A 72089-nucleotide genomic window follows, 5' to 3' on the forward strand; every position below is an offset into this window, starting at 1 on the left:
AAAGAATTCGCCAAGGACTAACCGGCTGAATTCTTTTTGTGTCTCTCTTCTCCCTTTTCCAAAAGAACAAAGGACTAACCACCTGAATTCTTTTGTGTCTCCCTTCCCCCTTTTCAAAGAATTCAATAAGACACAGTCTGAGAATTCTTTTGATTCTTCCATTTCCCTTCTTATACAAAAGATTTCAAAAGACTAACCGCCTGAGATATCTTTTGTATCCCCTTCACAAAGTTTCAAAGGAATAACCGCCTGAGAACTTTGTCTTAACACATTGGAGGGTACATCCTTTGTGGTACAAGTAGAGGGTACATCTACTTGGGTTGTTGTAACTAAGAACAAGAGAGGGTACATCTCTTGTGGATCAGTTCAAGTGGAGGGTACATCCACTTGGTTGTTACAAAGAGAACAAGGGAGGGTACATCCCTTGTGGATCTTTGCTTGTAAAGGATTTTACAAGGTTGAAAAGAAATCTCAAGGACCACAGGTCGCTTGGGGACTGGATGTAGGCACGGGTTATTGCCGAACCAGTTTTGTCTTTTTCTTCCCTACACTCTTTAATTTCTATTGTGCACTTTAATTATCGCTTTTACTTTTTGGTTAAGTTTCTATTTCTGTTCTTTACGTTCTTAACATTATAGTAAAAGCCTAAGAAGGATAGATTTTTAATTAGTAAAGGTTCAGTAATAATTAATTCAACCCCCCCCCCTTCTTAATTATTTTGAGGCCACTTGATCCAACAACTCTAGGCCTAGTCTTACAAGAGGGATTTGTAGACGAAGCTTAGGCTAAATTAGGCAAAACTTTCATAAGCTGCTTGAGCAGAGTCTAGTCTTACAAGAGGGATCTGCAGACGAAACTCAGTTTAAGTTAGTCTAAACCTAAGAGGGCTGTCTTAATTGGGCCTAGTCCAACAAGAGGGATCTGAGGGCGAAGCTTGGATTGATTCGGTCTGACGAGGGATCAAGGTTTAGTAATTTAGGCTACAACATAGAACACAAGAGCATGATTGATTAAAGAAATATATTTATATGCATCAGCTTGTTTGTTAGAAAGACCCAACATTTCTACCTGCTGCTGTCACTTTTACTTACTCTGCATTATAGTTTTTAGCATAAAGGTTTAGTTTAAATTCTGTTTGAAATTATCAATCATACATGTTCTCTCAACAATGTTTCATTTTTGAACTTAATTCAGGCTAACATTAGTTCCCTGTGTTCGATACTCGGATTCATCCGTTTTAATTTTTAAATACTTGACAATTCGGTGCACTTTCCGGTAAACCAGATTTCCCTTGAATATATTTGTGCGAAGAAAAAGTGGAACAAAAGGTAACTGTAGGGGAATCCAAATAGTAACGTAAAAAGTAAAATCATTCGGTTCAAATTCTAAGATTACTTTCCAGTCTCACTTAGAATCCAATTTCATGACACTAGTGATCAAATAGAATCAAGCATTACGAGTAAAATGAAATTACCAATAATGAGTAGAAAATATTAATACATATATAATATCAAAAGGGATACATAAGGGTATAAAGATTACATCCAATCCTTTAGAAAAACTAACCGATCATTGTGTAGAGCACAAGCCTTGACGAAGGAAGTGATCCACGGTCATAACTTTGCAGTGCCTCGGCTCCATTTTTCCTCTTCTTCCTCTTCTTCTACATTTTTATATTGATTTTGCTGCTGCTAAATGCTTTTCTTCTCTTCCCCTCCATGACCATTTATAGAAAAAGCCATCTAGTACAGAGGAAACTCGTCCAAGCAAGCTGAAACTCGCCCATACGAGTTTGTTACTTAGGCCTGAAGTAATCAGCTTGCCCAGGCGAGTGGCTTGCTTATGGGTGAGGTTTCCTATTTTGCCTAGGCGAGCTAGATGGTAGCCTGAGCAAATTTTAGGCCAAATTTTTTTATGAAATGATTGTTTTGCCCTTCCTTAAAGCTTTGTTTCTGGATTCATCAAACAACCATAAAAAACCTACATAATCATGGATGAATCATTCATATTTAAGCAACAATATTAGTAACTATACAATATATATAAACATCTAGATTCAAGGGTAGTTTGGAAGAAAACTATTACAATCAAAGGATAAGTGCTAACAATTTAATCTCAAATTTGGAACTTACCAAGTTAGTCGGACAAACCCTTAACACCTTCCTTGCTTGGTTGACGCATCTTATACAACCTTTTTCAGAAAAGGTATTTCTTTTTTGTTGTGCTTATTATTATTAAAAAAAGATTTGTTACAAATAAAGCATTGATTGTCATTGACTTATGTTTATTAACTCTATAGGATAAACAAGTACCAAAGGGACCGAAGAAGCTTATTGATAGGCTAGAACTTGATGATGATCCCATAACCATATGACATTGATGAAAAAGTGATGGAACTCACAAACCAAGAAGGGGGTGAATTGGTTTTCAAAACAAAACAGACTTTTAAAACAAGAGTTAAAAAAACTTCTTTTGCGCGGATCGTATCACAAAACTTTGATAAACCAATACTTAGTCAATCATCCTTTACACAATATCCTTTGTTAAAGTTCTTTCTTTCAAAAATATATTTTCATTAACCTTTAGTAAATTGACTAAGACCAGAATGAGAAGGAAAGATAAGATCAATAGAAGAAGTACCGCAAGTACACCACTTTATAGGATTGAGTCTTAGTGTATTGGTTGCATAATATTTGTGTAATGATCAATGTGACTTACTATATGATGGTGAGTAATGAATTGTGTGAGTGTGAGATGTTGTACTTGAGATTTGTTGTTCTAAACACATGATTAATGTGAATGTGTGTAATGTGATTTTATGATTAAATCCTTGGGATGAGTGATGTTACGTAATGAGTAGTAAAATGATGTAAATTATGCTAAGTTGAGCTTGCTATACTTAAACTATATATGTGTGTGTCTTTGTTTATCTCTACCCATTTAGAAATGTGATAACTCACTCCCCGTGTGTTGTTTGTTTTTGGATCTTTTCATGATCTTGAACCTTGTGTTCGTGGCAGCAGTTAGCTAGGTGGCTAGCATTAAGAAACCTCGTGCTAGAGGACATCGGAACACAATGCTCTGATCGGATGTGATATTAGGGCATGAGTTTCTGTTTTAATTGTATGGTGTTCCAAACATGTCATTTTACTTTATTTTATTCTACTGCTTAACTTGAGTTTCTTTTTTAAACTTGAACGGTCTTGTTTTGAACCGGAAATGTTTTCATACCCTTAATTGATAAGTTTTTAATTTGATGATTAACGTGAATGTGAACCTTTTACCCACGTGAGCTCCTTTAGGTTTATTGAATAAAATCTTTTTATGTAATTCTACATTTTCATGTATTTTATCATATAAAAATGTATATCGGGGTAAAGGGTGTCACAATGGGTAAGGTGGTGGTGCTATTAATTTGAGAAAGTCCTTTGTTTGAGCTTAAGATCTCCTTCTTCTCTTCAATACCTAACTTAGAGGTTTTTATGGTAAGGGAAGCTTTAATTTGGTTTGAATAATGCTTTGGTTGGGATGAGTGGGTATGCCATTGTTGGCCATGGAACTTATAAGTTCACAACTTCATTTTCGTTTTGACCAACCGGAGTTTTGGTTCGACTGGGCTAGAGAGTGACACTTAGACGAAACATGCAAAAAATCTACAAAGGAAAGTCACTGTTCACACTTGTCTATTTTCAATAAAATCACACTTCCTTTGTAGGGTCAGCCCAAGAGACTCTCTGAATGGTCAGAGAGTGTGACTATCTTAGAAGATGAGGCTTATGAGGGACCACTCATATTGTGTTGAAACTCCATGGAGCAAAGTCAGCTTAAAGTTTAAGTTGGCTTAGTTAGTTGTTAGTATATATTAGTTGTAATGACAATTGTGATGATTGAGTATGATGAGAACTTGTGACATTTGATGTCAAATGTGTCTTATGATGTTTATGGCGGTTCGCTGGTTCCGGCAAGTGTACCGGATCGCACAAGTAGTATAAAACGGTAAGAACCGAGTATTGAACACTCGGGGAACTTATGTTATTTGGTAAGCTATTTCAGCAAATAGGTGTTTGGTGTGTGTAAATGTAAGTGTGAATATGAATAGGTGTATAAATTATCTGTGCAAAAATGATGCAATACTACCCCGCAAGGGCATTGGATAAAAGACTCCAAGTAGATTGGGCCAGAGATACAAGAGAAGGCCCTAGGGTTCTCATGAGCCTTAGGGTAGATTTCGGGCCCATAGGCTAAGTATGAGCCCACTTATCTTTGTACATATTATATTAAGATTTCATTAATTTTGTGTCTTGTATTTAGGGTTCCATAATGTAGGTAGGGTATCCTAGAAATATAGGATTTTTCAGCCCTTGTATTTTAGGGCACCTAGACTAGTTTTTGTATTAGGGGTAGTTTTGTAATTTCACATGCACTAAGTGAATATTTGATGTGTGTGGTTGGAAATAAATTTAATTGAATTGCTAGAAGCCCAATCCAATTAAATTTTAGAGGGGGAGGTGAGCATTTGCTTACTACACCCCATTGTCACATCGTATAGTCACACTTTGTGCATGCCCTTCATGCTTTACATGCCTCATGACACTTAAGCACACTTAGTAGAGAATCTTGGAATTGATCTTGGATTAGTGGGATGAACCATAACTAAAATTCACTAATCATAATTAGTGAAATTTTGGCTCCAAAGTTTGGCTCCACAAATTCAATTTCAAATTCAAGTGAAATTTGAATTGAAATTCAAATTTCCCTCCAATTTTGTGACACTTGGGCTATAAATAGAGGTCACGTGTGTGCATTTTTTGGAACTTTGATCATTTGAATATTAAACTTCAAGTTTCAGAGCTTATTTAGAGCACAAAATTTCGTGCTCTTCTCTCCCTCTCCCTTCATTCATCTCCTTCTTCCTCCAAGCTTTTATCCATGGCCTCCTATGGTAGTGAGCTTCTTCTAGGCTCATCTTCTTCTTGAAGTGGCATCTCCTCTCTCTCTTCCTTCTCCATTTCGCTGCCATTCATCTTACAAGAAGCAAAGGAATCCATTGATGAAGAAGATCCAAGGCCTACAAGCTCCAATGGAGCTTACATCAAAAAAGAAAAAAAAATCACGCGAGAGAAATGATGTGTAAAAACAAGTAGAGAACAAGTTGGTCTTCCTAATAGGTGCCTGATGCTAAAAAGATATTTTCTAACTAACAATGCTCATGTGTTCTTATGGTGTCTCCTGAGATACTAAACCCCGATTCCTCATGATAGTTTAGCCTAATCCTGATCAAGCATCGTTCGCAGATTCCTCTTGTAAGACTAAACTCAACCAGGACCGCATTAAGACACACATACTAAACTAAATTATCGCACCCCGATTCCTCGTGAAAGCACGACAACTCAGGGTTGAATGACCCTAACAAAGCATGCATCTACGTGATCAAGGTAAAGGCATACTGAAATGAAAAGCAGATAGCACAGAGAACACACAAAACATCATTAAATAGATAGAAATATATTTACATCAGGTACCTACAAGGAAGATCCAACAGAGGATTTAGCTTTCCATACCAGGAAGCCTTCTTAACAAAAAAGAGAAGAACAAGATGAAAGATTGCAAAAATACAAGTGGTGAGGATGTCTCTTTCACCTCTAGGATCTCACAATCACTCACAAACTCATCTCAAGCTCTCAAACCAGCTCCTACTTCAAGCTTTGGTCTCTGCAGATCTTCACACAGCAAAATCTCTCAAAACTCTCTGGAACTTGGACCTTTCTCTCTCTAGAAACCTTAGACATGCAAAGCTCTGAATCCCAGTCCAAACTCTCTTCACAAAATCTGATTTCAGGCTTAAATAGGTGTCCTTGTTTGGCTCGTGCACGTAGCGCATGTATGGACCGCTTAGCGCATGTTGGTGATTTTTGGCCTAGTGCGCCTTTCTCTCTTAACGGATAAACTGAAGCAGTACGCTTAGTGAGATGAAATGGTGCGCTTAGCGAACCTGTATAGCTCATCTTCTTCCAAAGTCTTCCTCGCGCTTAGCCCAGGAGTGTTGCGCTTAGCGGACGCTTGCTAAGCCAGCATATTGGCTTAGCGAGAAAGGAAAAACAACATTTTCCGAAGCTTGCCTAATTAGCCTGAAATTGAGAGAAAATGATTATTAAATACACAAAATGAAAATACTAAGTATTTATTACCTATACTTAACAGAAAATACTTATAACACTACAAAATAACCATAAATTGGGAGAGTTTGATACAATTTATACAAGTTTTATACACAAAAATTAGTCATTTTTATCGACTAACAATGGCTCATGATGATGAGTGGTGATGAAGCTATGCTATTGTTGATAGTTAGAGGATTTATGTCTTATGACACACAATACATAATCATAACACATAATACAGATGATATATCATGTGAGAGAAAAATATCTTTTATGAGAGTAAGAAGATTAAATGGACCTTATAATCATACATGAAGGATCAAGACTAAATGTCATGTGACTAGTTAAAAAGTCACATGACTTTAAATCTTGATCGTTCATGTTTGGTTATACGATTCAAATAATCATCTCATTGTCATATAAGATATCTTCATCTCTCTCTCTCTCTCTTGATATACATATATAAATTGAGATGAATGATCTTTGAAGTTGTTGCCTATTGGTGTTTATTGATGAGCAATAGAAGATGTCTTCTATATGAATTGAATTTTTTGACTAGTTTGGAAAGTATTTTCGAAGTATGTGAAAGCTAGTTTTCTCCCTTTCTCCATAAATTGATTTTGGTTTATTTGTATATGTATATTTTATTTTGGTGAGTTTTCCCTTGTGTGTGACACATGTGGTTGTGGCTACAATCTTGAACTTGACAAATGAGGGAGAAAATGGCATTTAGGTGGATTTTTCTCTTAGAGACATGGTAGATAGAGTGAACACGAGACTAAAGTTGTGATCTCATCTCCTTTTATTTTGTTTGATTTGTGTAGAGAGGTGACCAGCTTAGATTTGTCTTTTGTATATTTTTAAGAATTTTGTGTAATCAAGATTTATCTTCCTTTAAAAAGATGAAGCGCCACTAAGCATTATATTTTAGTCTTTTAGAAAGGCATGATTTATATCTCTAGTTGAGTTTAATTTATTGTTTTAGGAATTGCAAGATGTTCATACAACATTTTCAACAACAAAAACTAATGAAGGAGTTTTGAAATTAAATAAAATCAAATCCTTAGTTTTGATAGTTATGTGACAAAGGCAAGTCATTACAATTAGTATAACTTCCCACAATTAATAATAATACTAATAATAAGATTGTTTAATTAAAAGGATAAATTAGTTAAAATAGTAGCTAATTAGTCTTAAGTGAGAAGGAATGATGGGTGTTGCTAGGTGCACCCAACAATATTGCTGGTGCACCCATCAATTATACGAATGGGCCAAAATGCCCTTTTAATAAATTTTAAAAAAGCAAAAGGCTCCCTCGTCATCACTTCTTCCGCGTTTTCTGAACTTCCTTCGCGCGTGTCTTCTTTTTCCTCTGTGCGTTCTTCTCCTTCTTCCTTCGCGCTTGGTGGCTTTGCCGGGTTCTTCCACTGTCAAGGTTAGTTCATCCTACTTCACTTCCTCTTGTAGTGTCATTAGTGATGTAGTTTAGGGAAAATGGAATTAGGGTAGAAGACTTCGTTTTTTTGAGAAGCCATGGGAGGAGAGGAAGCATTCTTCCGTATGGGTAAAATTTGTGAAAATGCTTCTTACGGAAGAATGTTCTTTCGTAGAAAAAAAAATTGGTATGGAAGAAGCTTCTTCCGTATGAAGTGACTTCACAGGATTTACTCATACAGAAGAAGGTTCTTTCGTATGATCTGTCAGAAGAACTTTTTCTGTAATAACATACGGAAGAACCTTCTTCTGTAAGTAAGTAACCTTTCATACGGAAGAAGCTTCTTCCGTATAATCTGTCGGAAGAAGTTCTTCCGAAAGATCATGTGGAAGAACCTTCTTCCGTAAGAAGGTTTTCCTTCTTGCAGAAGAACCTTCTTCCGTATGAAGGTTTTCCTTTTCTGCAATCTGATTTTCAATTTTTTTTAAAAATTTATATTGCTTATATGTTTTTGTTAGACTTATACATGATTATATCTAAATTTATATTGCTTATATTGTTTAGAAATGCTTCATGGTATTGGTATTTTGTAACTTGTGAAAACATAATTTTGCTTATATTGCTTAGATTGTTCCTGTGGTATTGGTATTGGTATTTTGTTACTTGTGAAAACATAATTTTGCTTATATTGCTTAGATTATTCCTGTTGTATTGGTATTGTTTAAGAGGAGGACTAAAAAAATTGTTTAATTTGAAGGACTAAAAAATATAAATTTTTATTTGAGGGAATATAAAAAATAGACTCAATGGGACAAAAACATAATGAAGCTGTAAAACACTACACAAAGTTCACATCAAATTATGAAATGATTGTCTATTAAGAGAATGTTTTGGGAACTTATTGTCTATTAAAATAGCCAATACCCTCAACCAATACCATAGTCAATTAAATTTAAAACAAAATAATCATTTACTCACAACAAGATTATCATTATTTCCCAACAAAATCATGCTAACTTTTTAGGAATCCTACCTTTAAAACGGTTCTACTTTTTAGCAGGAACTTTGAAGAAAGCAAACAATTCATTTGTAGGAGGCAGGCCCTCGTTGATCACAGGGTGATTGATAAACTCTTGACTCGATTTATATAACTAGGGAATTTCTCAATGGTGAGCAACTCCAACCTTGCAATGTCTTGCAATATGGGAACCCAATACCCAATGAAATTGGCAGCAATGTCTACCAATCCTATGTTGTCTCCTCCAAAGAATTTCTTGTCTTTCAGTGCTTCCTGCAGGATTTTCAATGCTTCCAAGGCTTCCTCCACTGCTTTCTCACGCCTATTCTCATCACTCCAGCAAGCATTCCATATAGTAGGCAAGATCTAAAACCAAAAAAGATAACTTAAAAACTCTACCCTATAGTAGTACATTACTAGCAAATAAACTCTGAACAACAAATGTACCAAAGAATCACCACCACCACCATCATCATCATCATCATCATCATAACAAGTCATAAGCATAACCAACCAAAATAGAAGAAGAGAACCCCCAATTCTGATCTCTAACACTATCATTCACTTGTTTATACAAATCATAAGGCAATCCTTTTTGCCAGATGGCAATCCTTTTTCACACTTTTTGCTTCCACTTCTATATAAATGCAGCATAAAACTATTATTTATCTATAGTAAATAGGTATTGGAGCATATACTCAACTTTCCACTAGCTCATTTGCCATGAAATGTCTACTCTCAGCCAATTTTTAAACACTACAATTTAGAAGAAAACAAAAGAAAAAAAATTATATTGACACCTTCAATTCAATGTATAGATGTTTCATGCTATTGACACCTTTTGATTCATTACATTCGCAATGCCTATGCAAAAGCCACTTTAGCTTATTTTTATATCCTTTCCGGGGACAAAAGAGACCAACTAGTATTTATTTTGGATTTCTATCTTTTTTCTAATAATAGTTTAGGTTTCTTGTAAGGAGACAAAAAACACTACCTCCTTCTTCGACACCATTGTTGACCTCAACCACTACCTCTCCAACTCATTATATCCTTTCCGGGGACAAAAAAGTGCACTTCCTTCTTCGACACCATTGTTGACCTCAACCACTACCTCTCCAACTCATTGGACTCAAGTTGATAGTTGACTGCCTATGTTCTTTAGTCACGATTGTGACATTGGTGGCACCATTCTCCGTGAAGCCAATAACATTGCCAAGAACAACCCAAGGTCACATGTTGTTGCCGTGTATGCTAAGACCATGCTCGCTTCCTTTGCAGTTTGAGTCCAACTTTGATGCTTTCATAGGATAGACTATATTTAGTTATGTTGTCGCTTGCGATGAAGAGAAGAGAAAGATTAGGACTATTATGAAAATAATACCACTCAACTCCTTGTTTTTCAACATCTTGAGTAAAACAGCATACCATACTAGTAAGTAGGAGTTAGGAAAAACATTTACCATATTGCTATCCTTCATAAAACTACTAAAATACAAAGCTTGTGCCTAAAGAACATTTATAATAAAGGTTCACACTTCACATAGAACAATTTCATACCTGAGCAGCATATGGAGTAATAATTCCAATATCAGAAGGAAGCACCCCACTTTGCACTAGTTTCTTTGCATGAGCCATGGTAACCTCAGTTTCACCTTCATTAAAGATGTTATCTTCTTCATCTTTCTTTTCTTCCATGTCACATCTGAATCTCATCAATATAAGTAGATTGATGACATTCTTTTTGAAAACAAACTCCCATCGATATCAAACAATCTGTATTTAATTTAGTTTGGTCATATGCTAAATTCTTGATTAGGAAGAGAATGATTCAAAACCAGTATACCCATTTTTGAATATAGATGATTGAAAACACCAAAACATTATAAACGAAATGATGGTATCTCAATTTTCATTAGGAAGAGAATGGCATCTCTTCATTCCACATGTCCCTCCTAATCAAGCATAATGTCACACATATCATGACTAAATAATTTCACATGATAATGTCACACAAATTTCAAATGACAATGTCACACATATCATGCAGTAACACTTAGGGGACCACTCAACCCCTTCCAACAAGTGACAATGTCACACATATCATGAGAAGATCATGTTCAAATTTCGCATGACAAGATCATGTCCAAGAAACATACAAAACATAATTTGACAAAATTAGTAAGAAACATACAAAAGTTGTATTTGAACAAATTAGTAATGACAAAGCTTTGTTACCAATTATTTTAATACTTAATTTTACCAAAAAAAAGTAAATGTTCTTCAGGATTTCAAATCATGGTTAGAACACGAGGCTTAGGTCGTGCCTTAGGAACTGGTAGAGGCAGAGACATGAGTCAAGATGCACATCAACCTGAAGTTCCTCAACATAGGCCTATTGCTTCAGTATGTAGGCAACGAGTTCATTTTCCTCATGTGACTGAGGACGTTACTCAGACACCTGAGAATGTGCCTCAGTTGAATGGGATGTTCCTCATGTGTCTGATGCTACTCCAAAGATGACTGGCATTGTCGATGCTGTGGACGCAGAGGGAGTGGCTACTGATGGTAGTGAGGGTTCACCTGCTGTTGATGAGGGATTTCTTGGTGGGCTACGCGACCCATTGGTTTTGATTGGTTTTGCCGAGCACGTGGCACATAGCATCTGGAGTGGAGAGGTACTTACATTTTGACGTTAAGTAATTATATGATAATTATTTATAGTTGGATTGTTTTTTATATAAACATTTTTATAAACTGTTATGTGTTATTCAATTTAGGAACGACCTAAGCAGAAGTTGGTCTCTCACGGTAGAAAAGTAGATAAATTTGGAAGACCAGCGCCTGAGATAGAAGGCATGATTGCGGCCACCGGATTGAGTCCATTGATTAGGTGTTCGGTAATCACCACTGATCTTGGACTTATATCCTCCTTCGTCAAGAGGTGGCATAGGGAGACCAGAACCTTACACTTGCCAATAGGAGAGATGACGATCACTCTGGATGACGTGGCGTCACTCCTACACCTTCCTATCACTAGCGCACTACATACCTTTGAGCCGCTGGTTACTTCCGATATGGTCATGCTGTTAACGGAGCTGCTTGAGGTCAGCCTCGAGGAGGCTAGAGCTGAGACCCGTTAGGCATTTGGGGCTCATGTTTGGTTGTCCTGGCTCCGGGATGTGTACCAGAGCAGGTGTCGGGCCAGACGTTGGGTTGTAGCAGCCCACGCGTATCTCCTCCACTTGGTCGGTTGCACTCTTTTCGCTAACAAGAGTGCAACACATGTTCATGTCATGCACCTGGAGGCTTTCAGGGACCTGGCACAGGCAGGGGGATTCTCTTGGGGAGCGACAACATTGGTGCACTTGTACGACCATCTGAATGAAGCGTCGCAGACCCCTACACGACAGATGGCCGGTTACATGACATTATTTCAGGTAAATATTGTGTTACTTATAATTTAAATTGAACTAGGACAAAATACATGTTTTTTTTATTGATGCTGACTTCGTGTTTGTAATGCTAGATATGCGAGTACTTTCCGATGGTGCATCAGTGCGTCGTTGATGATGCTTATGTTGAGGCTAGCCCACGTGCCTCCAGGTGGCTTACAAGTAAGGCTCATATGACAGGGATCAAGGGAGCCCCATACCGGGTACGTATAGAAGCCCTGACTGTCACGGACGCCTATTGGATGCCCTATGCAGAGCACCGGGGAGTTAAGGGCTTCGACCTGATCTCATTCTACACGGGCCAACTCATATGGGGTCAGATAGTTGTCTATGTTCGACCAGAGTGGGTGCTTCGACAGTTCGGGTACATTCAGACCGTCCCTCTACCGCCTGTTCGTGATTCGTTGACGGGTCCTGATATAGATGACCGGTGGCTGCACTTTTCAGACCATCTAGTGCCCGCGGGGGAGATCTGTGTAGTTTTCGATCTCCCTATGCATTCAGTGGTAAGTTAAAATTGTGTAGTTTTTCATAATTTAAATTTTTAAAAAATCTGATACTTTGTTATTTTGACTGAGAGGTTGACTGCCAAGGATGTCAAGTGATCGTTGAGGATTTGGAGCTGGTCATCAACCTCAAGATGGTCACTGAAGGCACTGAGTTATATGACATCATGGCTCGTTGCCTCAGGATCGCTAGAGGTAACGCCGCAGATGGAAGTCTTAGGTCACGACAAAGACGGCGCATAGAATAGGATATACATTTTTATTGTATTTAAGGTTTTAATTTTAGTATTCCTTTATATATGTGATAAGACACATATACTTAGAGCATTCTTTGAAATTTAAATTTTTCAATATATAAAATAGAGAAGATAAAATAATGAAACAAGGTAATTTTCTGTCGCTTTGGAGAAACTAAAAAATAATATTATTTCATCTAGGGAGATAGAAATTTGTAATTTATTAAAAAAAATTACATGTGAATTTTTTTTCCAAAATTTTTGAAGAACAGTTACTTTCTTTAAGTTAATGTAGATTATGAGTTCAAAATAGAGAAAAAAATCAAAGAATAAAAATAGATGAAAATATAGTAAAAAAAATAATATTCGAATAATTAGAAATAAAATGAAAGAAATGAAAAAAAATTCTTTTTACCCATTTGGGATAATGGAAAAGAGAGTGAAAATAAATAAATAAGTTATTTAGAAATATTTTATACTAATTAAAATATAATTTTTTTACTCCATTTTTTATTAACACAAATTATTTATTACTTTTGAATTATCCAACAAAAAAATGATTTAATTTCTTAAGAAATTAAAAGGAAAAGCGTGAAATCAAGAAAATCACTTCCCCGACATTTTACGTCAATTTGAGATAAAATAATAACTAAAAAAACAAAATTTGGCAAACAAACCAATGCATTAAGTTATATATAAAAAAGATTAAAAGGGTTTATCATTTAATTTTTAGTAAAATAAGTGATTATGTTATGCCTGTTGTTTAAATTACAAAAATGAAAGCTTGAATTTTCTTAATTAACATTTTCAATTCAAGTATTATAAATAGAATAAAAGTAAGAGTTATAACATTAATTTGATGATTAAGAAAGAAAGAAGGGAGTGAGACATCTTGAGTTTGAATCATTATTATTAATATATAATTATTTATGTGTTTCTAACGAGCTTATAATATAAAGATTAATCGGTAAAATATTTCTTTATGAAATTATTTAAATTATTTATATCATTTTTATCTTTAAGGAAAAATAATTTCATAAGATTTCAAACTAAAATTAAATTATTAGTTATTTATTTTTAAAAATAAAAAGTAATTATATAAATTTATTATTCAATTACTATAATAATAACATACTTTAACAATTTTACATAATTCTGAATATATTATAATTAGTCATAAAAGTTAGAAAAACAATTAATTAGTACCAACGACATTAAGCATCCATTTTTCATATACAATACACATAAGGAATGGGTCACTTACAAACAACAATAATCGTAAACAAAGCGACAAAGAGTTGTTTACACACTAACACATTCCATTCAATTGAACATGGTAGACACAAATATAATTCGCATGAAACACTGCAAAATAAAACTAGCATTCAATCCTGCAACGACGTAACCACCTCGTCCTCATTTTCCATAACTCTATTGGCACAAATTGTTTCCAATAATTGGACTCTACCAACACCTTCAGCACGTCGTCGTCAGATTTCAGCTCAATAATTTTAAACTTTAAAAGTTTGTCAGAATACTCCAAATGAGTAGGTTGTCGAAAAAACAAACGCCTTACAAGTTGAGATTCATGAATCCCATGAGGAGGATTCCCTTTAGGTGCTACTTGTTTGACCAAATCCTTCAGTTCATATATGGTACATCCTTTTGGAATATCAAATTTTTGGGGATTTTTTCCTGTGAACGCGTAACCTACAAAGTTGTTTTGGCATGGCATGTTTCACCTTCCGTTGTAATACAGAACCGCATCATGAATAGAGGTCATAGTGCATTCAAGTAAGTTTAAAATTCCATCTGGTGTTCTACCAACGGTGTATAACAACTCAATCGATCCAACACATGAAAATCGATCATTAGACATTAACATTGTGTTCACATCCATGTCATCTTTCAATTGCATACATTGGAATTGAATTTTGTTACCTGTTTCTTCGAGTGGTTGCCGGTAATGAATTTCATCCACAACTTGATTGTCGTTTAACTGAAGGATGTTGTGTATTATGCTTTTAAGAGTTGAATAATCACACATGTTTGGTACTCGCATGACACTGGAGTTGAACTTTGAAAATAAACCCCACACTCCTTGTGAATAACGGATCAATTTGGAAAAATGAAGGCCAACCTTGAGTTGACAATCATCTGAAAGGAAGTTTCTCCTAAGAAAGTCATTGGTTGTCGAATTTTTTTTTTTTTTACAAAACGTGAATACCACTTGATGTGCGACAGATGGGCGCCTGGCCATGTCTCATTTATATACATGGCATGCAAGTGCGTGGCTTCACTTTTTACAGACACGTCACGTCATTCGATGTCGTGTCACATTAGTAATTGTTGTCACGTCAATCAATGTCAAGTCAAATCATTCATAGTCATGTCATGTCACGTTAGTCATTGTCGTATCACATCATTACTTGTCCTGTCACATCAATGAATGTCGAGTCACATCATGCAACACTTTGTGAGTTACGACACTGATGCATGACAAGCACGACATTGCTTTTAAATGGACCAGCTCATCGATTTGTTCACGCAACAATTCATTAGTATTTCAATACTGACATGTTACATCAAGACAAATTCAATCATAAATACAGATACATAAATGTTGCAGCTTCAGTGTTTGTTTAGGTCTACATACGTTGTTTTAATTGCCATTAGACTTAAGTACTGCTGCATTCTACCTACGTATGCAGTTGGTCATTGTTTTGCCTGAGGATATGAATTGCTTGACCACAACAATGCCATAGGTGATAAGGGACAACGATCTTTGAGATAAACTTGTTGTAAGTGAAATAACAATAATAAGTTAAACAAACAAGCCAAGTTATTGAATAATTGAAAATATTTGAGTAAATGAATTTTCAATGGACCTGAACAAAATGATTTCCAAACACATGACCGACGCATATCATGTGGTGCATAGAAGAATCGAGCGGTGGTTGACTTCTGAGAGGAAAAAATGTGTAGCTTTGTTGTCGTGACAACAATACAAGGATTACATTATATCTTGATGCAATGACATATCTTATCTCCGTTATATCCATCAACTTGTCCACACTAATCTAAATCACAAAAACATACATGTGTCAGTCACGTAAACATTATTTATAAAAAAAGAAGCATAAACAACATACCTTGGATAACCCATCCACGTGTAGGGACAACCTCAACTGGTCAAATCTCTCTGTGCCACCAAAGATTTTTATGTAATTTTGCGACCATTTGCCAAGTTCTTTAATCAATTCGTTGCGCATTAGTGCCCAACATTCTTCTCCCATACCTAACAAAGCGACAACTGACTAATATTCATAGTTACCATCCGCTTTCACATCAACAATGTCTTCAATGAAACCATGTATAAATGGCGCAAATTGATCCAACATCGGGATCATCCTTGCTAGCTTCGGTTGTGGTGTCCCTAAATAATGACTGGTTTAATAGTAATAAATTAAATAGCAAAAACCATGGGATTTTTTTTTTCCTCTTCTCTCTCTTTTTTTTTTTGCACTGTTATTCATTTCATGGTAATTAAATTCAGAAGGAAAATTATCATTATAGAGTCCTGAATGACCAGTTCACAACTCTATTCAGATTCATTTCTCTCTGATCACTCATAACCTCCAAACTATTTTTCTCTTTTAAAAATATACTAGCCATCATTTTAGGTCGTCACGTGAAAGATATAAGATGCGGTCGGTAAACTCTTTTCAAATAAAATTTATTAACATTTCCTTTTCAAATAACAAGATCAAACATAATTGTTTTTATCATCTAAAACTGTCCAAAATATGGGAGTTTGCAAAATAACATAGTGACATCCAGAGCAAAGGTAACAACTATGGTGGCTTCAGCCACAATATATACAATCATCAAAATTTCTATACAATAGGTCTACCCACCCAAAAATCAAAAGAGTAAACCTAGCAGTCTGAACTAGATACACCCACCCACAAAAAGTATGTACACCTAGTCTAAGGAGCCGTCTGCTACGATGAAGAGTCATCACTATTCGCTGTCCCTCCAGGGCCACTCTCCTCTGTAGAGTCTGCCTCAGATGCTGACATAATATCCTCTAGGGAATCAACATCAGGGAGCGGGTCTTCATCATTCATAGGTAAGTCAAGGGCGTCCATAGCAGGTTCAAGAGGTAATTCCTCTGGATCCTCTTCAAGATCTTCTTCAGAGGATGACACCTCTATCACTTGAGCCGGCTCAACTAGTCGATATGGAGTAGGTGTAGGTAGTATTCACTCCACAGGCTGTTGAAGTGTGCATGCGGGTTCCTCTGGATGTACTAATGAAGTAGCAGTGAGTCGAATTGTGCCACGGAATCGGCACCTCTCATTGCCTTCGAGGGTCTCCCAAACACCCTCCAGGCACTCCATCACAACACGATCATGGATCAACTGCGCTGCCATCGCGATCTACAAGAGATAAAAGAAAGAGGGTAGACTCTTTCACAAGAAATCTACCTACACAAGTAACAATACAATGCGTCCCATAACGGCTACACATAGTCAGAATGTCTTTTTCAAGGGATTTCCTCTCTGGTAATCGATTACCAGAGTATGTAATCGATTACCAGTGCCCAAAAATGAATTACACAGCCTTTGCACATCAGAATCTAAAAGTTACACTGTGTAATTGATTACACATAAATGGTAATCGATTACCAGTAGCAGGTAGCACTATGTAATCGATTACACACAACTGGTAATCGATTACCAGTGCCCTATAATACTATGTAATCGATTACACACAATTGGTAATCGATTACCAGAAGCTACTTAGCGATTACAAGTAAGCTAATTACCCACGAATAGTAAACGATTACATGTAGCTAATTTTCATATACCACCTAGATACATAGTTGGCCAGCCGCCACACAAGCCTCCTTGCTTCGTGGACTTTGTTCTTTTATTGGTTGACTGCCAGGAGCTCGCCTGCTTAGGTACATCGCAGGTTCTCACTGACTGACTATGCCCGGGTTAGGTCGGGATTGGCCAAGCTTGGTTTTGGGCAATAGCACCCCACCTGACGTCCCCAAGGTCTCTTGACCCCCGCGACATATCTCCAGGTACCACTCTATGGTCAACAAACAAAAGTAGGAAGACTGACTCTTCCACGCTTTCTCACATCAAGCTTATTGGATTATGGGGCACCCGTCATATGTGGTACTAGGTGGCAATCGGGCAATGGCGCAAATCAACTCTCCCATTTCCACAGGTCAGGCATAAGCACACCATCCCCAGTTGCCCACCTTTAATTTGAGCTCACGCACTCCTACGTAGCCGTTATCCTCGTTCCTCTCGGCACCGGGTCCCCATCAACCCCTCCAAGGTTTCACCATATCCAAACAATTCAATTTCATTTGTCATGAAACTACCCTAAACCAAGAAAACAGAGTAGAGGCAGAAAACTCTGCCCAAAACTCATTCAAATTCCACAGTTTTTCCTACTCACATGCCCCAGTAACATTCTCTTCGTTTCGATTCGTTAACCATTGGATCACCTTGAAATTGTTTTTGGAGGTTCCTAATACAGAAATCTAAATTTTGACCGTTGTGATCTGCTAGAACACGAGATGTACTACCTTTCCCGTGACTAGCAATGCACAACCATTTTTCTGCATAATAGGCAAAATTTGCTGCACAATTTAACAACATTTTTCTGCATAATGTAGCAGATTTTGAATTCTAGCTTGCTTGTATCCAATTTCACTCAAATTGGATCCTACAAGTCCTAAACCATGTCTACATCATGTTCAAAACAAAGACAAACATCAAACCAAGGTAAATCAAAATATAGGTATTCAAAACCCATCAATTTTAGTGAATTCTCAAGGTTTGAAAGGTGAAAATTAAAATTGGGTAATTTAGGGGTTAACTCTTATCTTCATCAAGTCTATAACATTGATTTAGACTTGCTCAAACTGGTTTTAAGGTGAAATCTCCACCTATTCAAAATTTGACCTCTCAACACCCAATTTACCCTAGAAATGGCTCCTTTTTTTCACATTTGTCACTCATTTTTCTCATTTGCTATGCCCAAGCTTTCCTACAAGTCCTAATTGACATTCTAAACTAGGATCAACTCACTTTAGACTCCAATTAACACTAACCCCAAATGTGGCTTTTCTAACCCTCAAAATCTCACACATTTCCACCTACAATACTACCATTCTCACATTTAACCCTAAGTTAACTCTCCCCATCCTCTCTACCAGTTTTCTATCAACATTTAAAACATACATATATCACAAAGCATCATTATTAAACCCTAAATCAGCATGGGTAGTTTTATTTACATCAAACATGTCAAGTTTAGCATGATTTCAACAAATTCCTTCACAAACAACTACCCTAAGGCAATAACCTAGTAGAACTACCCATTATAGCTCCCAAAAACCCAACACCCACAAATTTCAAGTGAGAAGAAGTCCACCCTTACCTGAAATTTAAAGCCCCACGAAGTAGAGGTATGCTCCAAGACTCCGAAAATGGCTTTTCCTTGCAATTTGGGGTAGAAAGGAAGAGGAATTTGGAGCTTCAATGGAGGCAACAATGGTGGAGAAGAAGAAGGAAGAAAAGCAACATGGAAGAGAGGAAGAAGCTTCTGAAATTTCTGAAGGAAGAGAGAGAAGAGTTGGGCTTTTTATAAAAAAAATGATTTTCTTTTCTTTTTCATTTTCTTTTCTAAAAGCAATTGCCACATGTCCCATTTTAAGTGGAGCAAAAGGGCCCGCCTTTTTCCTTTGATTTGACATCATACTCAACCATAAGGAAGAAAAATTGAACCTTTTTGGATGCTGAATTCCTGCCTCGGTTTGCGTGTCACCTCTCTGGTTCCAGTTCCTCGCGCTTCTCTGCACCCATCGAGGCCGTTTTCGAAAGTAGGCAATATATATATATATATATCAAAATGCGCAGAATGAGACCCTGAGCGTGGTTCAGAGGTTGGTTTTGTTAAATTTTAAGTTGAACGCAAAACGATAATTTTTAGACTAATTAATTGAGAATTAATCTATAACTGTTCAGTTATGGATTACTCTTCGTTAATTAGTCTAACCCGCGTATTTCTCCCCCAATGTACATACTTCTACCAAGAATATATATATATATATATATATATATATATATATATATCTAATTATTTAAATGTAGCACTTACAAAATTTCGGGTAGAAATTCTAGGATGTCACATCGGTGGTTCAAAAGATGGTGCAATACGTCTGACTGAAGTGTTGCTGTTTTGAACTGAATGATAAATCAACATACTCCCAATATGGCGGATCACACTTTGTCGATCTTTGGCTTCTTTTCATCAGATTCTTTGGTGCACCTTTGGTGTTAACCTTTGACGGAGGATGACACATAGAGTTCTCATCAAGATACGTGAATTCTCGAGGTTTACTCTTGAAAGTAACTTTGCCGCAGACATCAAGTTCCTCAAATCTTTTATATATTCTATCAATCTCTTCCTTGATGTTGACTTTGACCTCACATAACCCATGGTCTGAAAAACTAAGTCTCTTTAGTACATATGGACTGCATCGAGTGGGATGTTGCCACCATCATACCTTTGTATCTCACATGCACAAGGAAGACTTAGTGTGGTTCTCAAGACACAACTACAAGAAGATGGATTGTTTCCAAAATAGCGTACATGCTCAAACTCATACGCAATTTCATTTAAAGTGTACCTTAAAACTATTCCCAGAAGCCTTTTGTATAAGGTTTTTTTATATACATGTCCAACGACATACGTACTTGTTTCGAATGATGCTTTAATTTGAGTATGCTGCAGCGTCATCATATTGTTCATGACATTCCAAACACTACAGAGGTCTCCAAGACTATTTTGTAATACCTTTTTCATATCCCAATGAGAAGATTCAACCTTACATTTAAAACACACAACAAACAAGACAAATTAATAACAATTACGTTCCTAACAATCATCAAAAGAAACTTGACTAAAATAATAAAACATTTAAATACCTATTTTTTGTTGTGTTGCCTAGGTGCATCACCTTTTTCATCCAGGTCGTGATAAATTTCTCCTTGTGTGGGACAATCTATGTCTCACATACATAGTCATCGAACATTGACCACGGGAAACACGTTACTTGAAACTTTTGAAGGTGCTCAGGGAACTGCTGCTCCGAAGGACAATCTACCAGAGTACCCCAACTATCCATTACGTACTCTCAGACATTTTTTTGACTAATTAGCGATTTATACTTTGCCTTCACATTCTTGTCTATGTGAAACTTGCACAACAAGTTTGTACACTCTGGAAACACAATTTTCAGTGCATTCATGAGGGCTAGCTCTCTGTCTGTGACAATAACAACAGGAAGGTGATCATTTCTTAAAAACAGGCCTTGAAACCGTTCCAATGCCCATACAATATTGTTCACACGCTCACCCTCTAGGTATGCAAACCCAGCAAAGAAAGTTATCCCTGTTGGTGTCATCCCCACAAAATCAAGCAATGGGAGTCTATACCAATTTGTTTTATAGACATTTTCTATCAAAAAAACAAGATGACACACATTATATAACTGCATATGGGTGACACCAAAATAAATCATGCACCACAACTTCATCCTTCAATCTATGCCAATGAATGTATTGATCACATTCAAGAAGCCTCATTAAGTGTTGCATTTGAGTGTCATCTCCTCTTATTGAAAAACGATATGCACTTCTTGCATTGTAGATTTATTTCATTGTGATGTAACTATTGGCGTTGTGCTCCTTCAACGTTAGCAGGATGTTTCTTGGTTTCACATTCGACTTTGTCATATCAGCAATGATATTCTTCTCATCATTTGTCAATCTCCCAGCATATGGATGTCCAACTAAGGTCTTCGCCAATTTATGATTGTGAATCCCACAGATCAACTTCACCATCCAACCTTCTTTTCCATGTACTGATTTCCCACAAAGCTTAAAGGGACAACCACATTTCTTAGTGCTTGTGTCTCTTCTAAAAAATTCTTTCTTCCTACATTTGTACTGACCGCTCCTTCCATACCCAATTAACACAAATGAAGTTCTTCCTCTACTACCAGTATATGTATCAGACCTCATAATTACTATAACAAAACCGTTTTCATGGGCAACCGTTCGAGCCCACTACAAAACGTCGTCTCGGGTTGTAAATACCTACAACGCAACCCTGACATATTAATTTTTACACAAATCATACATTAAACCAAACGACTGAAACTGATCAACATGATTACCTGAAAAGTATTAAAAGCGTTTGAACAATCAACATGTCCTTCATTCACACCACAATATTGTTCATCTTCAAAATTCATATCAACTTCTTCAGACATCGTATTGTCATACGCCCATTGATCTTCGTCCATCTTAATTCAAACTATAATTATCTCCTAATTCAACATTCAACTAAATAATTTGAACAATACAACAACCTAACTAAATTGACTAAATAATTACTTCAAACAATGAATATCGACTAATTCAAGATTTAACAACCTAATACAAATATTTTATCTACATCAATAATTTAACAAAAAAAAATCAACTTTTAATTGCCTAATTTCAACATTATAACTACATAGTTCATATTACCAAAAAATACTTCAACTTAGGCGAAAAAATCAATACTTCAACCAACTAATATAATAATATCTTGCGTATTTTATGTTTGACATACATTATAAATAGAATTAACCAATATAACATAAGCATATACAAAATAATCTAAAAATTAAAAAAACCAAAAAACAAATTAACTCACGGAAGAACCTTCTTCCGCAGTTGAAAATAACAATTGCGGAAGAAGGTTCTTCCATGCACTCTTGCGGAAGAAATTCTTCCATAGGAATGCACAAAAGAAGGCTCTTCCATAGTTAATGTTACAACTGCGGAAGAATCTTCTTCCGTACATTCTTGCAAAAGAACTTCTTCCATGAGAATGTAAGGAAGAACCTTCTTCTGTAGTGTCAACTCTAATGATGTGCAACAAATTTGGATCTAACCAGAGGTGGTGGCACACAAAATTGGGGGGGTAGTGAAGGGTTGGGTGGGGTGAAAAAAAAGTGAAAAGAAGAGATAAGAATGTCTTTTCTCACATTTATAGGAGCCAATCGCAACTCCCCTATTCAGGGACCGATCTAGGCACTGATGTCAAAGGAGGCCAAAGTTAAAAATTAATATCTATATTAACCATAAATTTTGTATAAAAAATCTTCAACGAACTAAATAATAAAAATCTTTTTAAGGGCCAAATGAATGGCACTTATTTATTCTTTCCCAATAACATTTTGATTGTATGCAGAGCTTTAAATACACAAAATAAACTAACTCAGAAAATATCACTCATTATTCAAGATTCATTCAAATAGTTAAATACAAAAGAAAAAATGATAATCCCATAGGGCAGTTAAAAACAGCTTCCCCAAAAAAAATTCAAATAAAGGTATGCATTAAATTATAATACGGCAAACTGCAAAATAGTAGTAATTTAGTGTTACAACTAACCTCGAAAACTAAGTTGATGAGAACTACATCATGCAACTCTTGATGCAGAGTTATAAACAGATCAAAATTTACGGCAAGCTTTACCATATATCTCTCAGCAACACAAAAAACTGATCTCTGAAGTTATCTATAGCCATTAAATAAAGTTATGACTTTCTAACTTTTGTTTGGGCGATCTACTGCAGATACATTCTCTCTGGACCGGGAGTATTTTCCCCCTCTACCATGCTGTCCTCCCCTCAAATAAATGAAAGAGAATGCGTTACTTACATTTATCAATAATCAATATTCTAGTTTCAGTTCTAGCCCCTACCCAACAGCCCCAAAATAAATAAATAAATATGAGATAGAATCTTCAATTCATTTTTTGGTGAATTTTACTCCCAATTTTTTTTTCACTTTTTGGGAATTTTATCCCTATTTTTTTACTTTTTGGCAAAATTCAGTCCCAACCCCCAACTTTTATGCTTATGTCAGCAAGCCATATATCAGCTCAACAACTGAAGGTAAAATTTACAAGTTTTAAAAGTGGAGGGTAAAATGCACCAAATTAATTTGTTTAAGGTAAAATAGTAAAACGTGGGATAAAAAGTGCAGCCAAAAATATAAAAATGTTATGCTTTTAATGCTTGCATTTAACAAAATGATATAGTTTTAGTCCCTTGTTGTGGACCAAAAAGCACATAACTTTCAGAGAAAACTGAATAATTTTTTTATAACAAAATCGATCAAATTTTCACCAACCAAAATCTTATTTAAGCCAAAAGTTGGTGAGGAACCAATAAAGACTTATTCAAGTCAAACTAAAGACATGGTTGAGTGCATCCACGTACCTTCCCCGGTATTTTGTACATCCTCGAATCTTTTCTTGATTACCACGAAGCAGGGTCCAGTATTCTCTCTCAGCCTCACCTGAAATCATAACACAAGAACAGCTCTTAGATTAACCCGTCAAATTAGTGTGTCAGTATATTTCAATTTAGTACTAATCTCTGCAACAATGTTCTTCAAATTTTTCTACCCTCGGCCCCTCTCCTTCCATGTTTCCCAACAAAAAAAAGGGAGAGAACAAATGAAACTGAGAAATTGTACCAGCTCATGTGACGAGCAAATCATTCTTGGTGAAAATGGAAGGAAAAACTAACTAGGTTAGAAAGTAATTTTGTTGATCAAGACATGAAGTGAGTTTTTATCAAAAAAATACACATGAAACAAAAGCTTGAATAACTGTTTTGAGAAACTAAATTAGATGTAAAACAAACCAGTCACTGGATCTAGAGTAGCAATATAATTCTTCACAACTAAGCCCTCCTTTTCAGAAAGAACAGCAGCAGCACGAGCTTTCTGAGCAGCTTCAGGTTCTTCAAACCAAATGTATCCTGACTTTTCTCCAATCTTGAAATCAATGTACTGAACAGGCAAAAATATAGAATTTATACCAGTCTCAACCAATTCAAACATAACTAAAATATTGAACAAAAAACAAGAGGCTAGAGAAAGGGGGAAAACCCAATTACCTTCACAGTACCAAACTTCTCAAAGACACACTTCAAATCCTCACGTGAGACAACATCCTTGTTGTCCTTGTGAGCAGCAGCAGAATTTTTTCCATCAGTTTCTTTGCTCTTTTCTTCACCTTGTGTCTCTTTTCCAAAACTCACTCCATTGTTTTCTTTATAATTCTCAACATTTTCTGATATCTTTTGATCACTGTCCTTGGCAGCAATTTCAGACGGATTTTGTTGATCTGTTTTGGAGACAAAATTACTACCATTGGCTTGTTTATCAATGTTATTTTGACTCGAAGGAACTTCGTCAGAAATGCTCTTTAGTTTGAAGGCTATAAGTAAGCCCTTAGGGTAACTGCGATAAACACATACAAAGACAATCAGTTGATAAACTTTTTTACTTTGTGGTAGGGTGGGGATTAAAAGAATTCAGTATCTTACTTTGCTTCTGTATTTGTGTTATTCTGATGACCTGAACCCACAGGTGGCCGAAAATTTTCATGCTCTTCTAATTCCTTTTCTCTTTGTGCATCAAAGTCCTTCCTAAATTGGATGTAAACATAAACAATAATAGACTATATGCATGTGTAGACAGTCTCATATCCTAAATTCTCATGTTAGAACAAAACCAACATTGCAGGCTAAATGCAGTAAATTCAAATTTTCAATGTAATGCCAAGAGCACCACGGGCTTTAAATCAGTTACTATCAATTTGCATTTTTCTTATTACAAATATTGAAATAATTGCAAATCTTATTGCAATATAAATTTTATTAAATAGGAATTTGACAGAAAATATTGGATTATCCTCCTTCTCTTTCCCTAACATTAGAAATTACTCTAGTATACAAAAAATAAAAATAAACTTTTTTAATTATAAGTGGACAATGGTCAGTGAATCTATCAAATCACTATAAGCATTCTTACTTTGGCTTTAATTCTAGCTCAGCCCCCGCATAGACCAGACTTTGCTTCAAAACTTTTTCCTTTTCTTCATCTAATGAGAACTCATCAAGGGCAGTGCCACAAAAGAACTTTTTGTCTCCAACATGGCGAGGCAACCGAACACTGTTAACCTGAAACAGAAAAACAAGAATTTTTCATTTTTGTTACATAAAAAGTAAAATAAATCATCAAAAGTACTTCATACCGCCAGGACTATCTGACAAAAAAATTTATCATTAAATTAATACATAATCTGAAGCATGTAAAGATTAATCCGTGGAATCAAATTTCAGATTTTATTTTTAAAATATCAAGACAACCTGTTTATAAGAAGCATAGCAATTGTGCTCCAATTTCATATCTCTTTAAATGCTGAAGACATTTGTTTATAAAAAGCATAGTGATTGTGCTCCAATTTCATATCAAGAGATCAAGTGAACTTTTATACGGTTTTCATGCCAGTTGTCACATAACATGCATCAAAACCAACAACAATAGAGAGAGGTTACTATAATGCTCTCTAGCTAAAATGTTGTAAAGTAAACATGGCACCAATCCTAAAATATTACCTTGGCATATTGACCAAAGAATGTCTCCATGTCTTCAAGCTTCACATCATATTCAAATTGATGGAAGCTTGCTTGTGTGGCTTCTATGGAGGTTGGATCTTTGAGCTTCAATGAGGTCCTTTAATGGTGATTTTCCACCATGGAGATGCAGCGGAAGACAAAGGAGAAGAGGAGGCGCCATCCACTAGGGAATAAGCCATTGAAGAAGGAGTTTCACACTACAACAAATCTGTTAAATAATGGAGGTTATTTTTTCGTTTAGTGGAGGTTTTTACCCTCCGCAAAATAAATTACGGAGGTTTTCAAAAACCTCCGCAGTTAGATTCGCCACAAGCAATTAGCGGCGGTTTTCGAAAACCTCTGGTATTGAGAACATTTTGCAGAGATTTTTTTTGTAGAGGTTTTAAACCTACGCTAACTGTGGAGGTTTTTTAAAGGAGGTTTTAAACCTACGCTAACTGTGGAGGTTTATTGGAAGAGGTTTTTATACCTACACTAAATATGGAAGTTTTTTGTAGGAGGTTTTAAACCTAAGCTAAATGCGGAGGTTTATTAAAAGAGGTTTTAAAACTATACTATAGAGGGGTTTTTTTTTTTAAATCATGCTAGCAATAGATGTTTTACAATTGATTTTCTAATTCTCCTTATTTTCTTGTATATAATGATTTTGTATACTCATTTTAGTTTCATAATCTACATGTATTATAATTTTTCATTTTCTTATGATATCGATAAAAAAATGTAATAAAAAAACTCATAATGAGGGCGTAAAAATTATATTTCAATAACCAAAATAATAACATATAGTTCAAAGATTTATAATTTAAATTTCTATTGTAAATCAAAGTATGACACAAAATTCATAACAAAGTAATATTAGTATTGTACTAAACTTTAAATCCAAAATACATTATAAGCAAACTAAGGATTGCTAGCACCAGAAGATCCTCTTGCATCCAAAGGTGTATTAGGAACACTTGAAGCATCATTTAGCTGAAATAAGAAAAGTAAAAACACTTAGTCACATATACTATATACAAGGGTGTATCACACATACTAAATCATAATGACCATCAATAAAAATAATCAATTCTAAACAATTGTTTTAATATTCTAAACTTATGCATGGTTATTACCTTGGTCATGTATGTTTACTTAAAGACCTAACTTGAGATAAAGAGTATTAAGAGCTAGCCAAAATGAATAAAATTCTACCTTAATATTGTTGATTAACTATAAAATCTACCTACAAAACTGTAAATTAATTAGCTTAATAAACACACGTACCAATTACAAAATATATTTTCTAACTAATATGCGTGAATAAATTAATAAACTATAGACATATGTAAAACAGTTTTAAGAGTACATTGTGTATTATACTAACAAGTTTTAGGATACCTCACATATACATAATGATGTATGCATATTAATTACTTACATGTGTTTGATCAGGAGTGAAATAACTAGCTAATTCTTCAGGGATCCTTCCTTCCTTCATTATCATGTAGGCCTTAAAAGCTGATTCTAAATTGTTGTATTTCTCTTGCCATTGGTTTGAAGATGGAAAGCCAACACCAGATGAAGAAAAGCTCAGACTAGAAGCTCGAAGTCTTGTGTTCCTGAATGTATTAGAAGGAACAGCTCCTAATCCCATGCATCGCACTCTCCCAGAGTGCTCTAACCCTAACACTCTACCAACAACATCAAGAGGAGAAACTTCAGATTCATCAACTATGCTTTGAGTCAATCCTACTTCAATTTGTTCCTGCAAACATGTAATAAAAGGAATTACAAAAGTTTTAACATTAAGCACAATCCTTGAAAACAATGTTACTAAAGAAAAACATACCGATATAGTCTTTGCTGCTTCATTTACAAATGATCCATCTTTCCTTTTATGAGTTTCAATATATAATTGTCCACGACTTGGTAGCTTCCCAGTTTCTAACAACTAAGATAAATAAAAAGTAAGTAAACATTGAACTTTTTTAATTAGTAAAAGTTAACATTTAGTGTCATTACCAACTCATTTCTTCTTCTAGGATTAGCTTTGGATCCACCAGTGTGTGGAATAACTTGCTTGCTTCGAATTTCTTTATTTCCCCTACAAAGTTCCTATATGCAAAGCAATTTCAAGTTTACAACTTGTAATAGTAATCATATAATTAGCTATAAAAACAATTCAATAATTAAAATAATCTAATTGTACCAATGTGGATGGTTTATGACGATAATGAACAAAACGAGCCCATTGATCTTTATCTATGCCTATCGGCACATTTTTTATGATTTCATCTCTTGTTTTGGTTGGATCGTTGAATTCATTCCATAAGCTTTGCCTATTTTCAACCCATTTTCTTCCCATACTCAATTTGCAATACCGTTTTGCACCAGCTTCATTAATCTTAAAATAAAAATCGAGGCTAAAAAAAAGACAAATTTATCAAATATCATATGCAAAATAATATATATATATATATATATATATATATATATATATATGAAAAATAGTAAAGATAAGGTTTCTAAGTGGTGTAGATATAAAAAGTTATATATAACTAATTGACATACCTTTAAAATTGTTTCAAAGCAATCATCAAAATAAGCTTTAGGTACGCCTGAAGGTCCAGACCATCTATCATAATCCATAGGAAATAATTTGCAATCAGCTGCTAGTGTTCCAAGAAATCCTGCAAGCAAGGCTTGTGCTTCACCAATTGCTTGGCCTTGGTCATCAAAATTCACAATGATGCGTAACTCCCTAGGTAAGCTATTGACTCCCCTAACTTTCACCTTAATCTTCTTGATCGTTTCTTCAGAGTCTTTAACAATAAAAGAATTTCTTAATAAGAAAATGTAATATACTTCATATGATGATAATTACAAAAATAAAAATAAAATACAATACTTGTATACCTATTGCCTCAACAGTCCAACAGTGTGTAGACTCACGCCCAACATGACGTCTAGTTGTTTCATCTTCTTGTGGAACTTCAGATGTTGATACATGAGAGAGAGGGACATTACCAGTTGGGACTTCAGGAGCTTGTGTGGAATCACTTGGTGGGGAAGAAATTTCAGGATTCATTGCTGGAACTTCAGATGTTGATTCATGAGAAAGAGGGACATTACCAGTTGGGACTTCAGGAGCTTGTGTGGAATCACTTGGTGAGGGACATTGTGGTTGAGGTGCTGATTTTTGTGGATTTATAAAACGCTTCACCTTTGGCATGACTACATATTCATGACAACAATATTAAGAGAAAAATAAATAAAGAATAATAAAATTTAAGATGACATACTATCAAAATTAAAACAAGATTAAAATAATTAACAAATGAAATAATAACAACATTTATAAGTCAATCAACTATATCATATTTAGGCAAATGTGAATTTCTTACTATTTTAGGAGTTACAATTCAATCAACTATATCATCATTTAGATGGTTTGTAGCCAATTGTACATATTGATCATCAAGCCTAGAAAATTGTTCAAGTTGTTGCTCTTGGTATGGCTCATTTTCATATGCATTTTCTTCTACTTCTTCTCCCATGTCATATAAATCTCTTGGCTTTATGTGTACAACAACACTCCATCCTTCATTGACTACATCATCTACATAATACACCATTTGTGCTTGAGATGCTTCAATGTATGGTTCATGTTCTTCACGATCACCAATATGAATCAATCTATCAAAGTTAACACAATTAAAATTCCAACAATCCTTTTTATACCCTCTATCTCGTGTAGTATCACCCCATTTACATTTAAAAAGAATAACAGAGAATCGACCATAGTAGTTAATCTCAATGATATCTTCCAACTTCCCATAATAAGGTAAATCTGCTTGCCTTAAGTTGCCATCAACGCTACTTGAAACACATGATGTGTTAGATGTTAAGAAAACACCACTGTTTTGTGTTTTTAATCCTTCTTCTCGAGCCAAGGTTCGAAATTTGAACCCATTAATATTATATGCAGTAAATCTTGTTGCATTTTCCAAGGGTACTCGTGCTAAAAACTTTAGATTAGTAGACATTTCATTCATTGTATCTGGATTCATAATCTAAAAAAAATTGGAAGTTAGAGTTTGAAACAAAGACGGTAAAAAAATCCCTATCCACTAAATGACTACTCACCCGCTTTCTAAACCAATCAACAAACTCTTTATTGACTTTTTTCTCTATCTCTGTAGACGAAGGTCTTCTTCCTCTTGAACTCCTTTTTATGAATTCTCTAAATTCACTACATAAATTAATTATTATAATCAATACACATGACTATTATTTATAAGTAGTATAACAATAAAAGTTTATGTCACTTTACTTACTCCACAAATGGTATGACTATAGTGCAATTAAGGAGCACATATCGATGAGCTTGCAATTTTTGCATTGGAGTTAAAGTGAACATTGAACAAGCTCCTATTAGTTTTCCAATTTGTGGGAAGATAGAGGACACAAAAAAGGTCTCATTATCAATTGGGTTATCACAAACACGTTTAGGTCTATTGAACCTTGTCTCGATATCTTCAATGTACCGAGAACAAAAGGTAAGAGACTCTTCAGCTAAATACCCATCAGCTATGGATCCTTCAGGTTGTGCCTTGTTTCTCACAAAGGATTTTAAGTGACCTAATTCCCTATAGAAATAACTAACAATTAAAGAGTGTACAAGCAAGATATTTGTAATATAACATCATAAATTTAAATTATTTAAATCTTTACCTCTCTACTGGATACATATATCGATAATGCACTGGGCCTCCAAGTTTTGCTTCCTCTATAAGATGAATTGTTAAATGAACCATAACTGTGAAGAATGATGGAGGGAATAACATTTCTAAGTGGCATAGTGTAACCACAATGTGATCTTTGAGCTACTGAAGTTCTGGAAGATTTAAAGTTTTACCACAAAGTATTCTAAAAAAAGAACAGAACTCCACTAAGACAAAAGTCACATGGTCTGCCAACAAGTTACGAATTGCTAGTGGTAGCAATTGTTCCATAATAATATGGCAATCGTGACTTTTTAAGCCAGATATTTTATTAAGTTTCTCATCAATACATCTGGAAATGTTACTTGAGTAACCATCTGGTACTGTAATAGTCTTCAAAGTTTTCAAAAATAACTTTTTGGTACCACGTGTTAGTGAAAACAAAGCAAGGTGATACTTTCCATTATCATCTGGCCAAAGATCAGGCCTTAAGCCCATTTCTTTTAAGTCTTTTCGAGCATTAAGGTTGTCTTTTGATTTATCCTTCTCATGGAGCAATGTATACATGACATTGTCGCATACATTTTTTTCAATATGCATAAAATCTAGATTATGTCGTAACAAGTTAGACTCCCAATATGGAAGTTCAAAGAATATGCTTCTTTTATTCCACTGTGTGACTTCTTGTCTAGATCTTTTTCTTGTTCCATTTTGAATAGCTCCAGTTCCAAATGTAGTATTAATATGTTCCACTTGTCGAAAAATGTCAGATCCAGATAATTTTAATGGTGGGTTTCGTTCTTCTATGCTTCCATCAAAGCGAACATGGTTCAATCTAAATTTATGATTTCTACTTAGAAAACGGCGATGCCCCATAAAACACCACTTGTTACAATTTCAAAGGCGACAAGGTTCCGCATCTAAATTGCAAGTTGGGCAAGCCAATCCTGTGTGTATGTTCCAACCAGATAAGATGCCTAAGCCAGGAAAGTCACTAATTGTCCACATAAGAGCTGCTCGCATTCTAAAATTTTCATTTAAGGATGAGTCATAGGTGTCCACACCACTCCATAACTCACATAACTCTTCTACAAGGGGCTTTAGGTACACATCTATGTTATTTCCAGGAGATTGCTTGCCTGGAATGATCATTGATAGAATGAAGGAAGTGTGGTTCATACATATCCAAGGTGGAAGATTATATGGAATTAAGAAAACTGGCCAGATGCTATAGGTAGAACTCAAGGTCCTAGCAGGATTAAAACCATCAGTAGCAAGGCCTAAACGAACATTTCGAGGATCTGAAGAAAACTCAGGATGGATTAAATCAAATGTCTTCCATGTCTCTCCATCTCTTGGATGCCTTAACAACCCATCTTTATTGTCTTCCAAAACATGCCATCTCATATCTTTTGTAGTCTTACGACATGTGAACAATCTTTGCAATCTTGGTTTCAATGGAAAGTAGCGTAAAACCTTTGCAGCTATTTTCTTCTTCTTGTTGGGTTTCCATCTAGATGTACCACAATGCTTACAAGCATCCAAACTTTTTTCATCATCTCCCAAATACAACATGCAGTGTTTTGGACAAGCATCTATCTTTTTATAATTATGACCAAGCTTGTTAATAATTTTCTTTGCCTCATAAATAGAAGGAGGAAACTTTGCTTTTTCAAATGCGTCATTTAACAAATCCAATATCATAGTCATTGCCTTATTGCTTAATCCACACAAAACTTTTATATGATATAATTTCATTATAAATTCTAGTTTTGTGTACTTGCTTCCTTCATACAATGTTTGGCTCCCGTCCTTTAGAAGCTCATAAAAGCCATTATGATCTTCTCTTGGTTCATCATTTACTATTTCATCTTCATTTAATGGTTGTGATGCACCTACATTAGGGTCATGTTGCCTATATTGTTCAAATACGTCATTGATCATCATTTCCATTGGGTTTTGAGGTTGAACACCACTATCTTGGAAAACATCTTCCACTTGAGAAGATTCTAATGCTTGCTTTTCACCATGAAGATCTCATATAACATAGTTTTGAGGAAATGGTTTATATAGCAAGTGATCTTCAACTATGTCTCTAGTTTGCCATTTCATAAATCCACATTTTGGACATGGACACCGAATCATTTCTCCTACAGCTCCATTCTTAAAAGCAAAATCTAAGAATTTACTCAAACCAATGGAGTAATCAATTGAGTTTCTGGCCTTTGAAATCCATGACTTATCCATTACAAAAGATACCTAAACAATTTTATTAAAATAATTTATCACACTATGATAATATAACATAGTATAATTTGTATTAAAAAAAAGTAAGTCCCCCACAAAATTATAATATAAATTAAGAAGAAAAACTATAATAATTATTCTAACTAAAAGGAATAATTGGTGGGGGAAGAAGCATAACCTAAGATTCAATACTAATTTTTATGTTACAACTACTACCATATATGTTATAAAATAAGAATAGGTATTTAGAATAAAAACCAATGGAACCAACAAAACAATGAATTACAAAAAATTATAATAAATTACACTTGATAGCTAACTAGTAGAGGTCGTAACATAAAAATACTATCATGAAAATTTAATGTACGTTGTAAACACATAAAAATAAAGATTACAATGTTTAATCAAAATAAGAGAGAGATGAAGTACCTTTGAACTTCCAGTAAATGAAAGCAGGGGAATGTGTCTTTTGTTATTGCCTAACCAATTTCAGCACCTCTCAAGAACTTCAGCTACAAGCTTTAAAAAAAAAAAAGGAAATTAAGTTAGTATTATATACGACAAGTTAGTATTTTATATATATATATATATATATATATGACCTTAATAGCCAAAAAAGAAAAAGCAAATTAACCACTTATTTTTTGGAGCAAGTGTGCTACAAATCCAAGCCGAAATTGCTTGCATCAATGCCAAATTAACCACTTATTTTTTGTGTTCTTATCAAGTAGACTTTACATGCTTTATTAGGCTGGTAATAGAATCACATATCCCAACAATTCTACAGTTCAACACAAATTCATCCACTTAGAATAATCGAAAACAAATAATCTTGAGAACTATTTGAAATTTGGAAGTATTGAAGTGGAAGGGGCTTACATATGGTAAAATAGTATATTGATATAAGCATAACCTCGTATTTATATAATTAAATTGAGCTTACAACAGTGTTGAACAACTAGAAATTAAGCGGTTTTATGGTTACATTAATTCTAGTCATAGTCACTAACTCGTGTTCCAAAACTAATATTCTAATAAATTAAAATTTATCAATAAAAAACAAAAAAGAAGAAACCTGTGAATCGTGTTCCAATGAATCACTAGTGAACAAAAAAGAAGAAACCTGTGAATCGTGTTCCATTGAATCACCAGTGTGTGACTTGCTGTAACGACATTGGCGATACCTCTCAATGATTTTGGTAATACTGATAATAAAAAAAGGGTCACTATTAATTGGTTAATTGGAGTAATGCTTGATAAAATAATCAGTTACAATGTACAGGAACGATTGTACTAATTGAGAATCATTTACGCAGAAAAGTAAGTTTATGCCATTTTGAACCAAAAAAGGGTCCATAAGTACCATGAGTTCTCTATGTTTGAATAAGTGAGAAAAAAAATGCAAATAAAATTTTATTTCTATTTATCCTGTTTTTTTATAAGAAAATAATTTTATGAACAGGGATATAAATAGATAATGCACAAGGAGTGTTCATCCATGATCCATGCACCACAAAGTAAGGAACCTATGATACAATTACTGTACTTAGCATGCGAAACATGTTAGCATCCCACAAAATTTAAAAATAAAAAATAAAAAGAAATTCAATATGCAAAGTCACATCCTCCACTTTAGCTACGCAGGTGCAAGGCCGAAGGGTTAGCCTATCAATCCGACAACATAAGATTCACATCACATTCCTTGATTGTGGTTTTAACCATACCCATGAGACATATTTGACATAATCAATAGTAAGAAGTCAAAGTGAGCCTCTTATACACTTAATATTATTTCTCTTCAGTCATAATGTCCAAACCACCACATGCCAGAGTAACATCCAAACCCTTTCAATGGTTTTTCCTTTCACCATCCTTCTATGTTGAAGGTAGTGAGCAGTACATGTAGACAGAAAGCCAACATCAAAAGAAATCCAAGCATATACAATACAATTGACCACACCTTAGATGGTTTTGAGCATGAGACAAATAATTTGTGTCCTCATGGTCTAGAGTTACATAATCTCATCCTAGTTATTAATCTATCCAGCATTAAACTCCAAAAACAAAAAACAAAAACTTCAATGGAGTTATGCATCTTCAAAACTTTTGGAAAATTCCCACAAGCAAAGAATATACAGATTTTACTATAAATAAAAACGAGAGCTGTCCAACTTCCATACTCATTCATCACATCATTCTCTACTAAGAGGAATTTATGAGAGTAAATTAAAAAATTCAGTAAAGATTTGCTCCTCCCACATAAAAAAAATTCTTCTCCATCTCCTTGTTCATTTCGCTTTACTATTAAACCAACTCTCCATGTATACTCTATAAGCGACTTTATCCTAAGAAATGAGGAACAATCAAAGAAAAAAAAACTTTTTTAAACATATATTTTCAATTCAAATCTTGTGCCGAAATTTTACTTAGGTATTAGATTTTATCTTTCTAACCAAAGCTGCAGAGAAGCAATTACACGTTATTCTTTCATGTCCCTCCACTCTACTAATGCATGATTTCATTTAGGCCTCTGTATCAAAATCATACCCAAAAAACAAGTTGTTGCTTACTTATTAAAAAAAATCTACATCTACATCTACCAAAATTCTCCATCAGTTAAGAGTGGGAGTGTCTCATAGCTACCTATTCCTACATTTTCCTTTATAGCCGAGAAGCTTTTTCATAAGAAAGGAACTCCAATCGGAAACTTAAAACTCAGTTCTACTTCCAATCCTACAACCCTACAATCCTACAATAGAAAAAATGTGATTTCATACAAAATTATCAAAGTTATATACAGTATATAGACTATAGATTATAAAATCTTGGAACATTGTTTTGGGTACACATGATGGATGAGGAGTCTGAGTATGAAATAGAAGCTTTGCAAAAAGCTAATTGCCTTCTTGTTGAGAAGGAGAAAGAGATAGAAGAGTTGGAAGCTAAGCTTGAGTTATATAGGAAGAAGTTCCCTGATGAATCAATGCTGGAAAACATGGTGGATACAAACTTTGAAATGAAGGTGAAAGATATTGGATTGGATCATTTGCATTGAAAAGGATGAAAGTGTCCTTGGAAAGTCAGTTTCTGAAAATACTAATATATCTGACAAATATGAAGTTCTACCCACATCTCTGGAAAAACAGAATGTTCAATCTGTAAAAAATTCACCATTGGAGTTTCAAGATGAAAGGTTATATATTTCCCAACGTTTGAAGAAGTTGGAGAAGCAAGTTTACTTTTTCCTGAATATTCATCAATCTCGGGATAATTGGCTAAATTCTGAAAAAGATGAAAAGGAATCTCTGGAAAATTGTGAGAAGTTGGATAATAATATTCTAATGCAAGAAACTATTTGTTCTCCTAAATTAAATTCAGATGACATGGGTGATGATTCCTCATCCAAGGAACCTCCAGTTTGCAAGCAAAATGGTGAACTTGGATACAATGGACATAACTCCCCTGCGCTCTGTAGGAATAATGATTTATCTTCTACTGGTAGTTTGGTTTCAGATTTTATTGGAAGGTTGCAAGTTCTTGAGGCAGATTTGAGTTTCCTTAAGCATAGTATCAACTTATCGAGCAATGGAGAAGAAGGACTTAAATTATTGCAGGAAATAGATGATCAACTACAACAAAACGCCAGATTGGGATAAGAGAATTAGATCAACTTTTTGCTTGAGGCTGTATATAAGGTTAGTAGTTATTGCTGAACGATTAGGTAAAAAATCAAGGCATCTCTTTCTCTATTTTGGAGGCAATGATCCTTCAAGACCTAGATTCTTGGTCTGAATCTGAGTGACTCTCCCTCCAGAACAGTACACATAAGACCATGAAGGAGGGCCACAAGGGTCATTTCCATTGTCTGGCCATTTGAGAAGCTTTGGATTCTTCAACCCTTTTCTGAAATCATTCAGAATTCTGAGATTATTCGGGTTTGTGACACCATAACAACCCATTGTGATCATCAGGGTTAAAAACACAAAGATGCTAACTTTCATCATACCCATCATGGTTACCTTAACCCCACAAAGAAAACAACAATCAAGGTAGAAACTTTCCCATAAAACTCACAACCCCATTTGTGTCAAAGATCGGCATCTGAGTCCTAGGAATAGAATGAGACAGCAACAACAAACCCAGAGGGAAAAGAACATAAATATCAATTCGCAAGTCCCCTTAACACATGGCATAATAGGGAATCAAAATAAAAATGTATATGGTTAAGAAACTACTTCATAGCTATTAGCTCTAGAATATATCATAACAAAATCAAAATCACTTAAGAAACGAAGACACTGTGTGACAAAAACACAGAAATCAAATAAAAATGTATATCATTCAGAATCAAGAGCGAAATGAATTTCTGCACCTAATTTCATTGTCACAGATACATATAACATTGTTTGAGTGAATAATTGAAAAGGCAAGCCGCAAACAACAGCGATGGATAACAAATAGTTGCAACCCTAGCATAGGATGGTTGTTCAGGGAATCGGAAAAGGGAAAAGAAAAAAAATTGATACTCTTATCGAAAGGAAAAATCAGAGAAGAAAACGAAACAATTGAAGAGCGGAGAAAGGAGAAGAAGAAGAGTGAAGAGAAAATCTTGTACCTGAGCTGAGAGCGGAAGTGAGGGGTAGAAATTAGGGATTGAAGGTTGGGGACAACAAGAATATATTGGGATTTTGTAATTTTTTTAGAGGGAATTTTTTTTTTGCCGGGAAAAAATATGATTTTTTTTTAAAGAGAAAAGTGGAAAAATAATATTTAATTAGCAGAGGTTATAACCAACCTCCGCAAATTAAGTACAAAAAATTCTAGTTTTTAATAAATTAAGGAGGTTTCTAAAACCTCCGCAAAATAACCTTCATTATTTAACATTTTTTTTTTAGTGTCACCACCAAGATGAGCCTTGGATAAGAAGCTTGGATAGGATGTTTCAATGGAGGAAAAGAAACAGGGAGAGAAAGAGAGAGGGGGAAGCACGAAATTGAAGGAAGAAAAAGGGAGAGAAGTTGAACTTTGAGTTGTGTCTCACAAGACTCTCATTCATCAAAGTTACAACAAGTGTTACACATGCTTCTATTTGTAGACTACGTAGCTTCCTTGAGAAGCTTTCTTGAGAAAACTTCCTTGAGAACTTCTTTGAGAAAATTTCCTTGAGAAGCTAGAGCTTAGCTACACACATCCATCTAAAAACTAAGCTCACCTTCCTTGACAAAATACATGAAAATACAAAAAAAAGTCCCTACTACAAAGACTACTCAAAATGCCCTGAAATACAAGGCTAAAACCCTATACTACTAGAATGGCCAAAATACAAGGTCCAAAAGAAGGAAAAACCTATTCTAATATTTACAAAGAAGAGTGGATCCAACCTTGACCCATGGGCTCAAAAATCTACCCTAAGGTTCATGAGAACCCTAGGGCCTTCTTTAGTAGCTCTAGCCCAAGCCTCTTGGAGTCTTCTATCCAATACCCTTGGGGGTAGGATTGCATCATCCCCTCCACCTTGGAAAGGATTTGACCTCAAATCCCGAGGTTCTTCATACTCTGGGCTCCCCCCCTCGACACCTGTAAAAAGAATAAAAACATATGTATTAGTGGTGTTGGGTATGTTAGAGTAGGGTAAGGTCTGAAAACTCCTTTCATGGACATTTTCCCATGAGGGAACATGGTTCCTCACCAACTCAATGAGTGGTGCTACAAGTATAGAAAAATATGGGACAAACCTTTTGTAAAAGTTTGTTAAGTCCTGGCAGCCCCAGATTTCCCTTATATTTGGTGGAGTGGTTCAATCAAGAATGACCTTTATTCTCTTAGGGTCCGTGGGATCCCCTTGATCACTATTTAAAAAATTAAGGAAAGTAATGCAATAAAGCGTACCTTTTTCTGTATTTTTATGTTGATTATTTCTACAAAAAAATACGACAAACCTAAGGTATCCCATATGAGCACCTAAGTTTGTATTAAAATCAAAAATAAGAACAAACCTACCTAATGAGTCCCTATGTACATGAATCATGAAGACGTTGGGTGCATGACTGATTTTACAAAAGAGGGTTGCAACACTCAACAAATTCATCATATCACTTATTGTAGGGATTTGGTGCCTAATAATACCTATTTTGGGCACCAACAAAGCACAAGGATTTAAGCTCTTACGAACCAAACCCTCATCCAACAACTCCTTTACTTGAGGAATAACCTCAAGCCCAAGAGGTGTGGCAGTGCTAACAAGTGTCTTCTTACGAACCAAACCCTCATCCAACAACTCCCATGGAAGTATGAGAGTTTAATGTTAGCCTCTTGAGGCTATCTTTCCTTTTCTCTTCTATGGGAGTGAGGTCTAAGATGTGACCTATGCCTTCCTTCGCAATAGTCACGAAGTTCTTCACTTAGGCTTTTGCAAGAGTTATGACTACTATAGGAGGCATGTTTTTCTCTTTTCATTTCTTTCATTATTTTTCTTCTTTCTTCCTCTCTTATTTTCTTTCTTTCATCTTGACTTATTTCTTTCACTATTTTTTTACCTTTTTCTTTTCTCTCTTGTTTTTCTTTCCATAACTTGAGGGAACTCAACTCATCTAAGATTCTAGATAAAGGGTCTTTATGACTAGTACCCTCGTCATTAACACTAGATGAATGATGACTCATGTTGGTTTCTAAGTTGTGGTTCTTTCTTGTTGGAGGTTTGAAAACAAAAGGTAAAAGAAACTATGGTTGAAACTAGCCAAAATAAACACTAAAAGAGGTGTGAAAGATAAGGTAAAAACTAATTGGTAAAAGGAAAGCTATCTAGGCAGTTTGACAATGGAAGGTAAAGGAAATAAGCTATGAAAGTAAGCAAGAAATGTAAACTAGGCGAATCCTAAGAGTGTTTGGATGACCACATTCAAGGTTCCCAACAAAACACTCACTATCCTAAGGAAAAATTGCCAAAAATTATTACACAAATGGAAGTTTGGTAACTTATTGGAGGCTCCCAACACACTTCCAATGAAAGGCCTTTTTGTTACAAAACTTGAAAGCAATGAAGGTAAGTAAATTGCAAATTACAAAATTACAAAACGGTCCTCAATTTTGGTGTTTGTTCTCTCTTTGATGATTCACTCAATTTGGAGTGTTTCTTAGTCCCATAGCTCTTAAGGTGGTTGGCCCCTTTCTTCTTGACTCAAATTCTTCAAGGGATGACACCAATCATCCTTCCAATTCCCTATATGGCAACCCACAAACAAGGAAACAAAGAGGCAAGCAATAACCAAAGACAAAAAAAATGAAATGAAAGCTAAACCAATGGAGTTTTAACAAGACAATTTTTCAAGGATTACTCAACAATTAAAGCAATGAAAAGGACATAGAAGCAAGCTAGGACTCAAAGAGAAACTTAGAACGGCTCTAGAGTAGATTAAAAAAAACTATAAAAAAAAGACTCAACAAACCTCTAGCTTTGGCACTTGTTTTCACATTAATTTTCAATTGAAATTTCAGAACTAAGATTGGTATAACATAGGCACCAATTATAGAATAAATTTTGAGCCAAAACAACAAGCACACTTCCCTTTCACTTTTTTTTTCTGGATACTGATTTTTTCTGCCAACTTGTATGATTTTTATATTTTTTTCCTTTTCTCCAAATCACTTGGTTCTTTTTTTATAACTTTCTTCCAGATGTTTTTAAAATTCAGTAAAAATTTTAGCTCAAAATTCGAATTAACCAATTCTCAGTAAGTTTTACAAGTTTGTATGTCCAAGCTGCCAACACCAGCGATTTTTTTTTTAAGTATGGTATATTGATTGCCTTGGACTTACTTTCAACCGTCCTATGTATGTTGAAATAATGCAATCCTACCCCCCCAAGGGCATTGGATAGAAGACTCCAAGAAGATTGGGCCAAAGATGCAAGAGAAGGCCCTAGGGTTATCATAAACCTTAGGGTAGATTTCGGGCCCATTGGCTAAGTATGAGCCCACTTATCTTTGTACATATTAGATTAAGGTTTCATTATTTTTTGGCCTTGTATTTAGGGCTCCATAATGTAGGTAGGGTACCCTGGAAATATAGGATTTTCAGCCCTTGTATTTTAGGGCACCTAGACTAGTTTTTGTATTAGGGGTAGTTTTGTAATTTCACATGCACTAAGTGAATATTTGATGTGTGTAGTTGGAAATAAATTTAATTGAATTGGTTGAAGCCCAATCCAATTAAATTTTAGAGGAGGAGGTGAGCATTTGCTTACTACACCCCATTGTCACATCATATAATCACATTTTGTGCATGTCCTTCATGCTTTACATGCCTCATGACACCTAAGCACACTTAGTGGAGAATCTTGGAATTGATCTTGGATTAGTGGGCTGAACCATAACTAAAATTCAATAATCATAATTAGTGAAATTTTGGCTCCAAAGCTTGGCTCCACAAATTCAATTTCAAATTCAAGTGAAATTTGAATTGAAATTCAAATTTCCCTCCAATTTTGTGTGACACTTAGGCTATAAATAGAGGTCATGTGTGTGCATTTTTTTGAACTTTAATCATTTGAATATTATCTTTAGATTTCATAGCTCTTTTAGAGCATAAAATTTCATGTTCTTCTCTCCCTCTCTCTTCATTCATCTCCTTCTTCCTCCAAGCTCTTATCCATAGCCTCCTATGGTGGTGAGCTTCTTCTAGACTCATCTTCTCCTTGAAGTGGCGTCTCCTCTCTCTCTTCCTTCTCCATTCTGCTGCCATTTATCTTCCAAGAAGCAAAGGAATCCATTGATGAAGAAGATCCTAGGCCTACAAGCTCCAATGGAGCTTACATCATGTGGTATCAAGAGCATCTTCATCTAGGTGATGTTCTTTTGCTTCCTCTATCTTTTTGTTCGGTGAATTCTCTTTAATTCCTGGTTCTTCATCTTATTCTCCTTGTATATCCTCCATTGTCTTGTGGTTTGGTGATGTTTAGAGTAGATTCAAAAATATAAACCGATTAAATCTTAGATCTACACTTGTTCTTGCAATTCTATGGTTCAAATTTTGTAGATCTACTCTTGAATCATGTTTTTTGTGTTGATTTTAGGTTCTATCATTTTTCATTCATAATATTCTTGTGCTGAACCTTTAGATCTAAATTTTCTTCCAAAATATTGATTAGAAAAAAAAACACAAAAATCTAAGTGTAAATCACTTAATCCATGTTGTCTTAGAGTCATGTTTAGTCATAGTAATTATCACATTATGTTCTAAGTTTGTGCTGAATTTTTATTTTGTTGATTGAATTCTAGATACATTTGTTCATGTATTATTGTCATTCTTAGCCTATCTTTTGAATTTTGAGTCTAATTCATGCATGTTATTTAGTTCATAACATGTTCTAAATCAATTCCTAGAAGTTGTCTTGTTCTTGAACTTTTTTTTGTTTTCTAAGTTTCCTACATGATGCCTATGATGAAGTTGAGTTGTGGCGCTGAGTTGTGGCTGGATTTTTGAATCAAAATAAGTCTTAAGCTCTCTTGAATTGTGTTATTCAAGATAATTGAGCATAAGCAAACACAAATTGCAACTATCCAAGCCTTAAGCAACATAAACACTACTCTTGATTTCTAGGTTGAAATCGCTGGTGCTGGCAGCTTGAACATACGAACTTGTATAAATTACTGGGAATTGGTCACTACATTTTTTGAGCTGAAAGTTTTAATGAATTTTCTAGACATCTGGACCAAAATTATAAAAAAAGAACCAAGCGATTTGGATTAAAGGAAAAAATAAGAAAAATCGCACAAGTTGGCAGAAAAATCAGTGTCCAGGAAAAAAAAAGTGAAAGGAAAGTGTGCTTGTTGTTTTGGCTCAAAATTTGTTCTATAATTGGTGCCTATTTTATACCAATCCTAGTTCTGAAATTTCAATTGAAAATTATTATGAAAACAAGTGCCAAAACTAGAGGTTTCTTGAGTCTTTTTTTTGTTTTGTTTTTCTACTCTACTCTAGAGCCATTCTAGGTTTCTCTTTGAGTCCTAGCTTGCTTTTTTTGTGCTTTTCATTGCTTTAATTGTTGAATAATCCTTGGAAATTTGTCTTGTTAAAACTCTATTGGTTTAGCTTTCATTTCATATATTTTTTTGTCTTTGGTTATTGCTTGTCTCTTTGTTTCCTTGCTTGTGAGTTGCCATATAGGGAATTGGAAAGGAGTATTGGTGCCATATCTTGAAGAATTTGAGTAAAGAAGCAAGGGGCCAACCACCTTAAGAGCTATTGGACTAAGAAGCACTCCAAATTGAGTGAAACACTAAAGAGAGAATAGCCACCACAATTGAGGACTTTTTTTTTTGTAATTTTGTAATTGGCAATTTGTTTTACTTTCAAATTTTGTAACAAAAAGGCCTTTCATTGGAAGTAAGTTGAGAGCCTCCAATAGGTCACCCTACTTCCATTTGTGTGTAATAATTTTAGGCAATTTCCCCTTAGGATAGTGAGTGTTTTGTTGGGAACCTTAAATGAGGTCATCCAAACACTCTTAGGATCCGCCTAGTTTGCATTTCATAGCTTATTTCCTTTACCCTCCATTGTCAAACCGCCTAGATAGCTTGCCTTTTACCAATTAGTTTTTACCTTATCTTTCACACCTCTTTTAATGTTTATTTTGACTAGTTTCAACCATAGTTTCTTTTTTTCATTCTTCATCTAGTGTTAATGGTGAGGGTTCTACTCCTAAGGACCCCTTGTATAAGATATTAGATGAGTTGAGATCTCTTAAGTTGTAGAAAGAAATACAAGAGAGAAAAGAAAAAGGTAAAAAAAGAGTGGAAAAAATAAGTCAAGATGAAAGAGAGAAAATAAGAGAGGAAGAAAGAAGAAAAATAATGAAAGAAATGAAAAGAGAAAAAAATGTCTCCTATAGTAGTCATGACTCTTGCAAGAGTTTAAGTGAAGAACTTAGCGACTATTATAAAGGGCGTCATAGTTCACATACTAAACATCACTCCCAAAGAAGAGAAAAGGATAGAAGGCCTCAAGAGGTTAACATTAGCCTCCCATATTTCCATGGAAAAGATAATGTTGAGGCCTACTTAGATTGGGAAATGAAGGTTGAACAACTCTTTGCTTGCCATCATATTAGCGAAGAGAGAAAAGTTCCATTGGCTACCCTTAACTTTCAAGGGTATGCCCTCTATTGGTGGACTTCCCTTGTTAGGGAACGAAGGATTCATGGGGATCCTCCAGTAGAGTATTGGAATGATCTTAAGAGTGCCCTTAGGAAGAGACACATTCCCTCCTACTATGAGAGGGAGCTTATGGACAAGCTCCAAAGGCTTAGACAAGGGAGTATGAGTGTTGAAGAATATAGACAACAAATGGAACTACTCCTTTTAAGAGCTGGACTTAGGGAGGAGGAAAGAACAAGCATAGCTAGGTTCCTTAGTGGGCTTAATATGGAAGTGAGGGACAAGGTTGAACTCCTTCCATAAAGGGACCTAGATGAGCTAGTCCAACTTTGTATAAGAGTGGGGCAACAACTTAAAAGAAAGTCTTCTTCAAAATCTTGTGGCTCTCACTCTTATCCAAGGAAGGACCAAGCCCATGGAATTTTAGGGGCTGCACCTTCAAAACCCAAGGAAGATGAGGGTAAGACCATAGAGAAATGCACCCCTAAGACTAGTTCCCAAGAAAGGAATAGCAACATTAAATGCTTCAAATGTCTTGGGAGAGGTCACATTGCCTCTCAATGCCCCACAAAGAAAACCATGATCATGAGGGGTCAAGACATTTATAGTAGTCAAGAGGAGACTACTTCTTGCCCTTCCTCTAGTGGAAGTGAAGATGAAGTAAGGGGTGAAGAGTATAGTGAGGAAGTCTACCCCCATGAAGAAGGTGACCTCTTAATGGTTAAAAGGCTCCTTGGAGGTGAATCTTGTGATCTATCTCAATCCCAAAGAGAGAACATCTTTCATACAAGATGCAAAATTTTAGATAAAACTTGTTCTCTCATTATGGATAGTGGATCTTGTTGCAATTGTTGTAGCACAAGATTAGTTTCCAAGTTGAACCTCACTATCATTCCCCACCCAAAACCTTATAAACTTAAATGGCTCAATGAGCAAGGGGAATTAATAGTTAACCAACAAGTGAAGGTACCTTTCTCCATTGGGACATATAAGGATGAAGTTAATTGTGATATAGTTCCCATGGAGGCAGGACATATTATTTTAGGAAGGTCGTGGCAATTTGATAGGAAGATCATTTATAATGGCCTAACTAATGAGATTACCCTCACCCATCTTGGCACTAAATTTGTGTTGCATCCTCAAACACCTTCACAGGTGGCCAAAGATCAACTAACTATGAAAGATAAAAAGGATGAGGAAGAAAAATTAAAAAAACAAAATAAAAAGAAGGATAGTAAGGCCTTGTCTTCAAAGGCCAGGGGGAAGGAAAAAGAGGAAAAATATTCCTCCAAGAAGATTGTTAAGAAGGAAAATCATTTTGCAACAAAAGGTGATATTAAAAGAGCACTCCTTCTTAAACAATCTTTCTACCTTCTCCTATCAAGGGAAACATCCCTTAGCACCGCCATACCTCTTAAGCTTGAGTTTATTCCTCAAGTAAAGGAGTTGTTGGATGAGGTTTTGGTTCGCAAGAGCTTAAATCCTTATGCTTTGTTGGTGCCTAAAATAGGTATTATTAGGCACCAAATCCCTATGATAGGTGGTATGATGAATATGTTGAGTGGTGCAACACTCTTTTGTAAAATCACTCATGCATCAAACTTCTTCATGGTTTGTGTACATAGGGACTCATTAGGTAGGTTTGTTCTTATTTTTTGTTTCAATGCAAACCTAGGTGCTCATGTGGGACACCTTAGGTTTGTCGTAATTTTTTGTAGGAATAATCAACATGAAAATAAAGAAAAAGGTATGTTTTATTCCATTATTGTCCCTAACTTTTTAAGTAGTGATCAAGGGCTTCCCATGGACCCTAAGAGAATAAAGGTCATTCCTGAGTGGCCTACTCCACCAAGTATAAGGGAAAATGGGGGCTTTAATATCTTAACAAACTTTTACAAAGGGTTTGTCCCATATTTTTCTATAGTTGTAGCACCACTCATTGAGTTGGTGAGGAACTATATTCTCTCATGGGAAGATGGCCAGGAAAGGGGTTTTCCATCCTTACCTTACTCTAACATACCCAACATCACTAATACATATGTTTTTATTCTTTTTACAGGTGTTGAGGAAAGAATTCATGAGTTTCAAGAACCTCTGGATTTGAGGTCAAATCCTTTTCAAGGGGGAGGGAATGATGCAATCCTATCCCCCAAGGACATTGCATAGAAGATTTCAAGAAGATTGGGCCAAAGATGCAACAGAAGGCCCTAGGGTTCTCATGAGCCTTAGGGTAGATTTCGGGCCCATGGGCTAAGTATGAGCCCACTTATCTTTGTACATATTAGATTAAGGTTTCATTATTTTTGGGCCTTGTATTTAGGGCTCCATAATGTAGGTAGGGTACCCTAGAAATATAGGATTTTTCAGCCCTTGTATTTTAGGGCACCTAGATTAGTGTTTGTATTAGGGGTAGTTTTGTAATTTCACATGCACTAAGTGAATATTTGATGTGTGTAGTTGGAAATAAATTTAATTGAATTGGTTGAAGCCCAATCCAATTAAATTTTAGAGGGGGAGGTGAGCATTTGCTTACTACACCCCATTGCCACATCATATAGTCACACTTTGTGCATGTCCTTCATGCTTTACATGCCTCATGACACCTAAGCACACTTAGTGGAGAATCTTGGAATTGATCTTGGATTACTGAGCTGAACCATAACTAAAATTCACTAATCATAATTAGTGAAATTTTGGCTCCAAAGTTTGGCTCCACAAATTCAATTTCAAATTCAAGTGAAATTTGAAATTCAAATTTCCCTCCAATTTTGTGTGACACTTAGGCTATAAATAGAGGTCATGTGTGTGCATATTTTTTAACTTTGATCATTTGAATATTAACTTCATATTTCAGAGCTCCTTTAGAGCATAAAATTTCGTGTTCTTCTCTCCCTCTCTCTTCATTCATCTCCTTCTTCCTCCAAGCTCTTATCCATGGCCTCCTATGGTGGTGAGCTTCTTCTAGACTCATCTTCTCCTTCAAGTGGCATCTCCTCTCTCTCTTCCTTCTCCATTCCGTTGCCATTTATCTTCCAAGAAGCAAAGGAATCCATTGATGAAGAAGATCATACGCCTACAAGCTCCAATGGAGCTTACATCATGGAACTCACTAGTATTGTTTACTACAGTTTTAGGAGTTCAATATTCACTTAGGATCAACATTTCAGCCAGCAATTCAATCACCAAAACTCAAATTCACAATAGACACAATCATAAGGAAACCTAAAAGTTCAAGAAAAGGTTCACAATCAAAGACTCTCTAAGAATTTTTCATGAACATGTTAAAGACTAGTTAACATGAAAGATTTGACTCAAATCAAATAATAGGCTAAGAGAATTTCATACACTCATGAACAAATGAGTTAGACAAAGAAACAAGAAAAATAAAATTCAGCACAACATAAGAAATCTTATGTGACAAGTTTCATGACTAGACATGACTTCTATGACAAAACTACAATAGGTGAACAAGTCACTCTAGATTTTTGAGGTTTTCTTTTACTTTAATATTTTTGTAAGAATTTTATGGTTTAGGTTTCAGCCACAAAAAAATAACAAGACAAAACTCAAAGGAACCTAAACTCAAAACAATTCATGGTTCAAGATCAAGAACAAGAACAAGAAATTTGAACCATAGAAAATCAAATATAGCTTCTATAGCAAGTTTAATTGGTGGAAAATCTAAAGAATAATGTTAACAACATTTAGCACAAGACATGTGAGGAGATACATGGAGAAAAAATGAAGAAACAACAATGGAAGAGAAGGTAAAGCAAAAAATTATTGGAGGTTTAAAGAGAACTGTTAGTGCTTAGCTCTACTGAGTTTTAAAAGATTGGCTAAGATTTTGTTAAAACATAAGCACTTAGACAATGAAGGAAAGCTGGAGTTGCTGCACATGATGTCCAACGTTATGTCAAAGAATAAGATCGGGCTGCACAATGCACAAGGCAAGATGAAATGTCAAATGAAGAATTGAAGCTGCAGGATTCACGATGTCGGATACAATGTCCAGGACATCCTGCCTGAAAATACTGGAATTACTAAAAGCATTGAAGCTGCAGGATCCACGATGTCGGATACAATGTCCAGGACATCCTGCCCGAGAATACTGGAGTTGCTGTACAATGCAAGATAAAAGTCAAGTAAAGAAGTGAAGCTGCAGGATCCACGATGTCGGATACGATGTCCTGACATCCGGCCCGATAATACTGGACATATAAATCTGTTATATCTTTAACAGATTATTGTGCAGTTAGCAAGAGATAAGAAGATCTATCTTTAGGAACGAATTAAAAGATAATTAAAGTTCGAATTTCAAAGTAGAAGAGTTCGTTCAGGGATTAAAGATTAAAGATAAAAACTAAAAGATCAAACTGAATCTTTTAGATCTTTAAGTGCAGATTTTCAGGAAGAATGATAGATCTCATTCAGCACAAGCTGTTGCAGCCCAGAAACGCACACTGCTATATAAACATGAAGGCTGCACGAGTTCTGTACCAAGTCCGGGATTGAAGAGTTATTTTGTGAGTTTTGGGACTTGAGTGTTTTGTGAGCCACCTTGATGGTACCCTAACATCAAGTGTTGGACCTGAGTGTGTAGAGTTGATCTCTTGTGTGTAGAGTTGATCTCTAGTGTGTAGGGTTGATCCCTGTTGTTCAGAGAGCAATCTCTGGTGTGTCTTTGATTTAATCGTAAACACGGGAGTGTGATTGAGAGGGAGTGAGCGGGGTTCTCATATCTAAGAGTGGCTCTTAGGTAGAGGTCGCACGGGTAGTGGTTAGGTGAGAAGGTTGTAAACAGTGGCTGTTAGACCTTGAACTAACACTATTTTAGTGGATTTCCTCCCTGGCTTGGTAGCCCCCAGATGTAGGTGAGGTTGCACCGAACTGGGTTAACAATTCTCTTGTGTTATTTACTTGTTTAATCTGTTCATACTCCCAAATATAATCTGCATGTTCTGAAGCGTGATGTCGTGACATCCGGTACGACATCTGTCCCCAGTATCAGAATTTCAAGAACCTACTTGAAGCTCTTGTGCTCTGATACCACTTGATGGAAGCTTGCTTGTGTGGCTTCTATGGAGGTTGGATCTTTGAGCTTCAATGAGGTCCTTTAATGGTGATTTTCCACCATGGAGATGCAGCGGAAGACAAAGGAGAAAAGGAAAGAGGAGGTGCCATCCACTAGGGAATAAGCCATGGAAGATGGAGCTTCACCACCAAGATGAGCCTTGGATAAGAAGCTTGGATAGGATGCTTCAATGGAGGAAAAGAAACAGGGAGAGAAAGAGAAAGGAGGGAGCACGAAATTGAAGGAAGAAAAAGGGAGAGAAGTTGAACTTTGAGTTGTGTCTCACAAGACTCTCATTCATCAAAGTTACAACAAGTGTTACACATGCTTCTATTTATAGACTAGGTAACTTCCTTGAGAAGCTTTCTTGAGAAAACTTCCTTGAAAAGCTTCTTTGAGAAAACTTCCTTGAGAAGCTAGAGCTTAGCTACACACACCCATCTAAAAACTAAGCTCACCTTCCTTGACAAAATACATGAAAATACAAAAAAAAAGTCCCTATTACAAAGACTACTCAAAATGCCCTGAAATACAAGGCTAAAACCCTATACTACTAGAATGGCCAAAATACAAGGCCCAAAAGAAGGAAAAACCTATTCTAATATTTACAAAGAAGAGTGGATCCAACCTTGACCCATGGGCTCAAAAATCTACCCTAAGGTTCATGAGAACCCTAGGGCCTTCTTTAGTAGCTCTAGCCCAAGCCTCTTGGAGTCTTCTATCCAATACCCTTGGGGGGTAGGATTGCATCACAAATGGTGATGCAGCGATTGTTCTTATCTCTACCTGCTTAATTACCTTTTCTGGCTTCAGAAGTTCAGTTGCCCTACCAACTTTGGTCCCTGAAACATACAATTAGACAATATGAGAGACATAGTTTATGAGTCACATGTGTTTATTCAACATGGAACTAGCACCCAAAGTTAAAAACAAAACATTTTCATACAATCAACTGATCTGGCAGTGACAAATACGTGGTTATACATATGTCCTTTTCATTCATAGTCTCTCCCCCGAGAAAAAACACAAATTAAAGTTAAAAAGTCAACTTAATTTATGACCAGAGGCTTCCTCTGCCACCTCAATAACCCTAAAAACCTTAACAATAAAAAAAATTGCTTCATAACCATCACAAGCTCACACCCAAATAGAGCTTTGCATATTGTAACAACATGCAGGGTAAAAGAATCATTATATCCAAAAGTCCAAACTAATAAAAAAATGAACTAATTCACACAACTAATAAGCTAAGAGGAAATTTCATTAACCTAGATTCTTTACTTATGAATACATAAACACATATTTTATTGTTGCCTGAATGAAACTGCATTTCTCATAAAACTAAACGCAGGTGCTTTTAACACAACTAACCATCTTCTGAGACTCTGATCAAGGCTGAATTTTTCAAAGCTTGAGCAACAGCTTTAACAGTATCTTTGGTCACCCCAGTCAGCATAACATCCCCCAGATTAAGATGTGTTCACATTCGATTAAAAGAGCAAATCAAAGCCGAACTAACGACTGTGCAGTTGCAGCATTAGTCAAGACCAACAACATTGCAAAATGTAAACAAATGCACTAAATAAGCTACATGTTTGGTTTGATTAACTAGGTTTCAATGAAATCAGAACAACAATAAGGATAAACACGATGTTAATTTTCATAATGCCATGAGTAATTTTCACATTATTTTTCAATCAAAAATAGAGTTTTGTGGCTATTTATTTTTTGGGAAAATATTCTATTTAGTCCCTGAATTATGCATTTATTGACAGTATAGTCTCTAAATTATGCATTCACTGACAATTTAGTCCCTACATCTTCAAAATGACCAATTTAGTCCGCAAATGTTGCGAAAAATTAACCACTAAACATAGTGACAAACGGGTCCTTAAAGTAGGACACTTAATGTCAGAGTGATCCCGATTCTTGAAACTATATTACTTACTACCTACTAACAAATTATTTCACCACATACATGGCTTATAATAAATAAATGGTTGGCCTAATTTGTGACAATATTTCCATATTTGTAGACTAAATTGGTGATTTTGAAAATGCATAGTTTATAGACAAAATAAGCTATTTACCATCTTGTTTTTTTAAACAAAAAAATCATATAATCACTTAAGAGAAACGCTGTAAATATGAAGCAAACGCATAATAGAGATGAAGGATACTGCTATCTTTGCTTTAGGTGACCGTTTTCCTGAGAAGATTGTCTCTGGGAAGGTTGCTATCACTGAAGTAGAACTCCACCTGTTGGGGGACAAAACGGAAACGAGAGTTGAATGAATGACAAAGCATAAGCGAACGAGTATTGAACAACAATGAAACGCAAAAATGACGACTATGAACCTGTCGTACGACTTTCTTTGCGGTTTCCTCGTCCAGCGACGTGGTCACCATTGTTCAAACCGAAATCAAAGAGACGCGGTGTCGGAGAACGTGAAGGGAGGGGAGAGAGTGTGGCAAAATGACGTCAGAGGGGTAGTTTTACAAACTTTTTCCCTCAGAGGGTTTGTTTGCAAACATATTCCAGAGGGGGTCTTTTTTTTAAGGGATCCCGCTAGCACCAATAGCAGGTTAAGGTATCCCGCCATTACGAACAACGACTTCTTCATGCATGGGGTTCCGCCACTCCCATTGGTGAGATACCCCATGCCCACCATCCACGTGGATCCACCAGTTGCTCTGGCGAGATTGATGCAGAAAAAAAGGAGCTGGCTTGGATCCGCCAGTTGCTCAGGCGGGATTAGTGCAGAAAAAGAAGAAGAACAAGTTCTAAAGAAATGTATTCTATACTTCTCTTCATTTACAAACAGTAACGTTAACGCATATTTCTCAAAGCCTAAACATGTGCTACCAATACATTTCAAAAAGAAAAAAAAGGAGCTGTTGGATCTGCCAATTGCTTTGGCGGGATTGGTGCAGAAAAAGAAAAAAAAAGGAGCTGGCTTCATGCAGAGGGTAAAAAAGAAATATTTTCTTTATTAATAGGATATAGATTATTATATCTTTGATCAGTGTATCATCAATCCTCATGCACAAACAAAATGCACAAACAAAATATGGTAATTAAGATTAATTTAAGGTTAAAGTGTTAGTTAAACAAAATATTGTATATATCTTGTATAGTTTATTATGTAAATACTGCACAAACCTGTTAGCAAATGTTTCTAAAAGATGCATGATATTAAAATACTGGGCATTTGTGAAGAAGACAATTTAAGAGAAGAGAAATATAATCCAATATTTATGCGGCCAATCTCGCCACTCTGAATGGCGTGTACAGGGCAGCAACAATTCCAAATGCTATGGTATGATGGATGATGGTGCGCAGGATGGATGATGATGCGTTGATGGTGGGCATGGGGGCGGAACCTCATGCATGAAGAAGCCGTTGTTCGTACTGGCGGGATATGTTAACCTGCTATTAGTGCTGGCGGGATCCCTTAAAAAAAAGACTCCTTCCGGAATATGTTTGTAAACAGACCCTTTGAAGAAAAAAGTTTGTAAAACCATCCCCTGTGACGTCTTTTTGCCGCCATGCATGCTTATCTTATTGCACAGGGAAAGGCATGGTAGTTGGTACGGATCTCGTGCTTCAGAGATCTATCTAATAATATTAAAAAAAACAAAGATGCTAGTTGAGATTGGTATGGATCTTTACTCGTGTCAAACGTGCAAGGATTTCAGTGGAAATATATATGTTTCCGATAATGATTACTTAAAAAAAAAAAAATATTGAGGCATGTTTCCTGTTTGTGCGTTACGTGGCTATTGTTCTCGCCATTGAAATGCAACAGGGTATAATCAATAATAATTGGATATACAATAGTCAATGATAATTGGATATACATTATTGCAACAGGGTGCTAGCTAATGAGATCTACATAAGACGCTAATGAGATCTACATAAGAATAGAGTTAATTTCTTTAAAGTTTCATCTTTTAGATATCTTTGAAAGCATTAAAATTGTAAAATAAATCATTTAGTGAAAAATCTTGCACCATTTACAAGTTGCAACCTCTAATGAATGTCTCAGGGTCTAATAATTTAGGGTACTCTCCACACACATGGGTTCATTTAATAATAATAATAATAATAAGATAGTGAGGCTCCTCGATCTTTTACAGAAGAGAATGGAGGATTAAAATCTTAAGGAAATTGTTTTTATACTCTGCTTGTAAGCAAAAATTTCAATATTCTTGTTTCCTTTAAATTTATTCCCTAGCCCTGCACATTATTGGTGACATGAATAGAAAGAATGCATAATTTGTTGCCGATTTGCACAAGATTTTCAATGTTAGGTGCCACTTATTGCCTACAGTACATCAACCATAGAGAAAATGGAGGCAAGCAAGGATAGGCAAAGTTGCAGGAAATAAGGACCTTTATCTTAGGACATTCAGTAAGTCCTTTATCTTGGGACCTTTACTATATTTATCTGAGGTTGATCAATATACTATAGCTATAGAAGATTAATTAGCATGCCTAGTTATACCTCATTCCCAACCAAATTTGTAGAAAGTGACTACGAATTGATAATTGATAGAAACATTTCCTGAACTTAATTAATTATGAGGCTATATGTTAAGTTAATGACACTCGTTTTATTTTATCCCGTGAAACTTCTCGTAAGATGCACCTCGCCTCCTCCTCATTATTAAAAAAAAAAACAAGAAAATAATATTCTGTTTTTCTGATAGCCATTTTGTGATACTAAAAATATTTTTGTTTAGATTAACTGATACCAGATTCTTTTAGTTTAATTTATAATTTTTCATATAAGTATTTTACGATAAATGTATTATGTTTGAATCGAATATAATCATTATAAATAATAAAGTAAAACTAAAAATGTTATCCAGCATTTGAACCATGAAATTATCTCAGTTTAGTTAATAGTTTTGAGAGTCTTTATATGCTTCAAATTTTGTTATCGATAATTATCCTGCTCGAGTGCACCTCATAAAGATTATATCTAGCATATGAGAAAAAATAGAAGTTCAAATTACTAATTATGTTAGAATAACTATATACTGACTAATCCATACAAGAGTAGTGGTATTTTTAGGGCGGTCAAATCCGCGATAAGTAATTTCATATGCACGGCTCCATTATTTTTTTCCTCATGATGCTGCCTTATGCTATCAGTTGTACAAGTAGTTGTGACTTGTGAGTCAATGTATGTGAATTTGAACGCAAAACAAAAAACTAATTCTTTACTGAATGATGTGCCTTGATGCTCAAACTTCTCAAACTTGTAACAATTTTATTATTGACTAGGGATCACAAATGGAATTGATGTCACTAAATGGGACCCGTCATCTGATAAACATATTGCTTCCAACTATTCTGCTTTCGGGGAAGGTTGCTTTACACTTTTTTCCTTTATCAACCTTTCTTTGTATCTCATTAGCTGAAATTGTCTTATTGTAATTATATGTAATGTACAGGCCGAATGCAAGATTTCATTGCAGAAGGAATTGGGTCTTCTAGTGAGGCCTGATTGTCCAATGGTAAGTTTGTTATCTGCAATGCAAAATTCTATTCACTCTTACTCTTTCTGTTATTGACTTTGGCCGAAACTTGTAGATTGGATTCATTGGAAGACTGGACTACCAGAAAGGTATTGACCTGATTCGGTTGGCAATGCCAGAGCTCATGGAAGCTGATGTTCAGTTTGTAAGTGATTTTGTATGTGTTCTATAAACACATGATGTGTCAATCACTAATTAAATCCCTGGCCTATAAAAAAAACTAATTAAATCTCTGGACATGGTGGTATCAAAATGTAGGCTGTGTTTACTGGTAGGTATAAAATATATCTTAATATGCCTTTCTCTTTGTACAGGATACTGTTCATAATTTTAATCCATATATTGAAGAAAGCAAAGCTGAAAGCACCGAGTATGTTGTCCATGAGCTTTGATTTATTATTCCTCAATTATCCAATTGCCATATTTTCTTAATAAACTTTACAGCACTTTGGTCCAAGTCAAATTAACATAGTTATCACATAATTAAAAAAATGGAACCTGTGTAATAAGCATGCCTCTTATTTTAATTTGTTGTTGTGAATGACGACAGATAGAGATTTCCTATTGTTGATTACTAAGTATAATACACTGATTAGAAATAATTTAAATTTGTAAAAGAAAGTAAGCTTAGTACAGTGATTAGAAAAACTCCCATAAACCTGTGCATGCCTGGGTAAAATGTGACCGCATGTAACTTTGCGAATTATAAATATACTTTATAAGAACAGATTGTGGATGTGATCAATATGAGCCAAAAAATATATTTTTACTATGACCAGCTGGGAAATAGATATTTCGTGTCTAATTGCTTTTTCATTTAAAAAAAATAATTAGTGGATAATTTACGAAAGTAGTCATTATTATAAAGATAAAATAGTGATTATGAATATAGTTATAAAAATATAATAAATATAAAAATGTGTACACTAAAATATCCAATTGTCTTTATATATAGTCATAGACAAATCTAATGGCGGGTGGGGACTTTGGTGGTGCTCTCTAATCTGAGTTTTGTTTCCTTGCAATTTTTTATTTTGGTCATTACTTTTTAATACAAACAAAAACTAGGTAAGAAAAATATGTGGTAGAATTTCTTCCTTTACTGATTGGTGTATACATCCTCCAACTTATCTTTATCTTTTTATTTGATATGACCTTTGTGAGATCCTTGTGTAGAGGCGGAAGTACTCTTATATATACTCTATTATATAATAAAGTTTTGCTTATAAAAGAAATTAAATAAAATAACTTCTCAAACTAAGATGCATATTCTAGTTAGTAGTTTCTCTCATTTTAAATTAATTTATACAAGACAATCAAAAAGAGGTTAAATTAAATTAAACTTATCTAACAACTTCTATTTTATCTTTAAAATTATTATTTTTAATTTTAACTTAAAAATGATTTTTAAGCATGTAAATAAGTCACCATGGTGAAAATTTTGGGTAGAGTTGAGGTATTTTTTTTTGTAAATACAACTTCTCTCTCCTACTTTTTCCGAATATACACTACTTTGCAATTTAATTTCCAATGTACACTACTTGGGATTTTCTCTCTCCTTTTTGTTTTTCTTAATTTAAAATATTTTAAATATAAATATTATATTATATAATTTTTTAATTGGATTTAAAATTACTTATTTATTAAATTAAATTTTATAATTTTGTTTTTTTGATTTTTTTAAAGAAAATGATATTATTAAATATAATTATTTTTATTTTATTATTTAATTTACTTAACATATTGTTTAGGTGAATATTTTTATTTAAAATCTAAATTTTCTAATATAATTATTTTTAATATAATTATATTACTAAATATAATTAGTTTGTTTATGTCATTAGATTTAATTAAAAACGAGAAGACTCTTTGTTTAACAATTTATTTATAGAAGAATATTACATGGGATCAACATTGACAGATTTATAGACCGTCATGACATGAGAACACGGTAAGTGTTTAGCCTGATTTTCAATATACCAGTTACTACTATTTAAAATTTTATATTTATTGTATAAGATAGATGTATCAATTATCTTTTTACTGTATTTCTTAGTTTATTTTAATACTACTAACTAATTTTCTTATTTTTGAATTAACGAACATAAAAAAAATATCAACAGCACATAAATTTAACTACAAAAGTACATTTAAAGTAACTAAAAAATTATACTCTAATTTTATCTATCTTTTTTATTTTTCTTTATCTATATACTTTTTCTTTAAAAAAATAAAATAAAAATTATAAAATTTAATTTAATAAATAAGTAATTTTAAAACCAATAAAAAATTATATAATATAATATTTAAATTTTATAATATTTTAAATTAAAAAAAAAGAAAGTCCCAAGTAGTGTATAATGAGAATTAAACTACAGAGTAGTGTAGATTAAAAAAGGAGAGAGAATGTGTATTTACGAAAAAAAAAATCTAGAGTTGACGTCAATAATTATCAATACTAATATATTTCTATTTTATAGCAGGTTGAAAAAAAATTATTTCTGGATATCAAAACATTGTTTTTTTTTTTTGTTAAAATGTATTTTTAAACACTTCTATTTGAGCATATTATTATTTACGACAAAAATTTCTCTTAAATATTAAATATATATTTGAAAAATGTACTTTTTAGTCCTACTATGTTTTTTTTCTCTCTTTCTAACATATTTAAGTGAAGTATAAACTAACTAGCTTTCTAAATCTATTGAATTGCTTCCTGCTTTTTTTTTTTGACACGGTCAAAGATAACTTTACAACCCCAAAATACAAGATGAATATGCTCATTATATATTGTTTGACATTATTTTGAACTTCACTCATAGGTGGACATTTTCTCCGGTGACAAAGGATAGCATGTTAGCGGTAAGCTTGATTTCTTGTCGAGGAAAAATCATTATTTTTCATACTTTGACAACATCTTAATATTTTAATCTAGATGATTCTATGTTATTTGTCTTTTGCAAATTCATATGAGGTTGTCTTTTGTCTCGTTGGTTATCAAAAGGTTACGTTAAGAAGAGAGAACGAGAGACATGAGATGAATTATGTTTGAATTAGACAGGAAAACATATATTTATATTATAGGAGTCATAAATACAAGGGCAATTACACATAATTACAAGAACATACACTTACTCGAATTAACATATATACATAACATATATATAATCTGTCCTGTTTACTTAAATACTATAATTAAATTACTTTTCTAAGAGTTGTAATACAAGTTTGTAGTTGTGAAAGCTCTCATTGTCTTCCTTTTCCTTTTGTCACAATACAGATAATGTATTGTGGGATCTGCCACACGGACCTCCACTATGCTAAAATTGAATGGGGCATCACTATGTATCCTGTAGTAACCGGGTAAGTATATTATATTTATATCTGTTAATGTTAGTAATTAGTATTGTTAGCGGAGGATTCGAAGCAATTAATTAATGTATGTATGTATGTTAATTGTGTTTGGCGGCCTCATGTTTGGAATGTGAGCACTGCAAGACCAATTAGGAAAATTACTGTGAAAAGTTACAAGTTGTAATAATTGTCTTATAAAGCATACATTCTAAGACGGTTGTCACGAAACAACCATCTTAGAAAGTTGACATTCTAAGATGGTTATCACATCATGATCGTCATAGAAAGCAAGGTCTGACTGACTTTCTAAGACGATCGTGACATAATAATTGTATTAGAATGTCTATTCTTCTAAGATGGTTATTAAACAACTGTCTTAGAATGTCAACTTTTTAAGACGGTTATTACATCAGAACCGTCTTAGAAAGTAGGGTTTGATAGATTTTCTAAGACATTTATGATGCAATAAGCATTTTAAAATGTCAACCTTCTAAGACGGTTATGATGTAATAACCGTCTTAGAAAATTTTCATTTTTGATGTTAACTATAACAACGATCAAGAACTGACAGGTATATCTACCATGAAATGTATTGAGATTAAGAGATAAATACTCATCTCAGTTATAAATGAAAATGTACACTTATGAATGCTAATATATTAGTTGTAGAAGAATATTACTATTCAATTTTTACTTATTATCTTTTTATTATTTATCATCAATTTTTATTGTCTTAGTACGGTAATTCAAAGTGTACATGTATCAATATTTTTTTTACTCTCACATTGACAAGTATTTTTAATATATTAAAATAAAATATTATATATAAAATATAGCACATAGGGGTGTATATTTTTTTTTATAAACACAAGTAAAAATTTTCACTTAATTTACCCGAAGAACAATTAAGCCGAAGTTGCATTAATATTTAAGTTATTATGGTGAAATTATATTCTTTTTTATTATTATAAGTTTAATTTAGATGTATTTTTTGTGGCTATCTCTTTCTTCATCAGAAGATTTTATTGAATATTTTATTTTACAAACACAATATGAAAATAATTGTAACAAATATGGATGATTATTTTAAATGAAATTGTAAGGAAAAATTTAGACTTAAATTATCATATAAAATATAACATATGAGGATAAATATTTTTATAAAAATAAGTAGTAAAATCCACTACTATAAAAAAGCTTTTTTAAGACGATAAAAAATAGGATACAACGACGGTCGTTGTAGAATCTCACATCGTGGAAACTTAAAACTTTCAACGACAGGTCAAAAAACATTGTCTTAGAAAGTAAGGAACTTTCAAAGACGGTGCTTATGGCAACACCATCCTTTAATTAAATATTATTTTTAATTTTTGATATTTTTTCTACTTGATATCCTATCAGAAAAAAATATAAATAATTAAAAATAATTAATATTAACATGATTGTAATTCAAAATAAGAGGTTTATGTATTATTTATATTTAATCTATCATTTAAATATTAATTTTATAAATAAATTTTAATATTAATTACAAGAGATTAAGAAAATAAAAATTCCTAAGAAAATTTCATAAAAAATACAAGTTATTATAATTTCATATAAAGTTATTATAATTCCTAAGACAAATTTCTAAAATTTAATAATTATTTTTCAAAAAAAATTAGAGGACCAAGTACCTCATCTTTGACAAGATCGATGATATTATCTCTTACAACATACACAAAGAGAAGCTAAAAAAATAAAAAAATAAACACTAGATGAAAAAAATATTTAAAAATTTCACAAATTCGTATTTATAGATTTTTAACTTAAATTTAAAATAACAAAAAAAGACTATATGAAACTAACTAATGTAAGTCATGAAATATATGTTAAACAAGTAAGAATGAGAGCAAATAGCACTGACAAATCATACCGAAGAAATGTAAAATGGTAAAATGCAGCTAATTAAGAACCTTGATGCACTTGCATCAGAGGAGGGGTTTGTTGGGTTCTTATCTTCCCTAATCACCACACCATGATTTCCCTTTGTAATTTCAGTTTGTTCGCCAAGAGTTGCCAGGAGTCTCCAAAGCTGACATTCGAAAATTTTAAGCATGCTAATGAAGGAAAACAAAGTTATTGGCTGACTGAGAATTTTTGTTCCTAATATTGAACAAAGAACATAAGAAAATAAAACCTATCATATTATTTCAAACATAGTACACAAGGTCATATTCATCTATATGCATAGATGGATAGACCTAAATATGCTACACAATAAATTTATATCTATATATTATATTATAAGAATTGGTATCACCTCCTCATCAAGTTCCTTTTTTGGCATTTTCTTAACAATCTGAGGAGGATAACCACAAAATGTATTATACTTGTGCAGTGGGAAGTGAAAAATGTACCAAAAAAAGATTGATAGGTCATTCATTCCCTTCTCTCTCTCTCTCTGAATCTTGCTCCCTAATTCCCCTCCATTCGGCTATCGATATTTGTAGGGACAATGGATGATCTAGTGCCGTATGTGGAGAAAATTACCATTTTATCTGAAGAGTAAGAGAGAATCATTAAACCTGTGTCACATGGTCCAGCAACAAAACATCAATTTGGAGCACAAGAGTTTCATATTCTCCTGTCAAGTGTTGAAATTCAAGGCGTAGCCAGACGAAGGGAGACTGTTGAAGCGGAACCATATTTGTACCCACAGATGGTAGAGTGTGACCATGGAATGTATAACACACCACCAACGTTTTCTTAGTATCCGACATAGATGTATCAATATCCATTCGAAGGTCATCAAAGTGATACTTCTCCAAGCGAACATTCATTAGGTGGTGTTGCGGAAACATATCCCAAATTTTCATGGCCTACTATGACCCCTTCACAGCAACATGATGCTCCAATTCCAACACCTAATGCTCCATTAGGTACTCAATGGAATGTACCCGGAGCAATACCTGATATGGATGACTTATTAGGTATTGATTTACATCACCAATTTTCTGTTGAGGCTGACCAAGTTGAACCGGGGAGACATTGGGGCATAAGAAATCCTGATAGACAAGCACGAAGATGGGAACGACCATGCGGCACATCCTCACGTCATCAGAGACATCGTAATGATTGATTTTCATGTCCTGTTTAAATATGTTATTGTATGTTTTCAATTTGAGACTTGTATTATAGTTTATTTTATGAAGGTTTACTAATGGATGCAATTTATATCGTGCACAAAAATATAATAATAAATAATTTTAAAAACAAACTGATCATGGATAACTACGATTTCATTGAAGAACACAAACTAAATACATAAATCAATTAATTTAACAACTTCCACGTTCAGATTGCATTGGACATCGACGCCTGTTGTGTCCTTCTGTTCCACATCTACTATAATTTTGTCGGTGCTCAGAATGTTTGAGCCAATCCATCTCATTGCTTATCCTTGTTGATTTTGGCCGACCTTTCGCATGGAGTGTACTTGGATCAAGGATAAGTGTCCATGAGTCATCAGAAGGAGGAATTGTTGCTTCATTCCCAAGAGGTCACCATTGTGCGGAGTAAGCTTTTAAGATGTGCTCATTTGTGTAAACAACATCTACATATTGGAAGTAGTTCATGTTCACGTAACCACAAGTAACAATAATGTGTGAACATGGATAGTGAAGTGCAGAATACTTTCCGTATTGACAATAGTGGTCATTCAAGTTAACTGCCCACTTTTGTCCACCATGTTGCGTTATAGGATTGAAGGTCTCCTCTACTTCAAACCTTGTCGAGTGGATATCATAGATGCAGACAATGTGCGAACAAGCTTGTTCTTAATTTTTTTGAAGTTCTTAACCTTAGAACAATATACTTGTCCTACATTTAATTGTCTTTGGGCTTGGCGACCATGATCAATAAAGTACTTTCGACACCGACTATATGTTGATTTCACCAAAGTTGTTATGGGTATGTTGCGATAATCCTTCAATACCTTATTTACACATTTTGAGAGGTTGGTTGTCATGTGATCATATCTACGTCCTTCTTTATCATAAGCCATGGTCCATTTTTCCTTTGAAATGCGATCAATCCATGTTGCTATGACTGGACTCAATTGACGAAATTTTTCTAAATTTTGATCAAATATGTGCTTGCAAAGAGTGTAGTCTGCATAAAATTAGTTAGCAACAACAATTTTAAGTACATGTGATACTTAAATTAACATCATATTATAAATTAAATCTTACCCAATTTCTTCAACATTTCTTTTTGTTTGGCATTGTTGAATTTGCGATTGAAATTGCTTGCTATGTGTCAGACGCAGTAAACATGATAACCGTGGGGAGGTTGCCAACCAAGTGCTTCATTAGCAACAACAGACTTTATACTCGTGTGACAATCAGATAAGAGACAAATACCATTTTTATTTGTCACGTGTTCAGGCAAGTGTGCCAAAAAACATGACCACGCTGTTAACGTTTCACCTTCATCTGCGACGAATGCTAGAGGAAGAACACCACCATTTTCATCTTGTGATGTGGCCATTAACAGGGTCCCACGGTATTTCTCGTATAAATGTGTGTCGTCAACTTGTATGATTGGCTTATAATAATTAGAAGCCTCTTTACATTGATCGAAAGTCCAAAATACTCTATGAAACTGACGGTGTTCGCGACTCACCCTATTTCCAACAATAAAATCGTCATGCAGTATTTGAAAATAGAATCCAGGAGAATGATTTTGCATGTGTTTTAGCCACGATGAAAGTTTTGAATATGACTCTTCCTAATCGCCATATTCAATTGCAATTGCTTTTTGTTTCGTCATCCATGCTTTTTTGTACGAAACCTTATAGGCAAATTCACTTTTTATCCTTTCTTGAATCAAATAAACTTTTATTGATGGATCTTCTCTAATCATGTCTGTTAATAAAATAAAATAATTTAAATAAAAAATAATGCAAAAGTAGGATAATATGAACATTAGAAACGTACCTACTACACAAGTGGCAATTAAATCTGAATCAAGCTTGTCATGATCTTGTGTCATAGTCATATTCAGACATGTGTGTGGTCCACCCCATTGTGTCACTTTTCATGAATAAGTTTTTTTAGATAAAATTGCCCTCATATGAAATAGGCAAGGACACTTTGTTCTTTTATTCGGGCAACAAACAATATATTTGTGCGATTTAGTTTCAACAACATTAAAACTTTGATGCACCTTCATAACATATTATTTTAGTGCATTTTTTTACCGCATCTTTACTATCGAAATCCATGCCAACATATAATTCTTGCCCAACATTAAAAATCGAGGACATCTCCAAACCGCAAATGTCCTCCTCATCAGGATGACTCGAATTGATATTGTTATAATGCAAAGCATCATTCCAAAATGGATTTTGAATTCCTTCTACACCTAATAGTTAAAAAAAGAAATTCAAGTCAATATCACAATCGTATCTATTTACCATTAAATACAATTGTTATAAAATGATAGATGTATTCACCTATTTTTTTATTTAATAAAATATACCTTCTCTTGGATGAACAATTGTAACTGGTTGAATCATGTCGGTGACTTCATCATCGGTATCAGATATACCATCAACACTATTATCTTCATCTAAAGACTCTTCAACGTATGAGTTAGACACAAGATAATCTTCATCATCATCTAAATTGCTTATATTTCTTGGTGGTTCCGACTTATTATTAAATAAATTATTTCCACATGATGTAACAAAATTTGCCGAATGAAACGTAGAACCACCAGTAACATCCTTTTCTATGTACAATTATAGAACTGAGATTTGTTCTTGTTGTTGAAAACTTTCGATCATAGTTTCAACATCTTTGTGATCACAAATTTGCAACGCAACATATTTTACTAAAACTAAAAATCTACAACTTATAGAAGAAATAATTTCATTACTTTCTAACTTTACCTTATCTCCAATTTTTTTTCGAAGCATTGAAACTTATTCCATGTTTAATCTGAACCGTTTTTTTACTGCCTTCAAATATTACACCATCATTTTCTTCGTATACCCTTCCATTGAAATATAAGACTATTATAACTGAATTCATCATATACCAAAATATACCTGCAAAAATAATATTATAAATAATTAATCATAATAACAATAACTTCAAAATAAAATAATCTAATTATAAAAAATAATACTTCATTCTAAAAAAATAATTATTACTTCAAACAAAATTTTAGAATGATGCGAGAGGATTTCAGAAAGTTGAAAAACTTGAAGGCAAGGTAGAAAAAGGTGAAAGAAAATTTGAAAGCAAAAATGGACCAAAGAAGCCTGTTATATATATATATATATATATATATATATATATATATATATATATATATATATATATATATATATATATATATAAAGGGGAGAGGAGAGCACTGCACCACCTGTTTCACCACTGAAAATGGCGAAACTTGCATTGTACCTGTTTCGCCAACGATAATGGCGACACCCACCTACACTCTACAACTGCTAATCCCTACGCCTGCTCTGAATGGGACCTGTGCACCTGTTGTACCTGTATCGCCAGTCAAAGTGGCGAAAACCATTATGCCACCTATTTCGCCAGTGGCAGTGGCGGAACCGCCACGTGTCCGGTCCTAGGCTTGTTTTGCCAGCATGCATGGCGAGATTCACGTGCATGCATGGCTGAGACGTCTTAGAAACATACTCCCTTCGTCATTTGTTTGAAAACAGACCCACATGGGGAATTAGTTTGTAAAACTAACCCCTTGGGGTCAATTTGCCTGGAAACTATTGGTAAATTTGACCGTATCAATAGTGCTCTTGCAACATTCAAGATATGTTGATAATTCTGTTCCACCCTTCTATTTATTGTGAGGTCTCCACACAACTTGTTTGTTTACGCCTTTGGATGAATAAAAGTCACGGAGATGGAATTCACAAGTCACAACCATTGTTAGACCTGACTTTTTTAACTGTGTTGTACTTGTTTACCACTAAAATATTAATAAATCTTTGTATTTGTCATCGTCCTTCTTATCGTCCTTTTCACAAGCTATCTTGGCTCTCAATCATAGCTGCACTCATGTCTTTTGGTTACGCATCAATTGGTGTTGGACTCTCTCTATTGCCACTGTTATCCAAGTTAATTCCCTCATTTTCATTCACTTTTTTTGTCTAACCATGGTATATTATTTTATATTGTCATCTAAATATAAATTATTATTGAAATGACTTTTAAAATTATAAAATTAATAAATTTATTGATTTATAATTAAATATATCAGTGCAAAACTAGTTCATATTTTTTTTCTCTTTTATTATCAATTTAATTAACTCTCATTCATTCATGGAATTTAAGTTCTATATATTTATTTTTGGTCTTATTAAAGTTCTATATATGAATTTCAGCTTTTGAGTATCGTTACAAAAAAATGATTACTAGTCCAAACTTATCTCTACTTATGCTTAAACTTATATTCATGCACACTCACCTAAATATATAAATTTAAGACATTGCTTTTAAATTATATCGGAAAAAAAGATATTTCTTTTTAAAAAAACACTTTGTTTGTTCTAAAAAACCATATTGCTCGTAGAAAATAATAAGGGAGATATTTATTTAACTCATTAGTTAACACTTTGTCGAATAGAATATTCTAATATAATTTTGAACTAGTGAGAAAGATACTCATAATTGCTAGATCTCATGGGAATCCCTATGTTGAGTTACATGAGAATAGAGAAAATATCAATTTTATTTTTGGAATTGATCGAAAATCATTTATTTTTACTCTTTACTACGTCTTACACCATCTTTGAATTTGAGAGTTTTTTCTTATTAATTGCATTGAAATATTAGGAAGTTAAATATTAGATGCTTTTATAATAGAACAATTTGTGTTCAATTCTTAAACATATTTCAAAGTATTTTTCTCAAAATAAAATTTTTTAATTTACAATGACCTAAAATATATTTAAGTCTTTCTAAAAAAATTGCCTTCTTTGTTTGATGAGTAAAATTTGTCTCCTGGGTACTTAAATATAACACTAGTAGAAAGTAAAAGAAAAAAAAAACAGAAAAATACCTCTTAGTTTTTTTCTTCGTTTTTAAAATATTTATCTTAAGAAATAATTTTCAAAACTTAACAAGGTTTGAATGAGAAATTTATTGTGAGCTGTGTGAATTGGTTTTAAAAAAAAATTGAAAATGAAAATAAAACAAGCCCTTTTCTCACATTTATTTATTTATCTTTTTTATATCCGTGCATCTCTAAAATATATCACACTATAAGGAAACTGTTTTGTTATCTCATTCAGTCATATATTGGCACGCATATAATGGGTGACAATCGACTAAACAGGAAACACGACCTTCTTCATATTAGGTGCTAAAATCTGCTTTGTTTGTAATGGTTTATGATTATTTATATTTGGGAAACCATGGATTGAAGAAGGGAAAGAAAAGAGTACCTCTTTAATGTGGGGTAGCAAGATACAAAGTCCAGCAAACAGAGTCCAGCAAGATACAGAGTGTGTTTGAAAATCTATTTTTGATTGAAATTAAATGAAAGTTTTATAATTGCCAGCACATTAATAGAGAAGCAATGTGAGTGTTAGAATAGGTTGAACATAGGTTTAGTATGACAAAATTGATATCTAAAGACTAAAAACAATCATAGTTTCTAAATTAAAAATGGAATTTAGTAGGCGTTTCATAAACTTATAGGAACATTGCATCCTCTAACAGGACCAAGTTAGACTTGTTTTGCAGTGCAACCAGAATCCATGATTGAAGTGGCTTTGTAATATTATATTATTTTTAATGAAATTCTGTGTTTATTTTTTATATACCAAATGACCTATTTTTTCTTTATTTTTTATTTATTTTACTTTTTAATGTTTTTGAATGGATTCAAAATATCATTCCCTCTATGTGAAATTGATGTCATTAACGAAATAAAAATATTAACATCTAAAAATCAGAATAAAATGTAATTATTTTTTCTTCTCCTCCTTCTCTCCTTGTCCCTTATCAATCCATCGTGTTGGTACTCCCAAGTAGTAGCAGATCAAGTAGTAGCAGATTTGGAGACAAAAATGGCAACGAGAACACATAACACATGATGTCACTACTCTCAACTTCAAAAGCACAAATCCAACTTTGTTTGCCCTTTCTCTCCCTCTCCAAAACCTCATACCTAACCTCATATCCAAACTCGAATCAAAACGCATGATGACAGAGGCAAGATTGGATTCTCAAATGATGCAACAGTGGAGGGGTCAAGGCCTAAAGGGCGAGGTTTTCAACGAGGATGTGTGATTGTTGCTACAATGGTTGCAGATCCTCTGTCAGAGTCCATCATGTCCGGGATCACGTGCGGTGGAGATTGTTCTAGACAATGTCAAATCCTTTGTCAAATTCCACTGCGTTGGAAGTCGCATGCAAATCTGTTGTGCTTCGGTGCAAATCTGCCCCCAAGCAGTAGCAGGTCTAGTGATAGAAAGAGTAGCATGTGATGGAGATGTTGTTGAAAGGATCAAATAAGGTATACACGGTGGCTTGCAATGATATGTTTGTTACCCCTTGGAGTGTGTTTGTTGCTAGCTGACAATCTTGTGATTTTCCAATCTCTTATGATAATTTCGATTTTTTTAGCCTTTACTTCGTTTGATTTAGATTCAAATTGATGGGATACACAGTGGAAGGAGAAGGGAGGATTGAAGGAAGAAAGGATGAAGGAGAAGGGAGCATTGAAGACAAGAAGGAAGATGAATAAAAAAAACTTACATTTTTTGCTAGTTATTAGTTGCAATATCTTTATTTTGCTAATGGCATCAACTTCAAATGAATACAATGATCATTTTGAATCAATTTAAAAAGATAAAGGATCAAAGATTGAAGAAAGAACACACAAAGAAGAGGAGGAAGACAAAAAAAATCTTACATTTTTTTTGGCAATTTTTAACCGTCAATATCTTTATTTTCTTAATGACATCAACTTGAAATGAATTTTGAATCAATTTTAAAATATAAAGGATAAAAAAAATTAAAAAAATTAAGGACCATAATAAAAAAAATAAAAGACCAAATAAGTCATTTGATCTTTTATATATATATATATATATATATATCATACTAGTGCAAAAAGAGCTGGTATCTATTGTTTCATCATAATGTCAGATTCAATCATGTCCACGAGTGAAAGTGACATGTTTTTGGAGGATCTACACCCATTGTATAGTTTATTTTAATATATGAAGACTCATGCCCGAAGGAAGCCCAAAAAATTCAAATAACTATAGCGTACACAGAGAAAATACTTTTAATTCCTAAATTTTAACTTTTTCAAGTATTAAATATAATAATATTACAATTTCTAAAAAAGATGATTATTCACATGTGATATTTCATCTATTCGTATTATTTATGAATAGAGAAAATATTTTGTATATAATAAAATATATTACTTTTAATGAGATTGGGTGTCTGTATTTTTAGGAAATATATATATTTATCATATTTGTACACAAAATGTCTCTATTTATTATCAAAGGGGTCTAACTTAGTTAATTGAATATATTAGATGAATTATTATAAACTTCCTAATATCTATCTTTCCCATATATTATTTTCCCATAGACCTATAAAATGTTGGAACCAACCCTACTTGTAATATAAACTCTTATGTAATAAATTGATTTAATTGTTGATCCTTTTATTTCATGTGAATTTCAATTCCTTGTTCTTATAAGTACTTATCAAGAATGAATAAATTATGCAGGTTGTTGTCCAACCCATTTTTAGTGCAGTTGAAACATGGGCTAGCCAAAGGAGGCCAAACTCAAGTTTTTTTTAATGGAAAATACCCCTTTAGCATTGGGAAAATGAAGTTCAGCCTTAGCTTCTTTAGGCTACTTTGGAGAAGCATATTTGTGGTGCTAGTGACTATCCTAGGGATGACCATGCCTTTTTCTAATGAGAGGCTTACCCTTTTAGGGTCCACGGGGTTCTATCCATTAACCATATATTTTCCGGTGGAGATGGACATTGCAAAAAGAAGATCAAAAGAGGAGCAATGAGATGGCTAGGACTTAAAACTTTCAGCTTGGTTTTCATGTTACTGTCAATGGCTATAGCATGTGCTGCTATTCATGGAATGAATCAAGCTCTTTGCAAATACAAGTTCTTCATATATAAAGAGTAGCTAGTGAGTTGTGAGTATCATGTGAAAACTTTTAAAAGTATGCTTGAGAATAAAAGGAGTTGAAAAGAAAAAAAATATATGGTTAATTGCTATTTGGAAGTTAAAACTTCAAAATAAAAATTTTATAACTTAAAGGAAAATTATTTAACAAATTACATTTTTATTTTAGCTTAAAAGAGATTATCTAGAAAGGATTAGGAGGAGAGTGATATTAAAGAGAAAGAGAGGAAACACAAAAGATGAGAAGCTGTTTTTTTTTCAACGTAATTCATCAAACTATAAAAAAAATAAAACTAGTAGTTTAACTCATGAATGACATGAGATAAATGTTTGTTTTTATATAATTAAAATTTATCATAAATAAATGTTTTTTTTCTCACATTTATCTCATGAATGACATGAGATAAATGTTTGTTTTTATATAATTTCTTAATTACTGATATTTATTTTTTTTTATCAAAATTCAATTCACACATTGTGATAAAAAAAATGGGATAAAAGATATTGGTGATTAAGAATATAAATATACATATAAAGAAACATAATAGTAGTTTGAGAAAGTTCACTATAAATGTATATTTAAAGAAAAAAAAAGAAAAGTATAAAATATATAATTAAGAAGATAAAGAAAGAGAGAATCTTACTTTTTATATTGTGTATTTTAATTTAGATCACAATTAATATTAATTTTTTTATATAAAAATTAAAGTGATCCATATTTTAACAAATTCATGATGGCAAGCTTTTTAAAAATATTATGAAAATTTGTAAGCACAAGAGTTCCATTCCCTATAAATATGAGAATTTCTAAAATTCATGCTAGATGTAAGTTATAGAAAATTTCCCATCTATTTATAGGATTCTAGAGCTAAATCAACATAGCTAAAAGCTTGAACCACAACAAATGAATCACTTTCTAAGGGACCATGTTTAGAAGGACACAATGAAAATATAATTTGTACCCACTCATAGTCAACCTGTTGACATTTTTACAAAACCCCCTACTAAAGAATGGTTGATTTTGTTAAGAGATCAACTTGGAATGGCCTCAGTAAAGGAATGATTAATGTCTAAATTCCTCACAAGTCATATTTTGCATCCAAATGACATATCATCCAAACACGAAAACAAAAATGACAATGTAAACGACTGCAAATGAAAATGATAACGTACATTATGCGAACCTGGAGCAACAATGAAAATGAACACACAAAAATTTCAAATGATAATGTACATGACGTGAATCTGAGTGAAGAGCGAAGCACGAAGAGGCAATGACCAACGAATGTCAAGAAACATTCGCTACTAGCGGAGGGAAGGGTTGATGATAAGAACGAGGGAGACCTCAACTGGAAAATGGAGGGAATACAAAGACACGTTCTTGGACCACACTGAAAAAACCCAATGCAATTGCAATCTAAAGTAGTGAAACAATTTTGGGGAAAATGGATTTACTTAATTTTTGAATGGTTTTTATCCTAACTTATCATAATTTTTCAATTCAGTCCAAGGACTTGCCACATAGGTTTGCTTACATGGACAAAGACTTGTCACATAGACATCTGACTAATAGTGCAAATTGGATTTTAATGGTAGAGACTTATTTGCACAACAGATGTAAAGACAGGGACCATTGTTTACATTTCAAAAAGATAGGGACTAATTTGCAAAATGGGTCAAAAGTTAGGGACCAAAATGCCTATTTTCTCGATTTTGATGTAATCTTTGTAGTGTTGGATATATGAACACTTTCCTTTAGTTGGGAGTGTATGAATGATCTGGACTATGATGACGTGTCACCACGTGCTTGTCATTGGATTGCTATGAAGGCTTCTTTGAGGTCCATATCTACATCGACATACATGCAACGTCTAGATGGACTCAGGATTCCTGATGTTTGTTGGATGCCTTACGGTGAACATCGACCCATTCAGAAGTTCGATTTGATTTCATGTTACTCCGGTCATCTACAATAGAGGCCCGTTGCTGTTAGACACCGACAAGAGAGAGTCATGCACTAGTTTGAATACGTGCAGAGTATTCCTCTAGAGGCTATAGATTCATAGGTGTCGTTTGAAGAAATTGATGACCAATGGATGCACTACTCAGACCATCTTGCACTAGCAGGTCAGATTTATGTTGTGCCAGGACGGTGTGCACTCGAGTACATGGTTCTTCCTCATTTCTCATTCATTCATGATAGCGGCATAGCCATCAGATCCGCTGACAACAAGTAATTCCCAAAGTCTTTCAATTCTCACGTCGCATTCCGTTTCATGTTAGAGCAATCACGTTTTCCTCCACCATATCGTGCAACTTGAACCTAATTCCTAAGTTCTTTCCCACGCCGCATCTCCTTATTGTTCTCACAGAACGACTCTGGTTCACATCAGAGAATTCATCTCCTCTTCGTCCT

At 34.1% G+C, this 72089-nt stretch overlaps 2 protein-coding genes and 1 pseudogene across 2 annotated transcripts; 2 read left to right on the plus strand and 1 right to left on the minus strand.

The window, feature by feature from the left end:
- Positions 1 to 11133: 11133 nt before the first annotated feature.
- On the plus strand, positions 11134 to 11757 carry LOC114383937 (protein MAIN-LIKE 2-like). The gene is made up of 2 exons (XM_028343635.1): positions 11134 to 11292; positions 11395 to 11757. The coding sequence occupies exons 1-2, from the start codon at positions 11134 to 11136 to the stop codon at positions 11755 to 11757; spliced, it is 522 nt and encodes a 173-aa protein (XP_028199436.1).
- A 153-nt stretch (positions 11758 to 11910) lies between these two features.
- Positions 11911 to 12823, plus strand: LOC114383938 (serine/threonine-protein phosphatase 7 long form homolog). The gene is made up of 3 exons (XM_028343636.1): positions 11911 to 12054; positions 12144 to 12575; positions 12650 to 12823. The coding sequence occupies exons 1-3, from the start codon at positions 11911 to 11913 to the stop codon at positions 12821 to 12823; spliced, it is 750 nt and encodes a 249-aa protein (XP_028199437.1).
- A 10472-nt stretch (positions 12824 to 23295) lies between these two features.
- On the minus strand, positions 23296 to 52413 carry LOC114384535 (annotated as a pseudogene).
- Positions 52414 to 72089: the final 19676 nt, after the last annotated feature.

This window comes from Glycine soja, chromosome 14 (assembly GCF_004193775.1).
Source record: "Glycine soja cultivar W05 chromosome 14, ASM419377v2, whole genome shotgun sequence".
Lineage (NCBI taxonomy): Eukaryota > Viridiplantae > Streptophyta > Magnoliopsida > Fabales > Fabaceae > Glycine > Glycine soja.

Bases quoted from the DNA above. Each gene is read 5' to 3' on its own strand.
- LOC114383937 (XM_028343635.1), top strand. From the start codon at position 11,134: ATGACTGGCATTGTCGATGCTGTGGACGCAGAGGGAGTGGCTACTGAT. The intron at 11,293-11,394 runs GTACTTACATTT...TATTCAATTTAG, and splicing joins ATAGCATCTGGAGTGGAGAG to GAACGACCTAAGCAGAAGTT.
- LOC114383938 (XM_028343636.1), top strand. From the start codon at position 11,911: ATGCACCTGGAGGCTTTCAGGGACCTGGCACAGGCAGGGGGATTCTCT. The intron at 12,055-12,143 runs GTAAATATTGTG...TTGTAATGCTAG, and splicing joins GTTACATGACATTATTTCAG to ATATGCGAGTACTTTCCGAT. The intron at 12,576-12,649 runs GTAAGTTAAAAT...TTTGACTGAGAG, and splicing joins ATCTCCCTATGCATTCAGTG to GTTGACTGCCAAGGATGTCA.